Below are 72,089 nucleotides of genomic sequence, written 5' to 3' on the forward strand. Positions count from 1 at the left end.
GACACAAGAATGAGATAGATCATAGAAGACATAGAACAGTCAGCTGATATTCAAGGAAGATACGAAACTAAGACGCCATTGGTATACAAATAATCCTCCCAGCAAATGTGAATTCATCATTCTCTACGGTATACAAATAATCCTCCCAGCAAATGTGAATTCATCATTCTCTACGGTATACAAATAATCCTCCCAGCAAATGTGAATTCATCATTCTCTACAATGTGAGGAAGAAATCATAATTACTTTGAGCAGTCTGATCAAAATAAGTTCTGAAAGGAAAAGATGATCATGCTGAGTGGGGAACACTGATGCCATCAGTCAGTGATCAAGTCCAAAAACAGACTTTGTGGATGCTCTCGAGCTCCATTAGCCAGTCTTCTCCAGCTAATTCTTCAACTTTATTCATACTTCTGACAAATTAGGAAAAAATGCAAGAATAACTATTTACAAGGGATTTACATACATAGAATAGAATGAAAACTGGATGAAAGGTTTTTGGCTCTGATGAAGAGCATCATCTCATTGCTGTCAACAGCCAAAATCATTGTTGTTTGCTTGATCTATTATCACACCTACATTAAATTTATCTTTGAGTTTATTATTATTTGTATTCTGCCTCTATTTTTTTCAGTGCATAAAATATTTGTTCAATCAGTATGATTGAAGTTGCTGAGCATTTTCCCCAAGTAGCTATATGGTGATGAATGATTTTGGTATTATCCCCAATACTTCATGTTCAATAAAAATCTGAATAAGGCTTTCTTTTCTTGACTTCTCTGAAACATACAAAACTAGTCATCATACTACAAAGGCCCATGCCAGGCAAATCTAACAACAGGAAAGTATAACACATCATTATTTTTTAAGGTTACTTTTTCATCTTTTTCTTTCTGTCACAGGAACCCCTACAATGCAGCTTCTATAGAAGATATCAATGGGGTCCTTAACCCAAGTTATTCTGACTTAAGGATCAATTACTACAGCCTGACCAGTGAATATTTATTTTGATACAGTATGTACATATATAATTATCACAGATAAATAATAATCACATTTTCTTTGAATTGAAAGAAAATTTCTCTTTTTACAATGATATTACCATTCACTTCTAAAAATTGATCATCCTTCTCACACATACACCCCTCGTGGTTGTTCCACCTCATCTAGAATAGTATTTTGCTCCTCACTAAAATGTACTTGCAATCATTCAGTTTCTATTTGCTTGACTGACCAATTTCCTGATCATCTCTCTTTATGTTCCTTACTCTTGTAACTATTTAACTTTGAACCTTTTCAAAAACCCAACTGCTTCCTATATATTTGTCTTTTTACATATGGCTTGTAAACTTGCAAGGTAGACTCCACGTCTATTTAGGCATAATCATCTCAAATCATAAAAATTGTTTCCAGGTTCCAGTAGTTCCTTAAATTTGATTTTCTAACATGATAGTTTCTTCATTCCACTACCCTCTGTATGGTTATTCAGACTTCTGCAACGTCTCTGATTTTGTTTTTCCTATTCTAAAACTACAAATCAGTCTATCTATCTGTATCTCTGATGCCCATTCCCTCCAGGAACCCCATAGGGGGGTCAAGGGGGTGGCCATGGCAAGTCTCCATAACTGGTGAAATCCAGTGCTGCTTTTTAGCCTTTAGTTTACTTCATCGCTCTTAACAAGCCACTGGCAGAGGGCAACTCTGGAGCAATGTTTCAGACACTCCTACCTATGTTTGTATAATTTCCACCTAAGGTGTCTACCTAATGAACCAGTCAGAACCACAAAATTTTATATGTACTCACTTAAACTTTCCTTTAACTACCCTTCTACATCCCTAGCATTAGGCCTGATACTTCTTTGCCAATATGTTTTTTCCATACTTGTTCACTGCTTCCTATGTGAATAAGGCTGCACCAGATACACACACAGGAAAGGCCTTATTCCCTCACATCCATTCTCTAGCTGTTGTGTAATGCACTGAAACAATAGCTACATCCCACAGCCAGACCCCACAGACCTCTCCTTGGTTTTCCCTGCTGCTTCACATACTCTGGCTCATACTTCATCTCTCATCTTTTCCTTTCATGTAACTTTCATGCAATATTTCCACTTACAGTGCAACCTCTTTCTATACTCATCACTACCACACCGGAAGAATTATATATATTTCATTGCAACATAATCTTAAACTAGTCCCCTATTCCACTGTTGTATCTTTCACATAGTCTAATCTCTGACATGATTCCAAAGCAGCCAAGAGTAAATTACATACACTAACATACATGGCTCAGAAATGATGCATATGTAATCATCTCTTCCAATGTTCTTTTTCAATTAATATCTATACGAAGATCAGATCCAAACAACCACGGTTCTTTCTCGTTTCCATTTTACCTTTCATAAAAAAATTCATTTCTTATTGGGTAGTAAAGTATAAACAGCAGAAATGGACATGATAGAATGAAGAAAAAGTCTCTCTCTGCAGATATTACGAAGACTACTGTTATATCTAACTTGAGATTTTTATTTGCATAAGTTTTTGCTACTTAGAATTTGAATGCCTTCAAAAAATACTGTAGAAGCAATATCTCCCTAAAGTGAATAACCACTTTCTTCTAGCTTACTCTTCGCACAGCAAGGGTAGTAAAATACAATTCAACTTGTGACAGGTAAAATTCTTTTATCCCTACACAAATGATGATGATATTATGTGAGGAAATTTTCAGATTCATTAATTTCCATTGTTTGTACTATATGCCCAGCTCCTCATCTTTTACACCTGACTGCATTTCTTGGCTTTGGGGTAACATTAAAAACAGGTGAAAAACAGCCTCATTTGTACACATCATATCCCTAGCTGTCAAGTATAACGAACTGAAACCGAAGTTCCACATCCATAATATGCAAAAGATTGTTTAAAGCAAAAAACAAACTTTAAAGTCAAGGGGAAGAGCCACAGGGAACCCACACTCTTTCCAAGTGAGCATGTTTTGGCAGATTCCCACACATGAGATGCTGCCTGAGGCATGATATTTGTTACTGTGAAACCAATGAGAGCCCTATTACCATATTTAAATAAAACAAGGAGTATCAAGAAACAATATGTATACTGAGTATGAACCATTTATATTCATGGCTGACATTAAATAATTTATCTGTCTATCCTCCTCTCTATATCTTTGACAACTGTTCCCGTCAGGAACTCCCTAAAGGGAGAGCCCTTGGCAAAGTCTCCATAGCTGGTGAAATCCAGTACATAAAATAAATGTAAAACACACCATAAGTTAATGACTGGCTTGCCACTTCAGGCTGTGTAGATATCTGAGATGCCAATGCACTTCATGCTATACCTTTAAGATCATTATTGAAAACATATCCCAGTTACTTTAAATCTTATGGTAAATAAACATAAGGATCTATCTTGATATACAACAAATATTCTCAAAAAAAAATCTAGCTCTCTATATCTCTGATGCCTCAATCAAAGAAAATTAACCACATCAGACAATGAGAAACCTTTTGCAATTGCCCACAACTTGGTGCCTTATGCCTTACCAAGAGCTAAAATCATTCTCATTTTTATATAAGAAATATTGTACATATGTTGCATTTGAAGCATATGGGGTAAAAACCATGAAAAGGTCTGTGGGTCCTGGATGTTGATAGGGAGCAGTGGTTTCAGTGCATTACATATGACAGCTAGAGAATGGATGTGAGCAGCTGTGCCCTTCCTTTGTTCCTGATGCTGCCTCACTACACCAGGAAAAGTTGATGAAGTATGAAGGAAAAACAAATACATGAACTTCCTGCATATTTGGACATCATCAACAGCAATACTTCAATACAATGAAAGTAACTACAAAAACCTATCTTAGTTATTGCTTCTGTGGAAATATTTGAAAGGGATATACAATGGCCTGTTACATTTTCAACACATGAAATATGTGACTTGCTACATCGTGGGTCTTCTAGTGTGTACATACATATAACAATGCCTAACAAGTTAATCTTTAGTTGAGTAAATGAAGTACCGTCAACAGTATCTGGCTGGCCTCTTGACCTGCCATGTGGTGAAGAATGCTGAAGAATTTAGTGCCCAGTCATCTGTCAGACAACTATTCATGAAAAGGAGGTAATTATGATGCTTTCCAGTTATATGTTACCATTATGCACTGAACAGGGAAACATATGTGATAAAATAGCTGCATGCATCATTCCAAACACCTGCATGTACCTCGTACTGATGATACCATCATTTCAAATTTGTTTCTGGTCTGAAGTCATGTGAATCTTCCTCCCATGATGATACACATAATCTTCAATCACACCACTCTAATGGCATTTGACACTACCAAAGAGGCTTCAAAGTAAACCTTCACTGTAGCACTTTGATTCTGAATGCTGCCATGCCACTCTAATGGCATTTGGCAGTGCTGACTTGGAGTTAGTAACATGGACTACTTTAATCCCATCTGTAGAATGAGTTCTCTTATGCACTTTCCTTGACAGTTAAGACACAACTGGGGAGGAAGGCATGTCAACCACACAAAAATGTGGGAGAGTCAGGTTATGTACAATGGCCTTTGGACTTCAATTGGCCTCACATGAACTCCTAACATGTCACCGACAGTCAAAGGGTTACCCGGCAAGACCATGGTTAGTTATTACAGAAAAGGAAAAATATTTATTACTGTGGTGTGATTATAGATGGTTGCCTTCTCCCACATCAGTGAGGTAGCACCAGTAAACAAAAGAAGAATGGCCAGGTGAGGATATTCCCTCAAAGGCCCAGTCCTCTGTCTGTTCTTAACGCTACCTCGCTATCGCGGGAAATGGCGAATAGTATGAAAGAAAGATATATATATATATGTAGGGGAGAAAGAATACTTCCCATGTATTTCCTGTGTGTCATAGAAGGTGACTAAAAGGGGAGAGAGCAGGGGGGCTGTAAATCCTCCCCTCCCATTTTGAATTGTCCAAAAAAGGCACATAGAAGGGGGCCAAGTTAGGATATTCCCTCTAAGGCTCAGTCCTCTGTTCTTAATGCTACCTCGCTAACATGGGAAATGGCAAATATGTATGAAAACAAAAAATATATATATATGTATATAATACATTCCCCCCTATTAGAAATTGAAATATAAGGAGGGGAGGGTTTCCAGCCCCCACTCAGGCCCCCTTTAGTTGCCTTCTTCAACACACAGGAGTATGTGGGAAGTATATGTCTGTGTATGCATATGTTAATATATTATACCTGGGGAAAGGGGAGAAAGAATACTTCCCACGTATTCCTGCGTGTCGTAGAAGGCGACTAAAAGGGAGGGAGCGGGGGGCTGGAAATCCTCCCCTCTCAATTTTTTTTTATTTTCCAAAAGAAGGAACAGAGAAGGAGGCCAGGTGAGAATATTCCCTCAATGGCCCAGTCCTCTGTTCTTAACGCTACCTCGCTAACGCGGGAAATGGCGAATCGTTTGAAAAAAAAAGAAATATATATATATATATATATATATATATATATATATATCCCTGGGGATAGGGGAGAAAGAATACTTCCCACGTATTCCCTGCGTGTCGTAGAAGGCGACTAAAAGGGAAGGGAGCGGGGGGCTGGAAATCCTCCCCTCTCGTTTTTTTTTTTTTTTTTTTTTCCAAAAGAAGGAACAGAGAAGAGGTCCAGGTGAGGATATTCCCTCAAAGGCCCAGTCCTCTGTTCTTAACGCTACCTCGCTATCGCGGGAAATAGCGAATAGTATGAAAAAAAAAAAAAAAAAAAAATATATATATATATATATATATATATATATTGGATGGTATTGCAGTGGAATTTATTAAAAAAGGGGGTGACTGTATTGTTGACTGGTTGGTAAGGTTATTTAATGTATGTATGACTCATGGTGAGGTGCCTGAGGATTGGCGGAATGCGTGCATAGTGCCATTGTACAAAGGCAAAGGTGGATAAGAGTGAGTGCTCAAATTACAGAGGTATAAGTTTGTTGAGTATTCCTGGCAAATTGTATGGGAGGGTATTGATTGAGAGGGTGAAGGCATGTACAGAGCATCAGATTGGGGAAGAGCAGTGTGGTTTCAGAAGTGGTAGAGGATGTGTGGATCAGGTGTTTGCTTTGAAGAATGTATGTGAGAAATACTTAGAAAAGCAAATGGATTTGTATGTAGCATTTATGGATCGGGAGAAGGCATATGATAGAGTTGATAGAGATGCTCTGTGGAAGGTATTAAGAATATATGGTGTGGGAGGCAAGTTGTTAGAAGCAGTGAAAAGTTTTTATCGAGGATGTAAGGCATGTGTACGTGTAGGAAGAGACGAAAGTGATTGGTTCTCAGTGAATGTAGGTTTGCGGCAGGGGTGTGTGATGTCTCCATGGTTGTTTAATTTGTTTATGGATGGGGTTGTTAGGGAGGTAAATGCAAGAGTTTTGGAAAGAGGGGCAAGGATGAAGTCTGTTGGGGATGAAAGAGCTTGGGAAGTGAGTCAGTTGTTGTTCGCTGATGATACAGCGCTGGTGGCTGATTCATGTGAGAAACTGCAGAAGCTGGTGACTGAGTTTGGTAAAGTGTGTGAAAGAAGAAAGTTAAGAGTAAATGTGAATAAGAGCAAGGTTATTAGGTACAGTAGGGTTGAGGGTCAAGTCAATTGGGAGGTGAGTTTGAATGGAGAAAAACTGGAGGAAGTAAAGTGTTTTAGATATCTGGGAGTGGATCTGGCAGCGGATGGAAACATGGAAGCGGAAGTGGATCATAGGGTGGGGGAGGGGGCGAAAATTCTGGGAGCCTTGAAGAATGTGTGGAAGTCGAGAACATTATCTCGGAAAGCAAAAATGGGCATGTTTGAAGGAATAGTGGTTCCAACAATGTTGTATGGTTGCGAGGCGTGGACTATGGATAGAGTTGTGCGCAGGAGGATGGATGTGCTGGAAATGAGATGTTTGAGGACAATGTGTGGTGTGAGGTGGTTTGATCGAGTAAGTAACGTAAGGGTAAGAGAGATGTGTGGAAATAAAAAGAGCGTGGTTGAGAGAGCAGAAGAGGGTGTTTTGAAATGGTTTGGTCACATGGAGAGAATGAGTGAGGAAAGATTGACCAAGAGGATATATGTGTCGGAGGTGGAGGGAACGAGGAGAAGAGGGAGACCAAATTGGAGGTGGAAAGATGGAGTGAAAAAGATTTTGTGTGATCGGGGCCTGAACATGCAGGAGGGTGAAAGGAGGGCAAGGAATAGAGTGAATTGGAGCAATGTGGTATACCGGGGTTGACGTGCTGTCAGTGGATTGAATCAAGGCATGTGAAGCGTCTGGGGTAAACCTTGGAAAGCTGTGTAGGTATGTATATTTGTGTGTGTGGACGTATGTATATACATGTGTATGGGGGTGGGTTGGGCCATTTCTTTCGTCTGTTTCCTTGCGCTACCTCGCAAACGCGGGAGACAGCGACAAAGTATAAAAAAAAAAAAAAAAAAAAAAATATATATATATATATATATATATATATGTCTGTGTGTATATATATGTATAGGTTGAGATGTATAGGTATGTATATATGTGTGTGTGGATGTGTACACATGTGTATGTGGGTGGGTTGGAGGGTGTGGGCCATTCTTTCATCTGTTTCCTTGCGCTACCTCGCTAATGTGGGAGACAGCGACAAAGTATACTAAAAAAAATAAAAAACAAATAAAATGTGTATATGAGTGGATGGGCTGTCCTTTGTTTCCTGGCACTACCTCACTGACTTGGGAAAAATGGCAATTAAGTATAATGAAATAAGGAAAGAAAGACTGATACATATTTTAAAAGTCTCCATTTTCTGCTTGACATTTTCTCCAGCTTGGATTAACACCACTTACATTGCCACAAGGATACCAATTACAACAAAATAATAAACTGATGACAAAACTCGATACTTTAATAGCTGTATAAAAAATATCTACATCCTGTAAAATCCAAAATACAAATATCACAGCTTGATTACTGTGACACATATACCTAGAATGTACATAAAAATGTATAATGTCACTGAAAGTACATAGTAATATTTTCACCCTCATTTAGTTAATGACAAGGAATGTCTTGCAATAATATCTTAGGTAATGATTATTGGATTATATCTAGTATTAAAAATTATAATGTTTTAGTGTTTCCCTAACTGCATATCTTGTAATACTTTTCTCATGCAATGTTCTTTGATTCTTTTCAGTATGAAAATGATTATCATGTAGTGTTTCCCAGATTCTTTTCACCCCAATTTTTCAGGTACATCTTTAATAAAAATTAGGGAGTAAAATGGCTTAGGGTTAACATTAACCCCTATCTTATAAATTAGTTACTTCATAATTTTACATAATATATACAATACTAATGAATGTGATACTTCACATCAGCATGCATTTTCACAGAGCCATTTTGCGAGTAAAAAAAAGAACAGGACAGTCACACACGTATGAACACACCCAGAGTGGACTGATATGTGGTCACTTTCAATAAACAGTATAAAAATATCAAAGACAAATGTAAAAAATTATAAAGAATTATCTGTCACGTGAATTCATTTTTTTCTGAAGCTGAAACATTCTAGCATCAGTCGATACTATGCTAGGGTGTAAAGCTTGTGTGCTTTGTTGATATACAACTGGATAAGGCTGGGGATATAAATTAATAAAACCTGATTGTGAGCGATATGTTTTTAAAGTTGGATATGCATCTTGCAGATACACAGGGTATGGTGACCTCCAAGTAGCCCACTCAGGAACTCTGGAGCTTCTAGTGGGCATCCCAGGATGGATTCTATGGTTTACGTAAAAGTGATGAGGATATGGATAATAGCCAGACGAATAACCTCCAGGGTATTGACTATTCCTCCAAAACTGTTTGTTCAAGTGTGGGACTGTCCAAAGATGTCAGACATTGTCATTGTCAGGGTTGTCAGATACCATAGTATTAATATGACCAGTCAACTCAGGCTTGTGAATTGAATTCTGTGTATGATTATTCATTTTGCCTTCTCTATCATTTTTAGAATAGTTTGAGTTAAAGAACGGAATTGGCAAGTCAAAATATTCTGCCAACCATGAGACGCTCACACCCAAAACCAGCACTGCTCCAATGACAAAGAATGCAACAATCAAGCTGGATTTTGCCACCTGGGGAAAAAGGAAGATCAGCATTTCTATGTATTCTATTAACTTTACAAAAACAAGCTTCCATTCACACGACACAAAATTCTTACTCAATGTGTTTGGGCATATTTCAGTATGTTTTAATCTTGGTAACAAGTGCACTGCAAAATAAAACTACTTCTAAAAGAATATTTGAATGATATTGTAATAAAGATAATTAAACATTCACACTTCTATGTCTAGTGCTAAATAATTAGTATTAAAACTTTTTAAGAGCTATATATTATTCAAAATACTTATCTGCAATACATACTTTGCAAACATTAACATTTGCAAAATGAAACAGAGAGTATGCTCACCTAAAAAGTAGAGAAATTGACATAATAGTACAGGTTACAGTATAAACATGGCAAAATTATATTCCTTAGAAGTTCATGAACCATCTGAAATAAGCTGTCACAAAAACTTACCGTAGGAACGTTTTCAGCAAACTGTAGCAACTCAACGAGATCTTCTGGTAGCTCTGACACACCCTAGAAAAATATAGAAATCTATATTGTAGTTGATTATGACTTTTCTTCATCATCAAGACAAAATCATGAAAACATGCATGACAGCCATTACAACTTCTATACAGTTGTCACAACAAATTCTACACAAGCAGAGCATCTAGATGAGATTATGAAACTACCATTTTGACATCTCTTAATCGACCTCTCCCAGGAATACAAGTGGGTAGGAAGCAATGACAATTACCATATACAAGATGCCAAAATTCACAAGAGGAAAATGGAGAAAGAAAAATGGGAGGGAAACAGGTTCTCAAACCTGTTCCAGTGAAATGAAAACAAATGTCTCTCCATATTTGACCTTAAAGTGAAAGGACAAAGTGACAATCATGATTTGTGACATTCTGACTATATATGATTCTTAAATGTATCATAAAGCTATCTCTACAAATAAAGTCATGACCCAGAATGATTATTACACGTATCTGACTTTGACCTTAAAATCCAAGGTCACTGTGCCTTAAATATCATACAATCCATTTTCATGTGATACTTATATATTACAGTTTCAAAAACAATATCTTCATAAGTAAGGAGGTTATGGCTTGGGCAAAGAAATCTCATAAAATTATTTATTTGACCATGACCTTATAGTTCAAGGTCAGTTATGTAATTATGGTATGTAAAACTCAGGCTCTTAATGGTCTAAATTGTACTAAGTTTCATAAAGACACCTCCACAAAGGAAGTTAGAGTCCACATAAGGATTCCCTAGATGTCCCCTCGTGTGATGCACCTGAGTAATGTAACCAATAATATGGCATCTCTAAATCGTGTCCTAAAGTTCTTGAAGTGTGGTGTCTAAAAGAATTGTATCCTAAAGTATGGTCTCCCACGATATGAAGCCTTACAGTTTACTATACTACAGTATGGAGTCCTAAATTAGTCCAAATCTAAGGTGCCTTGGAATGTGGTATGCTAGAGGTTGGTGTCCCATACTAGACAACTTCTAAATGTGGCACCTCACATCGTGGTGCACCAGAGCATGATACCCGAGTCCATCTATCCCCAAAGTACAATGACCAAAAGTGTCCCTAGCATGTACCTCCAGATGTCCCTAGTTCTAGGAGATCTTGAATCTGACTACTGTGATAGAGAGAATACTGCCTATGTATTTCTTGTGTGTCACAGAAGGTGACTAAGAGGGGCAGGAGCTGATGGCTGGAAATCCTTCCCTGTTTTACTTTTCCAAAAGAAGTAACAGAGAAGGAAGCCAAGAGAGGATTTTTTCCTCCAAGGTTCTTGAGGCTACCTCATTAATGCAGTAAATGGCAAATATGTATGAAAAAAATGCATATTATACATAAGTAAGATGCTAAACTTACATCTTCAAACCACAACACAGGAAAGATGATCTCCCTGAGCCTGGCTGCTGGTTTGACTTCAGGGACATGTGGAACAGCTATGTTTATCTGTAGACGAGCTTGTGCTCTAAGCGGAGCACCAGTTCGCTGTGGATGAGATGTTTATCAATTAAAAAAATTTCTAGTACAAGCACTGGTTACATTTACAAATACCTTAATGCATTTTTTCAGTAAGTTTAAAAGATGAATAGTCACAAAGCAGACAGAAGGGATGGATGAAAGAGGTAAGGTCATTCCTGCAAAATGTTTTCCAATAAATCATATGCTCTGCTGTGGTACATCAATATTTCACTGCTGGTCTGTTAAGTTACCAAAGAATGCGTGACACTAAAATTTTTCTAAAGTTACTCCTTTAATTGATTACAAGAATTATGAGGAAGCATTTAATAGTTCATATTCAATCATGTTACCCATCAAAGAGCAAAGAGAACAATGGTAAATATTCACTATTCATTTGACTTATCATAACTCTCTGCCCATTTATCGAAAACGATAGATTTTACACTCATTTCCTTTGGATCTATTCTTCCATCTCCACCTCCAGTATGCTGACATCTACTAAAATTCATATTATTCAAGCATTTTCTTTTACCTAAAGCTGAATTCTTTACTCTGACAGATGAAGTTTGAAGAACACCTTCTAAGTTGTCTTGTTAAGCAGTTAATTTCTATCCACTAATAGGTATTTTGGTCTTTTGCTAAGGGCATCCCTAACAACTTCTGTCGCTCTACCTTTCCTTCACTTTTCCATTCTGATGGTACTATAGTTGTCTCTCCCATCAACAAAGCAACTCTCTTTGGTTCCCGTTTCTCCTCTAACTCCACCTTAGATGACTCTAACATTCCTTAACCCCCTGATGCTTCTCTTACTAATCCTATGCCTCTTCCCATAATCTCTTTTCAGACTGTCCAAGAAGCTCCTTTTTCTCTGGACACAAGCAAGGCTTACAGTTCTGATGGCATTCATCCCCGAATACTGAAAGTATGCCTTTAAACTTGCTCATTTGTTCTGTTTCTGCTTAAAAACCAAATTTCTTCTTGGAAATGCTCTGATACATCCCATCCCTAAGAAGGATGACCATTCTAACCCCTCTTAACTATCATCCTATTTCTTTGACATCTACCATTTCCCAAGTCTTTGAATCTCTCCTCTACTCCCATATCCTTAAACACCTCAAAAATCACATTTTCTCTCTGATCACCAGTATGGCTTTCTAAGGTGAGATCCACTGGTGATATTCTTTCCTATCTTACTAAAGTCTGGTCATCATCCCTGAAAGATTTTGGGGAGTCATATGTAGTTGTCCTTGACATATCTAAGGCTTTTGTGACAGGGTGTGGCACCCGGGTCTCATCTCTAAGCTCCCCTCATTTGGCTCCTCCCCCTCACTTTGCTCCTTCATATCTATCTTCCTCTCTGGCCAATCTATCTCTGTGGTTGTTGATGGATCAGCCATCCCCCCCTTTTCTCCATCAACAGCAGTGTTCCTTAAAGCTCTGTCATGTCCCCAACACTTTTTCTCCTTTTTTTCAACGATTTCCTCTCCTCCACAAATAATTCAATGCCCTCATATGCTGATGACTCAAAACTGCATTCATCCACATCCTTCAATTCTGCTCTCCCTTCTCTCACTCAATCTGCATCTCATCTTGACACAGCTTAATCTCAGACTTGGACTGGATATCTCAGTGGGGGAGACAAAATCTTGTTAAGTTTAATACCTCCAAGACCCAATTTCTACCCATCTCTCCATCGAAACTCCACACAACTCCTATCTCTCTTTTGACAGTTCTGTAATTCCACCTCTTGACTCAAAAACATACTTGGTATTACTGTAACATCCACTCTTCTTGGAAACCCAACATTACAGGAATAGCCAAGTCTGCCTCTAAGAAACTGGGTGTCCTGTTTAGATGTCAAAACTTCTTCTCTTCTGAACAGTTGCTCCATTTACACAAAGGACTGATTTGTCCTTCTAGGAAGTACAGCTCTTACATCTGGGGTGGATCTAACTCTGTATCCTTACCTGACAGAGTCAAGTTGAAATCGATCAGACTTATAAACTGCCCCAAGCTAACTCCAAACTTGACCCCTTGCCCAACACCACAATGTTGGTTCACTGTCCCTCTTTTATAGGTACTACTTTGGTTTTTGCTCCCAAGAGCTGGCTGCTTGTGTGCCCCCACCACTAGCTTCACCAAGCAACACTCAGCAAGCCCCTGTGTTGCATGTTTATTGTGCAGCAATCAGCAACTCAAGGGTGGGCCATTTTGATACCTGCTTCTTTCTCTACATGTTGAAGCTTTGAAACTCTCTACCTTCTCATGTCTTTCCCAATAACTATGACCAGGCACATTTCAAAAGCAGGTCTCTCACAATCTCAAAAATTCGCAAATACTTTCCCTTGTCGTTTCTTTTTCTGCTTCATAATGCTCTTTAATTCAATTAAGGCCCAGCCTTGATGTGGACTTTTATCTGTGACTGGAGCCTTCAACATGAAAAAAAAAAAAGGTTAACAAAAAAATCTTGTAATTAAATTCATGTTACAAAAAATAATAGGTTCACATAAAATGTGAATGTTATCTCACCGGGGATAGATCAATGTACAATGCGTGTTTCTCTGCATCAGGTGAAAGACCTTCAACTGCAGTTAAGAATTTTGGATCAGCCTGATAGAAATGTGGCCAGGACACAATTGAGGGAGAGCCTGAAAAGAAAGGTATGGTGTAATGAATAGGCAACAATGGCTATAATAATTATTAAACCATATATAATGATAAACCATAAGTATAAGGGGAGGAGATACATCACACAAGTGATGGACAGATGCATTGAGTACACTGTTGGGGCTTGATGTATTTCATACAAGGATTCATGGGTAATGACTCTACAAGTGCATTAGAATTTAGAATACATGTGTGAACTGAGGGGCTGCATAAATAAATAGAAAATGAGACAGAAATAACAAAGATGTATATTCATATTAAGATAAGGGAAAAAAATATGCAAAAAAATCTAATGTTCCTTATCCCTATTACATATGGATTAATTTAAATATATGAAATAATCATGACAATTTTGCAACCTATCTGACCCCATTCTAAACCCAAAATTACTAATTTCACTCTAAAATGTTTGAAAAATCATCTAAACCATGAACAAAACCGTAAAGTTTCCAGAGGAGTAAATGATAAGATCCACTGCTACAAAGAGCTGTATAAAAAGAAAAAGGGGCATTCAAAACTGCTATCTTTGGATATATTTTCTTAAGAAATGTTCACCAGAAGCAAAATAACTAAAGATAATGAGTGGTCTTCTGCTAACAAAAGTGCCAGCAGCAGAAAATGGTGAGTAACAGGGTAATGCAAATGGTCCTACTTCCTCTTCCTCTCTTAACTCCCCTGCTTCTTCCTACAAAACCTTCTCATACACTGACAAACTCAATCTCTCACACATTGTGAAAATATCATCATCATGATTTCTATTTATGTACCTCTCATTTTTAGTATCAGAATCACCATATTCTAGTATCATAATACATATATATATATATATATATATATATATATATATATATATATATATATATCACACACCCCTGCCGCAAACCTACATTCACTGAGAACCAATCACTTTCCTCTCTTCCTACACATACACATGCCTTACATCCTCGATAAAAACTTTTCACTGCTTCTAACAACTTGCCTCCCACACCATATATTCTTAATACCTTCCACAGAGCATCTCTATCAACTCTATCATATGCCTTCTCCAGATCTATAAATGCTACATACAAATCCATTTGCTTTTCTAAGTATTTCTCACATACATTCTTCAAAGCAAACACCTGATCCACACATCCTCTACCACTTCTGAAACCACACTGCTCTTCCCCAATCTGATGCTCTGTACATGCCTTCACCCTCTCAATCAATACCCTCCCATATAATTTACCAGGAATACTCAACAAACTTTTTTTTTTTCCGCTGTCTCCCGCGTTTGCGAGGTAGCGCAAGGAAACAGACGAAAGAAATGGCCCAACCCACCCCCATACACATGTATATACATACGTCCACACACGCAAATATACATACCTACACAGCTTTCCATGGTTTACCCCAGACGCTTTACATGCCTTGATTCGATCCACTGACAGCACGTCAACCCCGGTATACCACATCGCTCCAATTCACTCTATTCCTTGCCCTCCTTTCACCCTCCTGCATGTTCAGGCCCTGATCACACAAAATCTTTTTCACTCCATCTTTCCACCTCCAATTTGGTCTCCCTCTTCTCCTCGTTCCCTCCACCTCCGACACATATATCCTCTTGGTCAATCTTTCCTCACTCATTCTCTCCATGTGCCCAAACCATTTCAAAACACCCTCTTCTGCTCTCTCAACCACGCTTTTTTTATTTCCACACATCTCTCTTACCCTTACGTTATTTACTCAATCAAACCACCTCACACCACACATTGTCCTCAAACATCTCATTTCCAGCACATCCATCCTCCTGCGCACAACTCTATCCACAGTCCACGCCTCGCAACCGTACAACATTGTTGGAACCACTATTCCTTCAAATATACCCATTTTTGCTTTTCGAGATAATGTTCTCGACTTCCACACATTCTTCAAGGCTCCCAGAATTTTCGCCCCCTCTCCCACCCTATGATCCACTTCCGCTTCCATGGTTCCATCCGCTGCCAGATCCACTCCCAGATATCTAAAACACTTCACTTCCTCCAGTTTTTCTCCATTCAAACTCACCTCCCAATTGACTTGACCCTCAACCCTACTGTACCTAATAACCTTGCTCTTATTCACATTTACTCTTAACTTTCTTCTTTCACACACTTTACCAAACTCAGTCACCAGCTTCTGCAGTTTCTCACATGAATCAGCCACCAGCGCTGTATCATCAGCGAACAACAACTGACTCACTTCCCAAGCTCTCTCATCCCCAACAGACTTCATACTTGCCCCTCTTTCCAAAACTCTTGCATTCACCTCCCTAACAAGGTACAGTAGGGTTGAGGGTCAAGTCAATTGGGAGGTAAATTTGAATGGAGCAAAACTGGAGGAAGTAAAGTGTTTTAGATATCTGGGAGTGGATCTGGCAGCGGAAGTGGATCATAGGGTGGGGGAGGAGCCGAAAATTCTGGGAGCCTTGAAGAATGTGTGGAAGTCGAGAACATTATCTCGAAAAGCAAAAATGGGTATATTTGAAGGAATAGTGGTTCCAACAATGTTGTACGGTTGCGAGGCGTGGACTGTGGATAGAGTTGTGCGCAGGAGGATGGATGTGCTGGAAATGAGATGTTTGAGGACAATGTGTGGTGTGAGGTGGTTTGATCGAGTAAGTAACGTAAGGGTAAGAGAGATGTGTGGAAATAAAAAGAGCGTGGTTGAGAGAGCAGAAGAGGGTGTTTTGAAATGGTTTGGGCACATGGAGAGAATGAGTGAGGAAAGATTGACCAAGAGGATATATGTGTCGGAGGTGGAGGGAACGAGGAGAAGAGGGAGACCAAATTGGAGGTGGAAAGATGGAGTGAAAAGGATTTTGTGTGATCGGGGCCTGAACATGCAGGAGGGTGAAAGGAGGGCAAGGAATAGAGTGAATTGGAGCGATGTGGTATACAGGGGTTGACGTGCTGTCAGTGGATTGAATCAAGGCATGTGAAGCGTCCGGGGTAAACCATGGAAAGCTGTGTAGGTATGTATATTTGCGTGTGTGGACGTGTGTATGTACATGTGTATGGGGAGGGTTGGGCCATTTCTTTCGTCTGTTTCCTTGCGCTACCTCGCAAACGCGGGAGACAGCGACAAAGTATAAAAAAAAAAAAAAAAAAAAAAAAAAAAAATATATATATCCCTGGGGATACAAAAGAAAGAATACTTCCCACTTATTCCCTGTGTGTCATAGAAGGTGACTTAAAGGAGAGGGAGCAAATGAGGCCTTCTTCATTTAGTCTTATGGGGTATGCCAAACAGATATGAAAGACGGAAATTTTTTTTCCTACTGATCATCTAAAATAACTATACAATATGATTTAGGTCTTACCAAATTTGCAGGAACTAATGTTGAAGACACCTCCCCCTATGCAAGGAGGTCCTCCCACACAATAGCACTCGTTTTCTGGTTTAACTGATACATTAGCAAAGACATCAGCTGGAGGAGAAAACCTGCAAAACAAGACAAAAAATTTTAGACTACATTTTGCACTAGCTAGACTCGAGCTTGGAAAAATGTGAGAAAGGAGGAAGCTAAGTGTTAACGTAAATTAAATTAAGGTTACAAGCTTGGTTAGAGTGTGAGTGTGAATGGAGAGAAAATGGAGGTATTAGAGAGTTTCAGTATACATGGCAGCAACTATAGGAGCTGAAGTGAGCCAAAGCAGAACTATGGGAACTGAGGAATGTATGTAAAGCGAGGTCACTGTCTTTGAGGGCAAAGACGGATATGTCTGGTGGTATAACAATCCCACCATTGCTGTATGGTTGTGAGATGTATGTTCTAAATACAAAAGAATGGAAGAAGTTGGACAGTAAGGAATTATCATGTGAGAGCTGAAAAGGGTGTGGTTAAATGGTTTGGCCATATGGTGAGGATGAATGAACAGAGACTGATTACAAAATAAATGTGTCAGAAAAAGAGCATTTAGTGTGTGTGTGTGTGTGTGTGTTTTTTTTTTTTTTTGGGGGGGGGTGAGAAAGAGATTGAAGTATGTAGTGAAAGGGGTTCATGTTATCATAGAAGAGGGTGAGAGGAATGCATTGGATACTGCAAATTAGATCGATCTGTTATACAAGGGGCAAAGTGCTGTCAATGGACTAAATCAGGACAAACATAGTGGTCAGGGGAAACCATGGAAATGTCAATGGGGCTTGGTTGTCGATAAAATGCTCTGGTTTCAGTGCATTACATATGAAAGCAATGTGAATGAGAAGGCATTCTTCACGTGCTCCTAACACTATCTCACCAAGCAGGAAATGGCAAATAAGCATGAAAAAATTCAACTAATTGCTTTTCATCCCTAAGGACAGGGATGCAATAACACTTCCCATATATATATCCATGTAGTAAAAGAAGACTTAATCCTCACCTCTTGTATTATAACTCTACACCCAGAAACACAGGAAGGAACCAAGTGAGGTTTTTTTTCCATAAATACAGTCTAGGATTACTGAGAGAACAGGGGCAGAGAGGGTGGTACATCTGATAAAGAATAATATAAAGTTGTACTGTGTTAAACAATACAAGTTCAAAAGAAGAGTGAAGAGAGAAGTGCATTTCAGAGGTAGCTGAGCAGTTAGCATTCCTGACTATAATGTATTCATGGGCAACCCAGGGTTGAGCACATAGGTTCGAATCCTGGTTGCAGCATTCAGTCCACAGTCAACCAAGCTGTTCATCCACCCCTAGGGGTTGATCAATAAAATGGGTACCTGGCTCAGGCCAGGGTATATGTGTACATAGCATTAATGGGATGGCCTTGATCAGGGCCTCAGCTCCCCGTGCCATCTCTGATAACATTAAAAAAGTGCTTTTGCAGTTATACAGGGGAATAAATTTGAGCAGTGGTACACAGCTGGTGATGTGCTGTCATTAGGCTGAATCAGGGCACATGAAGTGGTCAGGGGAAACCAGGGAATAGTCTGTGGGGCTTGGCTGTGGATGGTGGTTTCTAGTTTTGGTGCATTAAACATGAAAGCTAAAGTAAAGTGTTAATGTGAGAAAATGAGGTGGTTGTTCTGTTCCCAGTACTACCTTGCTGAGATGACAAAGCTCAGACAAAGATGAAAAAAAATATATTGATATAACTCCTCACAAGAAAGCACAAGTATGAATTGATTGAATAAAAAGTTTAGTGCAAGAAAGAAAATGAGTATTTAATTGAGGAGAGGAATGAAAGTGAGCTGTAGTGTATTAGTATGTGAGTGAAAGGGGTTAGTAGCTGAAAACAAAAGATCATATATGGAAAGAAGGGAGTAAGCAACAGGAAAGAACCTTAATGGAGAGATAAGGAAGTTGCTTCATTCCAGAGTATTGCAATGGATCTGTTACAGACGAAGCTGTTCATTAAAGAACATTGAAAAGAAGAACCAAAAGATAGAAATTTAGAAAGCAAAGATTAATGCCATATCCTGACACAAACTTTAGAGCAAAGATTAATGCCAGATCTTAACACACACATTGGAGATGTAGAGGGAAACAACAAAAGATTCATCAAATTCCCTGAGTAAAGAAAACCAGAGATAAGTGAGAAAAGAGAGATCATCAGCAGAATCTTGCATCAAGAAAGCTATACAGATGAAAGAAAGGAATGGGATTCTTAGTGTTCATGAAAGAGTTAAGGACACAACAAAAGCGAGCAATGGGACAGCTGGAAGGGTTAGAGCAGCCTTCTGTCTATGGGATAGGTTGCACCACGGCATGCCTTTAAGATACAGGAAAAGTTTAGCATTTCTGATAGAAGTAGGGAAGCATGGACTGGAGCTAGGTCAGGGGCTCACTCCCTTTGGACTCAAGGAGGTATGCAACTGGGCTGTTCAGCTTTCCCACTTGAAGATGAAAAAGTACTTGGAAGACTGAGCAAGGAAAATGCTGAAGGGATGGATTCAGTGGGAGATGGGGATGAGGATCGAATGCAGAATCATCCAAAGTAAAATTAATGGAGAGTAAGATACCAAAAAGTCTAGCTTTATCATTTGAAGTATTATGTACAACCATTTGAGTGAGTTGTGATACTAAGCACTGAATGACAGAAAGCTTCAGTAACAGGATGAGTGGGAAAAACAAGGGAATATATGTTTTGGATGTAACAGCAGCATGGGGAAGTGATAGACCTAGGAGATGGAAGGATGGAGTGAAAGAGGTTTTTGGAAATTGAGGCCTGAACATTTGGTAGGACAAGAGGTGTGTACAGGACAAAATTAACTGAAATACAGTGGTATATGCTGTGTGAAGTGATGTCAGTGGTCTGAGCCAAGAACCAGTGGTCAAGGTAAGCCATGGAGTAGTCTGTGGACCTTGGCTGTGGATGATAGTCTTTCATTTCTGTTTACTTTAAAAGGAAGCTAAAAACTGGTTATATGCACATGAGGTTACTGTTTATCTGTTAGTGATGCTACATTACAGAAAGTGAGAAGGGCAATTAGGTAAGAAAAAAAAAAAAATCATGCACAGATAATAACCACTTTACCTCATACTTTTCACACCATCTTCCTCAACATAATGCCAAAACACAAGTGGTACTGAGCGGCACAAATTTTCGTTGAACATGAAAAGTATACTATCTCTTTTCACATCTGGTGGGAAGGAGGATCCATCAGTTCCTTGTATCTTATTACATTCATCTGTTTTCCAGAAAGCAAGTTCTCTTTCATGATTGAAAGTGTCAATAGTTGTATATTTAGTAATATCATTTACTCCAGTGAATACATTAAACAGGCCATCAGTGGATCCATTTTTCTGAAAATAAAGAACACGTATGATACAACACACTGACAAAATTGATGTAAAATAGGTTTAGAATCTGCTTTTTTTTCTATCAACTGACAACAAACTAAGCAGATGAATCAACAGCTTTAGAATCTCCTTGCACACACTTAAGAAAAGTCTATGAACAACTGATCACAATTCTTTCTATCTCTATCTATCTATCATTAAATCTGCTACACAAATAATTCAATACAGTGAACCAGTCAATAAAGCCTCTCACAGTACTAATGTACATTCTTGACTTGTATCTAGAGTAATGAAATGAAATATGAACTTCCACTTAATGAAATCCTTATTTCTTCATTTTGTACAACAATTTTAATTAATCATGTAGAACAAAGATTTTCATCCATTCGCCTTTCTGAAGATTTTACCACTATCCTTCTTCTGTCTTATTCCTTTACCTGATTCTCCTAATTTCAACTCAACTATATACATTATATATCTTTACCAATCTTATTCTCTATAATTTCAACTAAACTATATACATTATATATCTTTACCAATCTTATTCTCTACTTATCCTTGGCTTTCACATCCTTACATCAAACATAAGAAAAGATTCCTTCATGAAGGATTCTTGCATACTGCACTCACAATTTCTTACATTCATGAAAGCATTCATTGATAATATGTGCATCTATAATTTTCTCCTAGACATTACCATCCTCTCACTTTCAACTTTTCCATTCTCATCACTGAATGTTACTCCATATATCTATCTACAGTTTCTAGTTCTTCACCAATGAAGCTGATGTAACAATGAAATATCTAGTCCCATTCAAAAACTGAGATTTTACTTTTTCCTCCTACAAACATTAAAGCAACCTACCATTCAATCTAGCTCCTCTGATCTAGTTGTATAAAATAACTGTGGTACCTTCCTTTCAGTCTCCCCATGATTTAGTGATATGCCATTAGTTCTCTTAATGTATCACTAGAGGGGGATATTTCAGGACTCCCCATGCTTGTGGTTAAGCAGTGAGTAAAAAGACATCTTCAGTGAGGTTATATCACTGCAGTATAATCTCATCACAAAACTCACTCCAAAGGAGTCCTGGGGTTATATAATACAAATATAATACATGGATGGGGTACCAACATGAAAAAGGTGGAGTAATAATTGTGTACTTCTGAATCATTGTCATGTCAAACTCATGTAATGACTGGCCAAATTTCCTACTTGGTCATCTGTTCATCACATGATCAACTATTAAATTCTATTCTCACTTCTTTATCTTTTAAGGTAATTTTCTGTTTATGAACAGCCTTTGCTACAGAGTGGACCCTATGATATTAATAAATCACAGGCCTTTGACCAAACCAGCTAGTACTCTCTCTCTGTGAATGGTATGTTCCCCGTAACACTCCAGACATATCTATCAGGAAACTCACGAAAAAGTGAAAACTCATAAACCAAATTCATTCTTACGGAAAGAAGCTAGAATCATCCTACACAAAGATATAGCTAGAAATCCTATCAAACATAAATTATGACACCAATATCTTTCATAAAGATTCTTATCTTCCTTCATATTGGAAACTGTCTCACCTAACACATGTGACCTCATACCGTTCACTCCATTCCACTACCTCTTAACTTGATCATATACCTGATAACTAGTTCCCCCTTCTAAAAAATGTCCACAACTCAAGCGTCCTTATTCATCCCTCCTACCTCATTATACTTCTCCTCATCAATACTAATCCCCATATCTTTTAACTGGCTGCAAATGTTCTGAGGCCACATGTTCCTTTTTCCAAATCAATTTGCAAAACTAAGTTTCCTAGCTTCAGGTCTGCAAGCTGAGAGTATGCATTTGGAAAACCAAACACTTAAGGTAGTTGTACTACAGAAAACAAGGAATGAATAGCTCTGGTGTTCAGCAGACTGCATATGTAAATCTTTTATTAAAGTACAATCAGTTTAAATTACTTACATCTATGAAAAATCCAAATTTATCGTATGGTAGGCGCTTGTCAGGAGGAATGATGTCCTTTGCTATTTTGAGAAGTGGATCATCATAGCCCCACATAAATTCACCAACAGTATGAGAGACAAAAGGTTTTTCTTTCAATACCTCCAGCATTGAGGATAAGGCTAATTTAGCCAATCTTGCAGCAAATCTCCATTGAGACACTGCAGCCTGAAATTTCAAAATAATTTCAATAACCAGATAACATTTTTTCAGATTCTGATACATTTTACTCACTCCCTACTTTCCATATGCAGTACTGTTACCATTTTTGTGTGATCATCACTATTTTTTGCTGCTTTCAGTTCCCATTATTCAAATTATCATTTAACTTTTTAATCATTCTCAACATCAAGATGGCTTTAATACACTGTATCCCATAATACATTATACATATTCAATATCTACAATTAAACAACCCAAAATTGGTTTGCACAAAACATTTTCATATCTCTTGAGTATCTGTAAATTAGTGAATTATATCATAAGTAACTATAGATGCAAAGAAGGCAGAGAAAAAAGCTAACACAGGACAATAAGCACAGATGAAGTGCACTTTATCCTTTTGAACTTCCCTGTAATTATGGAGGAACCTGCATGTCAATGTAATTCAGGACCAGAAACAAATCTCCCTATCTTATCTTATGGATGGACCCACAGTAATCATTCAATCTACAAATCACATCATTCTTATATGGATGGACCCACAGTAATCATTCAATCTACAAATCACATCATTTTTATTCTATTTTTATTCATAATTTTGCTTTGTCGCTGTCTCCTGCGGTTGCGAGGTAGCGCAAGGAAACAGACGAAAGAAATGGCCCAACCCACCCACATACACATGTATATACATACACGTCGACACATGCAAATATACATACCTATACATCTCAATGTACACATATCTATACACACAGAGACATATACATATAAACACATGTACATAATTCATACTGTCTGCCCTTATTTATTCCCGTCGCCACCTCACCACACATGGAATAACATCCCCCTCCCCCCTCAAGTGTGCAAGGTAGCGCTAGGAAAAGACAACAAAGGCCCCATTCGTTCACTCAGTCTCTAGCTGTCATGTAATAATGCCCGAAACCACAGCTCCCTTTCCACATCCAGACCCCACAGAACTTTCCATGGTTTACCCCAGACGCTTCACATGCCCTGATTCAATCTATTGACAGCACGTCAACCCCGGTATACCACATCGATCCAATTCACTCTATTCCTTGCCCGCCTTTCACCCTCCTGCACGTTCAGGCCCCGATCACTCAAAATCTTTTTCACTCCATCTTTCCACCTCCACTTTGGTCTCCCACTTCTCCTCGTTCCCTCCACCTCCGACACATATATCCTCTTGGTCAATCTTTCCTTACTCATTCTCTCCACGAAACCAAACCATTTCAAAACACCCTCTTCTGCTCTCTCAACCACACTCTTTCTATAACCACACATCTCTGTTACCCATTCATTACTTACTCGGTCAAACCACCTCACACCACACATTGTCCTCAAACATCTCATTTCCAGCACATCCACCCTCCTCCGCACAACTCTATCTATAGCCCATGCCTCGGAACCATATAACATTGTCGGAACCACTATTCCTTCAAACATACCCATTATGCTCTTATTCACATTTACCCTCAGATTTCTTCTTTCACACACTTTACCAAACTCAGTCACCAACTTCTGCAGTTTCTCACCCGAATCAGCCACCAGTGCTATATCATCAGCGAACAACAACTGACGCACTTCCCAAGCCCTCTCATCCACAAAAGACCGCATACTTGCCCCTCTCTCCAAAACTCTTGCATTCACCTCCCTAACAACCCCATCCATAAAAACAAATTAAACAATCATGGAGACATCACGCACCCCTGCAACAAACCAACATTCACTGAGAACCAATCACTTTCCTCTCTTCCTACTCGTACACATGCCTTACATCCTCGATAAAAACTTTTCACTGCTTCCAGCAACTTGCCTCCCAGACCATATACTCTTAATACCTTCCACAGAGCATCTCTATCAACTCTTATCATATGCCTTCTCCAGATCCATAAATGCTACATACAAATCCATTTGTTTTTCTGAGTATAATAAATATAATAAATATTGTAAATGGTTCCAAGTGAAGGATGGTTTGCAGCAGGGGTGTATGATATCAACAAGGTTGTTAATTTGTTTATGGATAGGATGGTGAAGGAGGTAAATGCAAGAGTCTTTGAGAGAGGGGTGAATATGCAGTCTGTAGGGGATGAAAGGGCCTGAGGAGTAAGTCAGCTGTTTGCTGATGATACAGCACTGGTGGCAGATTTGAATGCAAAACTGCAGAAATTCCACTAATCCTCCTTGCACATAAATTTATACAACACAAAGTAATTGAAGATAACAGATTCTAAACTTTCCTCAGTGAAAGAAAATATCTTGAATGTATACACATTAATTCAAGCTGTTAATGGAATGAAACCGGGAATGTGAAGTGGTTTGAGGAAGCCATGGAAAGGTCTTTTGGCCCTGACTGTGGATAGGGGGGGGCTATGATTTCATTGCATCACACGACAACTAGAGAATGGATGTACATGAATAAGACATTTCTCCATTTGGTCCTGGTGCTACCTTGCTAACGTGGAAATGGTGAATAAACATGAAAAAAGTAAACATATTAAAGACTGCTGCAAGAACATTTAAAGAAGACCCAGATACTAACCACCATGGGAATATTAAGGGTTGTGATGACATCATCCTCATCTCCAACTGATCTCTCAACTTCAAAGAAATAATGCTTCTGTGTCTCATATGATACGGTGCCATTGTCATGAAACAATACATTCACCTTTTCCCAGTGTTCTCTGAAAAATACATAAATGTGAGATACACTTATCATGAATATTATGCAATCAAGTCAATCCTCAATTATCTAGAAAGGAAAAATCCAGTAAGTATTTTTCAAGTAGGGGGTAGTGATGCTGTTTCCTGTGGGGAGGGGTAGTGCCAGGAATGGGTGAAGGCAAGCAAATATGAATATGTACACACACACACACACACACACACACACATATATATATATATATATATATATATATATATATATATATATATATATATATATATATATATTTCTTTTCTTTTTCTTTCAAACTATTCGCCATTTCCCGCGTTAGCGAGGTAGCGTTAAGAACAGAGGACTGGGCCTTGGAGGGAATATCCTCACCTGGCCCCCTTCTCTGTTCCTTGTTTTGGAAAATTAAAAAAAAAAACGAGAGGGGAAGATTTCCAGCCCCCCGCTCCCTCCCCTTTTAGTCGCCTTCTACAACACGCAGGGAATACGTGGGAAGTATTCTTTCTCCCCTATCCCAAGGGATATATATATATATATATATATATATATACGTAGGTATATGTGTATATGAGTAGATGGAGCATTATTCATGTTTCCTGGTGCTACCTCACTGACACAGAAAATGGCTATCAAGTATGATAAGAATAAAAATAATGAAATTATAATGTGTATACTACAAATTATACTTCATGATTAGAAAGTGTTTTTCCAAATATGTGCCTCTTTCACAATAAATACCATTCTACTACATAAACTCTAATCTATGTCAATAACTGTAACCACTTCACCTTATGTGAGTTTCTAGTACCCATAAAAATCCACACTCTCTTTGTAATCGTAATTTCAGAAAAAGATAAGGATGTAAGGGAGTACAGTCAAGGTGTTTTGCAAATGACACTAGATTAAGTAAAAGAAAGTGAACAAAAGACCAAGAAAAATGAAAAAAAAATCTTGAAATTATCAACAAATGAGAAGAAAACCTAACAGAATCAACTGAGAAAAGTTTGACCAAAAATTCAGAGAAATCATAAATGACATTTCAGTGCCTTCCCACAAGGGTCCTGCAAGGAAAGGAATAGAGAAAACAAAATGTAAAAAACTTTGGAGTTATACATGAAAAATCTGAATTCAAGAATCACACTAATATAGTGCTTTCGCACTAATAATGAGAGGTATGGTAATAAGAACTTTCCCAACAAAAGACATAATAATGAAAATATTCATAATATATATATCTCCAGGGTTGAGGAGAAAGAAATCCAACTCTGTATTCCCTGCATATCACAGAAGGCGACTAAAGGGGGTGTGAGCAAGGAGCTGGAATCCTACCCTCCTCCTCGTATTTCAATAACTAAAAGAAGGAACAGAAGAAGCAGCCAAGCAAGGATTGATCCTCCTCCTCAAAGGCTCAAGCTGGGGTTTCTATCTGTGTGTGGATATAACCAATATGAGAAGAAAGGAAAGACAGGTTGTAAGTTTGATGAAAGAAACCTAAACGTTCTGACATTTAGTGAAACAAAGCTTAAGGGCAAAGAGGAAGAATGGTTTGGAAATGTCTTCAAAGTAAAGTCAGTGGTTAGTAAGAGGACAAGAGCTATGGAAGAAGTAGCACTACTAAAACAGGAGCTGTGCAACTGTGTGAGAGAGTGTAAGGAATTAATTCTAAAACTGATGAGGAATTCTAAACTGATGAGGGTAAAGTTGATATCAAGAAATGGGTGTTTATTATATCTCAGAAAAATGCAGACTATATTATTACCAATATCATTATTATCATTATCATTATTATTATTATCATCATCATTATTACTATCATTATTATCATTAATATTACTGTTAGTACTGTTATGAAACTTTCAGGCCAAAAGAAGAAAGTTCATGGGAAAAAAGTGCTTTAGGAGCAGCTGTGTAAATGAGTCAGCAGTTTTGATGCATGAGACGGTACTAATGATGAGTGATTTAAATGCAAAGGTGAGTAATGTGGCAGGTAAGGGTATAATTGGAGACCATGGGGTATTCAGCACTATGAAGAGAAATTGCACAAAGCTTGTGGAGTTGTATGCTGAAAAAGATTGGTGATTTGGGAATACCTGGTTTAAAATGTGGGACAAGCACAAGCATTTGTTCGTGAGAAGGAAAAAGGGTCGACAGGCATTATTAGATTACATGTTAATTGACAGGCGAGAAAAAGAGTTTCCAAAGGAAACAGGTGTATACAATATGGACAGACAGATAGTAGGAGAAAGACTTCTGAAGGTAAATGTGAGTTGGGGTGTGTGAACATATGTAAACTTTAGAAAGAATAGGATGTTTTGGAAAGAGGTTAATAATAAGCTAAAAACAAGAGAACAAATAGGAAAACTGGTAAAAAGGGCAATGGAGGAAGTGGTAACAGGTAATGACGAAGTGAGGAGATGGAGCAAGATTTTGGACTGTTGACTGCATTTGACAAGAGGATGGCAGATATAGGGAGTTTAGGTCATGGTGGTATATGAAGTGAGAGAGTCATGGAGAGTCTGGTGCAGAAAGGAGTTGAAAGCCTTAAGTAGGATGAAATGTAAAATGAAGGGAGAGGATCTTATTGCAGTTGAATTTACTAAACAAGGGGGTGACTGTATGTTGAATGGTTAGTTTAGTTAAGATTTTCATTGTTATCTATGCATCATGGTGAGGTGCCTGATGATGAGTGGAATGCATACATAGAGCCACTGTACAAAGGCAAGGGGGATAAAGATGAGTGTTCAAACAACAGAGGTATAAGTCTGTTGAGTGTAACTAGAGTTTATGCTTCAAAACCTTACTACAATATCAGGACTACTATACCTTCAAACATGCCTATCCTTGCCCTCACAGATAGCGAACTCTCTTTCCATACATTCTTCAATGCTGTCTAAGACTCACTTCAACTCTTACATGGTTTAATTTGCTGCCAACACCACTCCCAGGTATCTAAAGCACTTCACTTCCTTCAAGTTCAAAAAGCTATTTGATGGTAAGGAAAGTTCAGGAGATGGGACCCCATGATTGCAGAATTCTCTCCCCATACTGTGCAAACAGATGATTATGTCTAAAAAACACAAATCTATACAAACTTAACTCGTAACATTTCTTATTATCTCATTAGGAATATGCACACAAATACTCCTGACTGATAAATTTCAATGTATGACATCTGAATGCATCATTTGTCCAAACCAAACTGAAAAAAAGTTTGTGAGTGTCTAACCAGTTTCTTTTCATTTGTCCATTACTTTTACGCAAAAGACTTACTTGCACATAATGAACTCTACATGATTCAAATCATATTCTTTGAGCATTCAAATATATACACATGTGGTTGTAATACAATGTAAGATGATTCAACTTCTGAGAAATTCAATAAATTAGTTGTAATCTCTGGACAAAAAACTTGTTAATAGCTATCAAAATATATCATAGTCTACAAACCTGTAGCAGTAAGGTCCAACTTCCTGTAAAACTGGTTTATCTCCAGAAAGGAATTCTTCTTGATTTGTAACATTGAAAAAGTAGATGCAAAGGTGTGGCACAACTGGAGGGTTCTTCCACTTTTGGTATACTTCTGTTCCATTGCGAAGGACAAGTTCCTACAGAGGAAGAATTACTATTCCTTCTATTTTGTAATATAAAACAACAACATATAACAATATATAACAACAATACAGTCACCCCCTTTTTTAATAAATTCCACTGCAATACCATCCAAACCCGCTGCCTTGCCGGCTTTCATCTTCCGCAAAGCTTTTACTACCTCTTCTCTGTTTACCAAATAATTTTCCCTAACCCTCTAACTTTGCACACCACCTCGACCAAAACACCCTATATCTGCCACTCTATCATCAAACACATTCAACCAACCTTCAAAATACTCACTCCATCTTCTCACATCACCACCCACATACACATGTATATACATATACGTCCACAGACGCACATATACATACCTATCCATCTCAACGTATACATATATATGCACACACAGACATATACATATATACACATGTACATAATTCATAGTCTGCCCTTATTCATTCCCGTCGCCACCCTGGCACACATGAAATGAAACCCCCCTCCCCCGCATGAGCACAAAGTAGCACTAGGAAAAGACAACAAAGGCCACATTCGTTTACACTCAGTCTCTAGCTGTCATGTATAATGCACCATAACCACAGCTTCTTTTCCACATCGACCCCACGAAACTTTCCATGGTCTACCCCAGACGCTTCACATGCCCTGGTTCAATCCACTGACAGCACATCGACCCCGGTATACCACATCATTCAAATTCACTCTATTTCTTGCATGCCTTTCATTCATATCCCTCCATATTTACAATGCAGAGTAACAAAGTATCAGTCATACAGCTAAAAAAAATTCATGTTAATATTACTGTTTACATAAGGTCTTAGTACAAACTTATGAAATATAATACTAAGTCTTTGCTTAAGCACATGTTCAAGTTGGTTACCAACAAACACCAAATGCAGTAAAAAAAGTATGCCATTTGCACAAGTAAAGGGAGAGTACTTTGGATTTTTTAAGGTATACTAAGACTGATGTGATGATATTAAAAAAACAGAGTTACATACCTGATATATAAAAGAATTCACAAAAGGATCAAACAACTGTACAACAATGCCACCTAGGATTAGCAGGAGTAGCCCCAACACCCCAAGACAGCCTGGAAAGAAATCAGTTTTGACTAAATGAGACTTTTTCTGTAACTTTACTAATGCTAACTACTGCTCATGGACTTCAGCCTTGCTGATTTGTATATCCTGAGGGCCAAACAAAGGGTAATGGATGATCAACTAAACACGTGAGATTTCATTACTACCACACAACTGGCTACCTCAAGCTCAAACTATCAGTACCCAAGGGCAGAACCTAAAATAAAGGCCACATCCAAGCTCAGTTTCATTAAGTTTTGACACAAAATAGAGTAAAAAAAATACCCAAAATGTGAGCTGGACAGTTACCACAATTTGCATGGTTTATATTTACCAAATTATAAAGAAATTGGAATCCAAATAAAACAGTTTAAGAGGCAAAAAAAGTCAATACGTTAAGAATGTTCAACCACTACTTGTGCTGTTTATAATATACTATGCTACTGACTACAATGTAAAGTAAGAATTAATATACAGTGCTTATAACATTTCTTCAGTACTTAATGAACTCCTTTTTGGAGGTAAAAACAAGCAAGAACACACAACGATAAAAATGAGGTGAATGTGTTTGATGATCAAGAACTTTTGCGTAGTGAACGCAAAATTGTTCAAATCATCAAATTCTCTCCCTCGTCTGTTCCTCTGGCAAATATCTACATATGAATAATAACATAGTTTTACTCAGTAAAATAAAGACAGCTCTCATTCTGGAATCTACATCTTAAAAATGGCTCCATGACTTCAGTAATTAGAAAAAAAAATTATCTCTGGCCTAGACTTTCAATGGGGCAGCAGGAAAAGGTATCCTTCAAGGGAGATATGAGGAGTTTCCTTTATCATTAAAATAAGTGAATTTATTACATATATCTCCAACAGCCTGACTGACCAACAGCAACAAAGCAGATTAGCCTCAATGAAAGCTTTGGAAAGAAACAACCTTAGAAATAAACATAATAAAGTGTAAATTTTTCTAATAGATTTTCTTTTACATAATTACACTTTTCAATCTAATTTTCATTCTGTAAAAAAAAAGAAAATGACACTGAGAGAATATAATGATAACATCTGAAGAAAAAACAACCAACAAACTACTGACATAAACCACACAATCCTCAAGTAAAACAAGAAGTCTTTATGATGTCAACAACTGCCTCAGCAATCTGAAATTTGCTTTAAGGTAGTTCTAAACAAAATATCTGAACTTCTGCCATAAAAAATACTAAGAACAATGATAACAGCAAATTTACACAAGTGACATGACTTACTTCCTCTTTTTATCAAAGCTTCAGCTTTTTATAATCATTTGTTGTTGATATACATTCCTTCAGTCTTCCTAATAAATATGAAATTGTATTCATAAGCCAAATGATTAAACAACCTTGTCAGCCTAAAGGACATTCTACCAAAAACATAAGGAACATAAACATTCAACTGCTGGTTTTTAAAATACCAGTACATATTATATGTGCCACTTGTGTAACACAGGCTCACACTATACAAAACCCAACCCCTATTAAAAAAATATTAAGAAACTTAACATCAATTACTGGGAACCTTAAAGCTGATCACAGAAAACTGACATATCTTCAGGAACACAAAGGTCTAAAAGAACTTACACTAATCAACTGATATAGGAAACTAACACTTCTAGTCTTGGGTAGCGAAAATGAAATATTTGGGAACATTTATTTTACTAACATAAGAGTTTTGTAACTAAACTAATATTCTAAAACAATTCCAGAAACATTAGGCATAACTAATCCAAGACTGATTAATCAGTTAATGCAACCGAAGTCTTCCTTTCTAACTTAAAAAATCTACATCTTTTTAGGTTTTCATAAAAAGTACTCAACCTTACAACTTCAAAGATAATCCTATAACAATGACAAAAATCACTTTTATTTTCAGTAAACAAAAGCTTTTTGAGCAATTAAATGTTAAATCAAATTGCCACTGTGAAAGAGCACACTTTAGTGATCTTCCCTAAATTAAACTCATAAGAACATTCAGTGCTTAAATGTCCAATAAACATTTATTTGACATTTATTTTATTTCCCTGATATACAATAAATAACTAAATTTGTTTTTAAGATATTACAGTTATAATTCTTAATCTATTTAATTTGGCTTCATTGTCCTTTCATTTGAATAATACCTAGGGCTTTCCTAACACAGTAATTTTTCTGATTACTTTTGTTATCCCAAACTACAGAATTAGAAATTATAATATCTGACATACGATATGGTGTAAAAGGCATACAATGATTAAACACAGGTGTCGAAGTTAAATGCATAGCATTTTTCGCTGGTATCTTTTCTTTGGGTAAAACGGCTAACCCTGCTGGACCTGAAACTTACCAGAACTGCATATAATACTGTTTGAATACAAATAAAGTTTGCTGATAGCAGTTCATACACCATATTTCATGTGACTACAATGTCTATCAAGGTTACCTATACATGGGTTAATGCCTTTGAAGTTGATTACATAAATTCACTTAATAATGCATCAAACCATTACATAAATGAGATTTTTGTGTTGCACTTCACACTATCTCAGCAATATAATCTCACCAGAAATCATTCTTTCTCTAAGGTAGGGTAAAAACCTATTTCACTTGTTTCTTTGATGTTTTCTCTTTGTTCTACAAAGGCCTTTCATTTCATGATAGAACCTATCTTTCTCTTCTCTTAAATAACAACCGTTTTCAGAAGCATAAGGATATTTCTGTCTCCTCAGAAGGTAACTTTCAATATTAGTCAAAATATACCAATGACAATGTTGCTTTCTTTGGTCTATTAAACTGGCTACATGTGTTGGAAAAAAGACAACAAAACAAAGTGGCCAAAATTATCAGAGCCTACATGCAATTACCTCTCTTCTATAACATCAAAATAATGTATATTTACTTTGCAGGGGAAGTTAGGTGAGGTTTTCTAAAGTTCTAAAGATTACTTAGGTGGTTCCCTTACATTCTCTCCACAATATCCTTAATCATTATAGCCTTTCCCACTATCACTATACCACGGCATAAAAAAAGTAAAGCTCTAAATCACCGCAAATAAGAATATGGAGTTCGCTTACATGTATTTCTTAGAAATAAAAAAAAAAAAAAATGCAATCCCTTATGTTTTCCCTACTTGTCCTGTGAACAACATGGGTTACAAAAAAAAAATGTTAATCACGCAATATGCCCATCTGGTATTATTATCAGCTCAGCTACATCATCACTTTAGACACGAAAATTTTGCCCTGCAGTGCAAAAGTATTGCTCTGAGAACACAATAGGAGTTTCAATGTATTACAAGGAACACTGAATATCACTCGATGATAAATACCGGTAGGATAATATGGTACTTCATCATTTAACCATCGATCAAAACTACCTTTGGATATTGAATGACATGTGTTGTTATTAGTTTCAAAATGCAATAACTCCTAGAGCAAGATATGATGCATTATATCTTACAAAATGCTGTAAAAGGAACTGGGAAGCATTGAAAGTTTAATATCAATAAAAACGTGGGTTTAATAGAAGAAATAACGGGGGAAAAACAGTTGGAAAAAATCGGGAGAGCCTCTGAAAACCTCATCTAACCTCCCAATGTAACCAATGTAAAATACACCATTAAATTGGTCCTCCCCTGCAGGGGATGGCATGGAATGGCTGCTCGTGGGGAGGTTGAGCGGTGGCGCAACTTGCCTCTGTTTGTCGTCTGTTTGTTGTCATCTGGGAGGAGCGCGATGCTATATTAAAACACTGAACATACTAGGAAGGCTTTCACGCGCACTTTTGATTTTTATAGGAAAACTTTCACGTTTACTTCTGATCTTTATTGAAACTTACAACCTTCACAATTGCTGCCTTATTCAATATAACAGAATGCGCTACAATTCACTGAATAACGCTCCGCAATTCTTATTCTCTAAACCACCAATGCTGAACAAAATCATTAACTAAATAAACATACTTGATACGAGAGTAAACTGAAAAATTAACAAACCTGAGGAAACCTGACATAACCTACCATGAACCTCGGATTTAGTTTTCAATATTCTAGTAGAATTGTATCAGACACATCCGAGGAATGTCAACAAACAGACGACACACCAAGCAGCCATTCACCTTTCCATATTCCCATCTCTCCAGAAGCAGTCATTCACCTACACTTAAGAGTTACTCTAGACTTATAAAGACGTAACCTAATTACCCATGAAAAGTTACTTTAAGGATTCCGACTTTTAACTCTCAGTGCAAACTCAAGCTGGCGGATAGAAACCACACTTATATATATGTGTGTATATATATATATATATATATATATATATATATATATATATATATATATATATATATATATATATATATACATATATATATATATATATATATATAATGTGTGCGTGTGTGTGTGTGTGTGTGTGTGTGTAAGCAGAATATTTTCTCTAATACACCGTTTTATAAAGACCAATGCACATCTAACACTCATGCGTTCTGTAAGTTTTTTCGGTTTTCCTCAACAAACGTTTGTTTGGCTTCATCAGATAAAGTGTGAATTAAATGTAATATATTCATTTTAACTTTATTCTTGAAACGTATAGTGTGTTTCAAGAACACAGTGAAAATGAATATAGGACATTTCAGTTCACCCTTACCTGATGGATTAAAACGATTGGAGGAAAATCGGTTAAATGTACATAAAGCTTGTGTTAAATATGCTTTGGTCTTTAACAAGCAGTAAAACAGTAAATGAAGTTTTTGTGCATTATTTATGCTTCAAATCTACCTGACAAGTTTTAAACTACATGGTTAAAAGAACCATGATAACACCTGGTTCTACATACGTGAAGCCTTAATCTCATATTTTTCATCATACTTCCTTGGGATTTCGTAGGCTACGAAAATTCGGTTTAAGATACACAAGGCCTGGCATCGCGGGCGATTTACCTTTCGAGTCTCATCGGTAAACACTGTTCAACCTTACCCCATAACCGCACTCGACCATGTTTTGAGGTTCTTTTTTGACATAGACACATGTTTTCAGTATATTACCTGCACAGATCAATTTACGCATCTTGAATGTACGTCTTATCACTAAAAAAAAAAATCACAATACTAAAACAATCGTGTACACCATCCTCCCAACTCAAGCTCCGGACTCACACTGAGGCTGAGCGAGATGTGAAGCGACTGCTTCTTCTGATTGGTTTATACCATGGCCAATGAAAAGAAGGATCTTCCTTAGCCAATGAGGAATCGTGTATGCCAGAAAACGGTGACGTCACTAATCCAAACTTTTGACTAGAAAGTTGAACATTTTATGTTACTCTACAATATGATACAGATTGTTATGAGAAATTAGGAGTTAGAGTATCTTTTAAAGCAAAGCAGTTGTTTTATACTTTTATTTTTTCAAATACCCAGTGCAACAAAATTAGTTGAAAAATAACACAAGGTCAACTATATCAAATAAGGTTGTATACTTCCGCAGCAGAAAACTAAGCTTCTCCCTTTTCGAGAGAAATAACAAACCCAGTTGTGATAATTGATTGTTATTGTTGCAATTATCATTTCAAAAGTCATATTGGAAATCTCCGCATTTTTCGAGGTTTAAGATTAGGGAAATCATGCATTTCTCCAGCCAGGAAACGTTTTACCGACTTCCCCAAGAAAGACCAATTTTCGCATGAAAAGACATTCTTTCTTAAGAAATCAGTAAATTCCTTTTAAATAATCTAATTTAAGTATTGTATCCATCATTTGCTTGATAATGTCGCATATGAAAATTCTTGCTTATCCAGTGTTATATCCTTTCCTTCCCCTGGTCCGCCCTTCTAATAAGCCGAATACAACTTTATCAAAGTCCCATCTAATTTCAACTCTTTGTCTGTACCACAAATCCTAAACTTTGCATTACTCCTTAATAGAGAAATCTTGAATTATCATTGTAATAAACTATGAAGCTCATTAATTCTTACAGCATTCTTTTTCTTATAGTTAATACCTTGATTCTCATCCAGGTTGGTCATGATAGGCACATTTTTGCCCATACCTGATGGCAAACAACCGAAATTACTAGTCTTATAGAGAAAAAATGCGAATCTACTGCGATTTTTATGAAGTAATAGTCAGTGAGTGAAGTACTCTGGACAGCAATGCGGAAAGCTGCTGACCTAAGGATGACAAGGCTGCACCCTGAGCCATGTGATCTGAATGCAAATGGCTGCATATAGACGTAACTTTAAGAGGCTTTCATATCCCTGTTTATCTCTCTGTTTAATCACGAAGTAAAAGCCTAAACCTTTCAGTACAGGGTGTATATAGCTAACGTGTGGCAAGTTACACTATGTTTACAGCGTTGTCATGGCAGCAGACACCATAAATCTCTACAGTATAATAAATGAAGAAATATGGTTAGACGCAGGAAGCTGAACTCAAGGATAATCTCATATCTAATAACGATGTGGCCAGACCGAACACGTTAAAAAAAATTTTAACGCTGATGAGTGGGGATGGGGATCTCTTTTTACTTCCTGGCCCTGCAGGGATTTGCTCCAATAATCACCGTGCTTCAAGAAAAACATCTCGCCATCATGTGGTGTCACCTTGCATGATCTGAAACACTAGATAGCGAGCAGGAAGAAGACGGTGGGTTATGTCACGACCACTGGAGCAAGACATCTGAGCACAGATATTCTGGTGATAATGGAGAAGGAAACTGCAACTATAGTGCGGGATCAAATCATCTTCGCTCGTGTGACCATCGTGGTTAACCAGACACGGGATTAAATGCAACATGACACCCCTCTCCATTACTTCTCTACATTTTTTTATTGATATACAACCAGATATTGGAATTTTGTTCTAAGGTGAATACCAGAAGAGAAGCTAAAATTTTCCTTGAGGATTTCTCCAAAGCATTTGTTCACCATCCGAGGAAAACCTTTTTCTTCTTTCTTTCAAACTATTCGCCATTTCCCGCATCAGCGAGGTAGCGTTAAGAACAGAAGACTGGGCCTTTGAGGGAATACCCTCACCTGGCCCAATTCTCTGTTCCTTCTTTTGGAAAATTAAAAAAAAAAAAAAAAAAACGAGAGGGGAGGATTTCCAGCCCCCCGAGGAAAACCTAATTATGAAATATATGTTTACGATAACGTTCTCTTGAGAAATCTTATCAAATTAGGCCCAGCAAACACGGCGGTCGACTGTCGTACACAATCTCTTCATCACTACAACTACCAGTGATAATGATAATAATAATGATAATGATAATGATAATGATAAATGTTCACTGCTCTTGTGAGTTGTCTGCGTATCCCCAGCCCTTTGACCGAGACACTCATGAGGCAAATAAATGCTTTCTGTGGTATGTGGTATTGTTCTGTGGTATTGCTTTTCTTCCTTCGTCTTTTCCTATCTTTGTAGTCTTCTCGCCTTTACGATTTGAGTTTATAAACATCTGAAAAGATCAAATTCATTCCTACTGATAATATTTTAAGTCTTTCATGCCATTTTTACACTTCAACTATGATGACTGCATTTAGGGAAATTGATTTGCCCGTGCCAAGTCGACTACCATAGAAAAACATACTGCATGTGAAGACTGACGGTAAACAGAAAATAAAATCAGGACTATGGTGTGTCCGCAGACACAACTACACCTTGGGTCAGTGGTTGTCCGTCCCTTGGGCGACGCTTTAGTGGATCGCGTGAGGTCAGGTTATCGCCTCACTGCTCCTAAATCTGAACAGTGGGAGTGGCTTATGGTCTTCCCGTCTCTCACTAACTTCTCTACTCAATGGAGCACTTTCAGTGGGTCAGTGTTTGCTGCTGCATTAGCCTAAGTTTCTGCTTTACAGCTCCTCCCACTTTACAATAAAAAAAACATATCAAGGTATTCTAGCAACATCAGTCCGTCAGTTCTAGGGAAATGTTTCGTCATTATATTTCATATCAAATGTCTCAATACAAGCTTGTGAAGGTCATTAACGAAACGTAATGAACTATTAAGACCAAATGATAATTTAACGTTAAATATGTAAAAGTACGGCACACGGGCTCCCATACGGGATATATTGTCTTATAGAAGTATACAAAATTTTGTCCATCTAAATCTAGCTCATTTTTATCTATAGTTCATGGAATTTGTGGATGCCTACGGGACCTCTGTGGTTTACCTTCATGCGTAAAGAAAGAGCATTGTCTATGAAGGCGATCTGGCAAGTTCAAGTGTGAAATTTCACTAAGTAATTTCTATCTACACGTAAATATTTCTTTAAATCTGTGTAAATCAGGTATGATTGCAGAGGATAAAGCCACAGAAACCTCACTTGATTGTTAATAGAAAGAAGAGGTTTTGGGTGTTAAATGATTTGGGAGTGGTCTGTTGGAGGGTTCCTTGAGAGTGCGGCGAGAAAGAGAAAGCTAAGAAAGTAAGACGGCAACAGATCCCGGGGCTCAGCCCTGTGATCCACTGTCATGTGCCTCGTACTCCCTGGCAACTAGAACTGCGGTCACTGCTGTGTTGCTAAGCTGTTTAGAGAGCTTTGATATTTCCTCTTCTCTGGCATCTAATGATTTCCCATTTTATCATCATTTAACTTTCTCCATGTCATTTTCGGTATTGTCTAATATCCCTCATCCTTTGAGGATATATTGTTTCAAATTCAGTTCTTCTCTCTTCATGGAAACTCATTAATTCAACAAACTTGAAAAGTAAGGACGTTTGTGTCCTGTCATTGTAACAAACATAAATGAGTGCACGCGCAGTTGAGGCCGTAATCGAGGCCAATCATTAACGCGATATATATATATATATATATCCTAACTTGAGCCAAGTACCCATTTCATCGACTAACCCTAAGGGTGGATGAACAGTTGTGTTTGACTGTGGACCGACTACCACAACGGGAATTCGAATCCAGGCGATCGTCCCTGGGCAATCCATGAATGCGATACTGTCAGGGGCGATAACGGCTACGCCACGGAAGTTCATGAAAAGAATTAGAGGAATACTTCTTAGAGAAAGAGTACTTAGACAATTACATTGTAAGTTTCATACTTTGCTTCCGGAACGGTCTACCTTACAGGGAACGGGAGAACATAACAGCAGCCAGTTAAAAAGAAAAAAAAAAAGTATAATTGGTGAATTTTTGTTAGCTCGCTGGGAGTGAGTTTGTGGTCTTTCTCCTTCCTCTGAGTCCTATTGGTAATCAATTGTAACTTCTTTATCATAATATACCTTACTTATCAGCTATCATATTTCCATATGAATGGGGCATCACGTAACGTGTCTGTCGCAGAGAAACATCATTTGATTTTTCAAAATGATTGCACATTCTTAGTTCTTTATAGTTTCCAGCGTTTCAAAGAAATGTGCTGTTTTTAAGACTTAGTACTAACCTTTTCCTACCCTAAATTGTGTGTACATGGTAAATGGGTAACAGCGCTCACATGCATTGCTCTCTCTTCTCCATACAAGCGTGTATATATATAACACAATTTTCGCGTGACCGGGCTTTCGCGTGACCGGGCTTCTAATAGGCCTTACTTATACACGAAAATGGCAGCGGGCGTCTGCAGTTCGCTGCTGAAGTGAAAGTTGTAGTAAATTACTGAACGGAATCGGGTCGCCATGTGTGGCTGGCCAAGTGTACAAGCGGGTGCGAAAATACGCTGCGTATGTCCTGCTTGTGCTGATCTGGCTTACTCTACATTGATTACTTGATTTGTCGCTCAAAATGCACCGTAAATGATGTCATGCAAATTCACCTATTCAGCCAGGTGAATGATTAATGTATTGTAACAAAGCGCCACTGCAGCAAAAGTTTCAACGTGCATTCTACTTAGAGTACACCATGAGCCTCAGTCCGGCAGACGATATGTTATCCTGGGGACGTGAACACCGGCGATGAAACAAAGTGGCTGAATTATACAATGAACGGAGGGCAGTTGAGCAACGTGACAAGTCAACACACCTAGTATTGTGAAACTGCACTTGCAGTGATGGGACACTATTGGCTGGGTGCCACCTTCGGTTTGACACACCTAACCGACAATCTCATGACTCATTGTATAGTGTGTGACACTTGGTTCATCAAGCAACATGTCTGCCGATTAAAGATGTGTACTAGCAAGGAACATCATTACTTTTCAGCAGCGAAGTCAGCTTTCATCGGCGAGCAAAACTGGAAGGAATAGATAAGAAATGAAGGTACCCTCTAACAAGGTTCTTTTCCCATTAGTTACATGGGAAACATTGAACGGTAATATTCGACAAAAAAGGATGAGGTAGAAGACTAAAAAATTGGAAAATTGGAAAATGGTCCCCAGAGAACTAAATAATGGATCGACTGGAATGGGAGTATTCATGATGTAAATACTTGGTAAGAAATTCATCGTTTCCTTCGGTAGATGTCTCATGATAGACAATGAAAAGATGAAATACAGAAGGTAAATTCACCAACGGAAACGTAATCCCAAAATTTTCACAAATTATTTGTATAATCATAGTTTGCCGTTTACATTGTCTATTTATGTATTTGTTTGTTTCGCAATATTCGTCTTAGGATTATTGCCTGACAGAATTCAGATAATGGCAGATTCCTCGAAGTAACCTCAAATGAATTAATGACATCAAACTAAGCTACACGATGACACATTAAGTTGATATTGGTTGTGTATGTTTGGTCATAGTTAAATTTGGACTGGTTAGCGTATGTACGGTCAAGTTCCAACTCGCATCCATTTTCAGCAAAGGATAACTAAAGATTTATTTAGTAGGTAATCAGAACAACAGATGACTCTGACTTCCTTCGGTCATAATTTTCATACTATGATTTACCTCCTCCTTGGCTGACTACCACCACCACTGGCGAGTGATCGTTGCGGCCATAGTAAGCATGCGGTCGAAGTGCTGATCTGTTCTCGAGTGTAAATTGATTAGTGCTTTTGTCATGTGCTTCTTTTTCATCACCCGGGATTCAGTATTCAGTTTAAAGGTTCACGTGGCTTCTTGGATGATTCCCTGGCGTCACGGAATCGCTGGGACTTGTAATAACGTATCGGCAGCCAGACCTGTACATGCTGTCTTTCACGGAAGTAAGTCGAGTTAAGTATTCTCTTTTTAATTTGTGGTTATTATATGTTGTATAACAACAGGATGTAAAGGTAGGTTTCTTCTTACTGATGGTTGTATGGTACAGTGCATACTGCTTGATGGTTCGCTTCCTGAGGCAAATGTCTGTCTAGCCTAGTTAGCTTTAGTGTCTGGTGGTTTTTATCGGCTCGGCGACCTATATTATAGACACACGCGTATGCAGATTTGCCAGGCGTGTCTGGTTGTCTTTGACACTTTAGTGTGAAGGTGACTGGTAAATGGTGTGTTCAGTGAAGGGCAGATCTTAGTACATGTGGACATGACCCATGAACAAGTATCACGTACATGTTGACACTTGACTGTGACAAATAGACTGATTTATTACATTAATAATTCAAAATAATGTAAAGCTCTGTTATTTTCTTTACAGAACGATTACGAAAATGGTTACGAGGGTGTGGGGAAATTTAGGGTTGTTATAAGTTATGTAGAATACCAGTAAATGTATATAACTCACAAATCGACTGAAGTTCTGTAGGATCCAGACATACGCCAGGTAAACACTGGATGTCAGCCGTCCTCAGGACGGTCATTCTAGTTCTAGTTCGTAGACTTTGACAAAAGTTGTACGAATTGATTGTTTTATACTCTCAGTTGTTGATATATGATATTTTTCACGCATAATTTCCCTGTATGTCAGAAGTTCTGCCCATTAAACGAGAACTTAAATAGTTGAAAGTGCTACAATTAGAATCCCATACTCCGTATCAACTCTCGAGAGTGTAAGGAATCCAGCCAGTATTACTTCTTTCGTCTAACTCGATCAACTGTAACGCGTGAGCCGTCAATTGATATATGTATGAAGAATGGAGCTTGACAGGAAATATGACTAGACAGCTGGAGAAAAAGTATCGTCCGTGACCCTGCAGTTGTATTTTGTATCTTTATTTCATATCTAAGGAGAAGCTCATTAGTATTACTTTCTTCCTTACAAGATGCTATTTGCCTTGAATGTTTAGGAGTTTCGCGATATAGGAATCATGAACTCTCTGAGGAGTGAGATATGTCTGCTTGTATATTGGGTGCTTTTTTTGTGCTAGGTTTGGTAGTTTGTGGGCTCCGTTGTTTGCTAGCATGTAGGGTGGGTTTGTGAGTGGCATGTATTTGCTTAGTTAGTGTGTAGGGTGCGTTTGCGTGTTTCATTGTTTTCGTGGGTTCGATTGAGTCGCGATTTCTGTATTTCGGTTTGGTATGTATTTATTCACTCGTTACTTATTCACCCGTTTTAATACTCAGATGTATTAAGTTGTACATCATTAGAATCGTTATATGTGACAGGGATGCAGAGACAACAAAATCTCAGAACGATGGGAATCAGAAACGGATGATTTTTTCCCGATAAAAAAACGGACGTTTCCCGTATGAACGCTTTCCATTTCATTGGTAACTGCAGTTATAATTTACTCAGTTAACGGAGTTGACAATGTAAGGTTCAGGGTAGTTACTACCCAGAAGTTGATAAGATACGTAAAGCTTGGGGAAGGTGTAGAAAGTTGTGCGCGGTCTGAAGACTGAGAACATGACTTGGCATCTCGTTGGGAGTCTCCCTCAAGGTAGAGGCCGTACACCTCACTCTCCTCCACATCCATCACCACAACTACCTCCACTCCTCTTTTCGTACCCGCAGGCACACTTCCCAAACACAGTCCTCCCTCCCACACCCTTCTCCATGCTAACCTTCATATTTGCCTTCACACTTGCGATTAGACTCTGCAGTCTAAAACAGGTCCACCGCCACGCTTACCTCAACTGTCACTACTACGCATTATTCCACGATCATTGTTGGAAGAGCTACCTTAATTGGTGTTACGGAATCATAAAATCTTATGTGAATACTATTAACTGAAAATGGTTGTAGTAAAAAGACAAAAAAACAAAAGTAAAGCGAGGCGAAAACGGTTTCAAGAAAACTAAATTGAAAAATCTGAAATATTACAAAAAGAATTCTCAAAATGTAATTGAATGTTTTTCTAGACAAGGTACTCATATACAAGGATGAAATCGTCAAACTTGCTAATAATACTAAGCTGATAAAACTGTCCTCAGTGTCAGTGGTGGATAGTAATACTTGTTGACTATAGTTGTTGCAGTACCTAGTTACATGATGGCATTTAGATTACTTAAGGATATGTCATTTAGAACTGTTGCTAGAAAAACTAAGGTTAGAATAATCGGTAAGCTACAGTGCAAGGTGTACCACAAAAACTAACCACAAAAGTGTACTTATCGCAACATGTGCTTCATTTAAAAAGTATAGTACTGACAACTTATTTTTACAGGTCAGCACCTTGAGTAAATGATAACCCTCAAACTAACGGCTACACACCTGGAGCACTAGCGATCGTAAGGTCAAAAGTTTGGGGAGAGGAGAGGAGGGTTGGTGCGGCAACATCGACTTGTAAACAAAGGAAGTCGCACCGGGAGGCACGCTCTGCTAAGCACTGTTCCGCCGTAGCATACTTTCCTAGCTTTAGACTTTCGTATTTCAGATAGAAGACGTGTGAATGAGAGAAACTTAAGGAGACAGAATGAATGAAAGAGGGAGGGAAGCATAGGAAGAAAACTTTTCTATCCTTTATAATAGACAAAACTCTTTGGTAGCTTCATTACTAGAGACAGCCAATAGCGAACTTCTTTGTACCCTCCGCATGACAAACGCTTAGTAAATCTTAACAATAATGATAACAGCTCTGTTTGCATATACAATTAATTTTTTTCGTTAGTTCCGTTATTCACCTTAGAGATGATTGATGAAATGATAAATGAAGTCTATTCTCATAAGTTATCAGTGGAAAAACACACGAGTGTGTGCGGTCATTGCTTTTCACAGATAGAAAGCAGTTTAATTGGACTTCATAAGAATCGACGAAGTATAGCTGCGCTTGTATCGGAAACTTAGCCAACTTCCACGTCCGAAATATTTGGTAATTCATTTCGAGAAATGTGACGTGTGCGGAGGAATCTTGTCATATGGTGAAGGGTATTCCACATATCCATTAATGAGGTAAAAACAAAAAGTTCGTAGTTTCTATAGTTTTTATATCGAACACAGGGCGTGGACACCTGTGGTCGTTACACAAAAATACACATAAATTGTATTTTTCCCTGATTACATTTACTTGGTAAGTCTAACAGTCGTATGAGAAACTTCGGACAGCCACGCAGCACACCATGGTATTGCTAACGTTTGTTGGAAACTCGCCAGTGTGGCACGTTCTACCAAAGCACGAGCGAGTTCGCCTATACGTCAGTATTACCTCGCGCTTACAAGCATCACAGATAATAGATAAATGATAGATAACGGTTTATTAGATATAGGCAGCTATTCGGCTGAATATACGCGAGAGATTACAGATGTTACGGAATTGGGACTTCAAATTTGTATATGAAAGTGAAATAATATAAGGATAAAGCATGTTACATGCATGATGTACGCAGTTATTTACCATAGTTTTCCAGGTTACACTACAAACATCAGAACTAACCTAACCTAACCAGCTCCCGGTCTCCATGGCATTTCCACAGAGGTGACCAGATAGCCGGGAGTCCAGAGGAATCCCGGGATTAACAAAGGTTTGCTGCAGATTGTCGTTTCACAAATAATGCAATCACATACAAGTTTTTAGAGGACACTTTTGAGTGAGCAGGCACATCCTCCACCAGACTAAAATTTCCTTGTTTAACTTACATTTTAAAGACAGGGGATCCAGGTTTCTTTAAAAGTCCCCTAGATACAGCCGTGGCACTCCTTTTGTAGCACGTAGTGTTTAACTAATACTGGTTCGTGGAGGTAAAAAGGCCAAAGGTGAGGTGCATGGGAGTGTGGAAGTCAAAGAGTGAGGTAGAGGGAAGAGAGAGGATAAGGGTGAGGTTTGAGGTAGAGGGAAAAGATAGACCCAGGTTGGGGCTGTAGGTAAAAGAGAGGCCAAGTGTGAAGTTGAGGGAAGGGGGAGTGCAGGAGGGGGGGGGGGTGATAAGACTAAGAAAAAAGGAAAGTTAGGTCTCAGCATCTACGAATGTGGGGTTGTGACTACTGTTAATGTTGTTCGGGGAGAGATTTTTGCACTCATGTTGCCTCTATCTTCTAGCCTTGTAAATATGCCATGTTTAAACCTAACGTACATTATTATTCGTTGTTATAGTATATCAGCTTTCGTCAGGTACCCATTCATCGACCAAGCCCAAAGGGTTGGCTGTGAGCCGGCTGCCCGTTTCTGGATAAGAACTCACCCCCCCCTTTTTTTTTTGTTCACTACGCTAACTTCTACACTAAGGAGATGCTTGGGAAGAGGAAATGCTGCTTTCTCTCCTAGTTCAGTGCTCCCTATGAGCACTATGGTGGGGCCAGGGGTTCGTCTTTTAACAGTATGTTAGTGTTGACCGTCCTAAACAAACTGGTTTAAGCATTTAGGTTTTCAGTAACACATGGATAGAAGACATTATTCAGGAGCGTAACAATAATACGATCAGCATTAAACAAGGCTGTGTTCCATCTCATGTCACAACTTTGAGACGGTGCTTAATGTGCGAGAGACGAGATGACATTTATTACATAATTACCACTGATCATACAATTGACTCTGCATTGTAAGAAATAGGTAATTTTGTGTGCCCAAAACTGAGACCCATTTACTGCTGAAAGAAAATACTTAAAACTTTTCATGCTATAGAGAACTGATTTACTTTATAGATGTATACATCATTTGTCCGCTGGTGATTGAAAACTGTTGTCCATCACTGAAAAGAGAAACTAAAAGAAGTTTTGATTCGGTAGGTATTACTATATTATGGATATGCCTCAAACAAATCTCTGTACCGAACTAGACCCGAAAAGAAAAAAAAAAAAAGCAGCGAGCTGGAAAGGGGAAGGGGTCGTCCTTCACCAACACAGGTAACCGGGTTGATTTCATGGATCATTGAGGGCAAGGTATGGCCACCATAGGGGGAGGTTGTGGAAGGTTAAAGTGAAAGCACCGAATATATGAATGATGGCTCCTGTGTCAAGGAAGGGTTGGGGAGAGGTGGATTAGGAATTAGTGGGCATAATTACGTGTGACGATCGTTATGGTTAAGAACTGAAATGACTGTATTATATGAAAGCGGATGACAAATGACATATTTTATATTCAAATCTCGGCTTAAATGGATTATGAGGAACTGGACGTTAGGAGAAAGTTGAGAGGTGCATTTCTGCCGTGTATTCAGGTATGCTCTTGCTCGAAACGATCATAGACGTGCATTCGTTTAGAATCGCACTTCCTCCATGCGCTCAGAGATATACATTGTTTCCATACGCTGCGAGATGTGCACTTGTACCAAACGTTCGGAAATGTGTACTAATGCGTTCAGAATTATGGGTTTCCACTGTACATCAGTGATGTACTCAGGCGTTATAATAAGGTTCAAAGATGAACCTTGTTTCTTACGCTGTCAGAAATGTCCACTTCATCGTTCAGAGAAAGCGGTAACATGGAAGGGCAAATGCTATTCCAAGGTGAGCGAGGGGGGAACTGTACTGTCAGGAAGTGACAAAAGAACACTAGTGCTTAGTTTAAGGAAGGCTGAGCGGGAAGTGAAAGGCCAATCTGCATTCACGTTGATGTGATGAAAAAATTTACTAAACGTTTTAATACCGGCAAAAGAGGGAGAAGAGGTTTTACTGGAACCTTTTTCCTTCAGACAAGTACTAAGAGACCCCAGGCTTCCTCACAGTTGACGGGGGTGTATATCATTAACTATGACTAGTTCCTAAGGTTCGACGTGGTGCATAGGGTGGGGTTGGAAGGAAGACAGTGGAAAAAAAAAAAAGCTAAATATAAAGTAATACTGGTGCATGTGGAGGAGTTGAGAGGAATTTGATTAAACTAAAGTTAGATCTTATGTTTAAAAGTTTTTCGCCTCAAACAAGGACTTAACGTTGAAGCACCTGGAGTGTATTAGTGGATTAGCTTGGGTTGCAGGAGCTTCTGAAACTGGTTTTTCAGTTTTCATTTGCACAATGAGCACTTATTACGCATTATAGTGTTTTATCGGACAAGAGTCAAGTGTCACTCAATGTTTATATGATTCATTGGCCTCAGTATTACTTAGGTAGACGTCACGTTTCGACACTGAAAAGTCGTCTTAGCTTGGCTAGTAATGACTAGACTGGTCCAACCAGCCACCTGTTTGCCTGGCAGCGTGGACTAGGTGACCAGGGCAGATACATAGACATGTAGCCAGTCTACCTCTACACTTCCTCACATCCGCGTCCAAGTCAAGCACTACCGGTTGCGCTCTCACACCACTTTGACATACACGCCTGATTTTTTTTTTTTTTTTTTTTTTTTGTAAGAGCAAACCCGCACTTAAAAGACATTGATAACTGTCTGGTCTTTACACCGTAAACTCACGCCTAAGCGACCGTTTTCTCGCCTTTCTGTTGATACCTTCACATCACTTGCCATTCAGAGCCTACCTTCGTGAACTCTTGCCAGCACTTTGCTAAACACACCCCTGGTCTACCGGGTGGTAAACTCCGCAAAGAATTTCTCCCCGGCGCAGGGGTAGCGGTGGGGCCGAGTAACGGATTGCTGCACACGACTCCGCCTTTTAATTTTGAGCTCGTTTTTCAGGTTTTAAGGTGATTCTAACACCATACAAGCTGTCGTTGTGTTAATGGCCTTGATTGAACTTAGGGTAGCCAGCAATTGTTGACAAAAGTGAATTCAGCAGTTTATGAAATATATATTAGGATTCTGGCTTTATATCAAGTGAGAGTTAGTGGCCATTAGATACAGCAAACATCCAAAATGTAATGTAGTAACAAATGCTTGCACTGATCATTATTAGTCTTAAGGTCCACGGAAGTTGCCGTAGTGTCTGCGTTTGCATGATACTGGGTGTATGTACAGGTAGGGCACAAAAACTGCATTTCTAGAGAAATAGCCTACTTTGGGGTTAACGACTGTGTTTCTGAGGGATGTGAACTTAGGGTACAGGGATTGCAGGCCTGAAAGGCGCCGTATAGTCATAGGGTACACTTACCCCGACAGCTGAAATGTGATGGATAAAGCGAGTTGTCCCAGAAAGAAGCAGTTAAGGCGTGCAGAAACTGATGTTCTTGAGATGCAAAATGTGTAAAATGACTGAATACTTGAGAGCTGTAAGCTGGTATGACGCACACCTTGAAAGCAGTAACTGGTAGCTCATGCTAGGTGTGATTTGCTCTAATTGGAGACACAAGAATTGTCACATTTAGCCCTCATATTGGAATTAAGCTGGGTGTGGCCCTGAATACTTTGCTTTGGGAAGGGAGGATTGGCTTACGAACTGTGGACCAGAGATCTGTAGCAACAGTACTGGTGCATATTTATGGGCCGTTGGAGGTACGGACGGCTTGATATTACAACTAATGATTTTGCGGCGAGGGGACAGATTACAGTCGTAAGAGTTGTAAATTGGGGTCCAGAGATTGGATAAAAAAAACTACAAGTAGGAGGAGAACCTGGACTGTATTTTTTGTTGCTGTAACTAAGGGAAGCATGACAGTTGCCATATTGATTCTTCAGAGTGGAATAGATTTTTTTTTTTCCGATGTGCATTACCACATTTTTTTGTCCAACAAATTACCTTACATCGTAACTCCATGACCGTTGAACCACTCTTCCCTTTGCATATATGAATTCTTTCAAGATTAATCGAACATTGTCAGCTAATAAGCACTTATATCAAGTGGTTCATCAGACTGCAGTAATATTGTACCAATAGTCTGATGAATGAGAAGGCAGTTACAAACATTTTACTTCAGTGAGGCTGTTGCCACAACCTGATGTATGTAGAAGTGTGAAATGAGGGAGGTCGTGAGAGGTGAAATGAAAAATGATGTGAACAATAGAGGGAGCGGGGAGAAAGTATCTAGTATTCATTGTGTGCAACCGTGGAAGTATATGAGAAGCTGTAGTAACCGGGTTCACTGACCTTTTCCGGCTAGGCTACGCCCATACATTCGCACCTTCAGAGTTGGTGGTCTCAGCTTGGGATTTCCATGGTTTCTGGTCATAAGTGGTAGTCACCGTGTGTGTCTTGTTTACAGACAGTTGCAATCACAGTCTAGTTGTATGATTGTAGTAGGATGTTATTAATTTTCGTATTGGTAGTTTATGCACTTACGAACGAAATTGATCACAAAAATGTCATCATTCCGCAAAATCAATCAATCATGGGAATGCACACGTAGGAAAGCATGCTTTTCAGAACCAGACTAGTTTCTGACTAATTTGAGTCAGAAATCTGATAGAAAAAAGCGGTTATGTACACAACAACAGAGACTGATTTGAGGATTCATTATTGATCGGTTGCTGTCGCAAATAATCATGATTCTGGATGTTGCCTTTGTGGTAGACACTTTCATGATGTTCATGGTAAAGGTATTCATGTTGAATATGAAAATTATGATAAGTAATACTGACTGTTCGGTATCGTGTAAGAACGAAGGTAGAAAGGTACGGTGTGACCTTCCAAGGCTAGGCCATCTTACCCAAGGGTCGCAGGTATTCATGTAAGCATTGATGGAAATTAGGGACAACAAAATGGAATACATCGATGCATCCATGCCGTGGATTTCAGTTGATTCATACAGATTTGCCTCTCCATTTTGCTACTTCAGTTTCTGTTCAAAGGCGATCAAAATCAGTCCCCAAGTTCCGCACAAAATACGGATCGTGCGTTTAATAATGTCACACTGTTTTGACGACTGAATTCAAATGTTTTGAGTTTTACTAGACCGTGGAACCTGACTCTGATACTAGATAAAGTTGTAACGTTGTAACTCCAGTATCTTATAGCGAGTGTTATTGAGCACAAAAACTGCATTGTGCAGGGTTATATATATATATATATATATATATATATATATATATATATATATATATATATATATATATATATAATATATATATATATATATATATATATATATATATATATATATATGGATGGATGGATTTGTATGGAGCATTTATGGATCTGGAGAAGGCATATAGTAGAGTTGATAGAGATGCTCTGTGGAGGGTATTAAGAGTATATGGTGTGGGAGGTAAGTTGCTACAAGCAATGAAAAGTTTTTATCAAGGATGTAAGGCACGCTTGCGAGTAGGAAAAGGAAAGTGATTGGTTCCCAGTGAATGTCGCTTTGCGGCAGGAGTGCGTGATGAGACTTCTCCATGGTTGTTTAATTTGTGTATGGATGGGGTCGTTAGGGAGGTGAATTTATGAGTTTTCGAGTGAGAGGCAAGTATGCAGTCTGTTGTGGATGAAAGGGCTTGGGAAGTGAGTCAGTTGTTATTCAGTGATGATACAGCGCTGGTGGCTGATTCAGATGAGAAACTGCAGAAGTTGGTGACTGAGTTTGGTAAAGTGTGTGAAAGAAGAAAGCTGAGAGTAAATGTGAATAAGAGCAAGGTTATTAGGTGCAGTAGGGTTGAGGGACAAGTCAGTTGGGAGATAAGATTGAATTGGAGAAAACTGGAGGAAGTGAAGTGTTTTAGATATCTGGGAGCGGATTTAGCAACGGATGGAACCATGGAAGAGGAAGTGAGTCACAGGGTGGGGGAGGGGGCGAAGGTTCTGGGAGCGTTGAAGAATGTGTGAAAGGCGAGAACGTTATCTCGGAGAGCAAAAATGGGTGTGTTTGAAGGAATAGTGGTTCCAACAATGTTATATGGTCGCGAGGCATGGGCTAAAGATAGGGTTGTGCGGAGGAGGGTGGATGTGTTGGAAATGAAATGTTTGAGTACAATATGTGGTGTGGGGTGGTTTGATCGAGTAAGTAATGAAAGAGTAAGAGAGATGTGTGGTAATAAAAAGAGTGTGGTTGCGAGAGCAGAAGAGGGTGTATTGAAATGGTTTGGTCGCATGGATAGAATGAGTGAGGAAAGATTGACCAATAGGATTTGTGTCAAAGGTGGAGGGAAGGAGAAGTGGGAGACCAAATTGAAGGTGGAAGGATGGCGTGAAAAAGATTTTGAACATGCAGGAGGGTGAAAGGCGTGCAAGGAATAGAATGAATTGGAACGATGTGGTATACCGGGGTCGACTTGCTGTCAGTGGATTGAACCAGGGCATGTGAAGCATCTGGGGTAAATCATGGAAAGTTTTGTGGGGCCTGGATGTGGAAACGAAGCTGTGGTTTCGGTGCATTATACATGACAGCTAGAGACAGCGTGAACGAATGTGGCCTTTGTTGTCTTTTCCTAGCGCTACCTCGTGCGCGCGCCGGGGAGGGGGGTGCCATTTCATGTGTGGCAGGGTGGCGACGAAAGTGGATGAAGGTAGCAAGTATGAATATGTATGTATACATTGATATGTATTGGTATGTATATGTGCGTGTGTGGGCTTTTATGTATATACATGTGTATGTGGGTGGGTTGGGCCATTCTTTCGCCTCTTTCCTTGCGCTACCTCGCTAACGCGGGAGACAGCGACAGTATAGGTTTTTCTTACGTAAGTACATTTTTTGAAAGGAACTGGTTCACTCTGATATTCATGGTCTGTCAGTAACGATGGTCTATTCATTTATGACTTTAATGATCGTCAGCTTGTATCGCCGTTTTACCGCGGCGATGAATGTGAATCACCAAATCAAGTCGAAACGAGGCAAGCCAGCGAGGCTGGGTACTTTAGGCTTGGTGTTGTGGGTTAGGTGAATGAAGGTGGAGAGCCTCGCCTCACGGTGGCCCCAGCACCACCACTTTCACCTCTTGCATTTCCTCCTCCTCTGTCAGCCTCAGCCCCAGCCTCACTGCTGTAGCTTCAAAAAGAGAAGTCTCACCTAAGCTCATTGTCTACCAAATTCTTTTGTTTTCCCAGCGACCATAATGAATGCCCTGGTACTGACAGCAATATGAACTTTATTTTGGAAAGGCAGTGCATTTTGTAGTCGAGTATTTGCTACAACATATATAGGAGGGTTCAGGAACGGAAATATCTAGATGTCTATGCGATCGATAACATTGGTATTCAAAATAGATTTACACATGATGTGTTTACCAACTTGAAACATGTCCTTTCGTACTTAGAACTGGATTTATAAACTCTGACACACAGAACCTCTATTTGTAAACCAATATGGTGTATAGACTCCTCGATTTTGATCAGGGTTAAATGGTCAAGTGGCATTTACAAAAGTTTGTTCTTGTGTATAAACGACCAGAGACAGTTCAACAGTGTGTTGCAAAGCATATAGATTGTAGGGCTGAGTGGTATATGATGAGCAGTTGGATGATACACCTGTATATAAGGGATGATCTTAAGAGGAAAATTGGAAGGTGTAATGAGATAAGGGGGTTAGTTGAGAGACACTTGAGCAGATGTGAGACTTAAGTGGGCAAATGGGTGATGTAGGAGGGCAGGAGAGAGATATTTGGGCAAACGGATGATATAAATACTCGGGGGAGTTGTCTGGGAAGGAGGCTGATAGAGTTGAGCAGATGATTAATGAAAGTAGGTAAATATTGGTAGGTGGGGACACAGTGGGTAGTAGGGAGGAGTTAAGGTAGCACTAACCCTTGTTAATCATGTTTCGCAGACATCTGACTTAGAAGTCCGAACATGGATCGGAAGGTCAGACAGCTTCGGAGCGCTGTTAGGTATATTATGTCCATACTACGTCGTAGCTTAAGCTTAAGCACACATGCATTTATATATCAGGCCAAAACAGAATCATTCCCATGTTAAGAAGTTCCGATTAGATAGAAGGGAGGAAAATAGTTAGAATAGAGACTAAGAAAAGAAACTGTGAATGCCGGCAGTTTACAGAGGTTTAAAAGTCAACTTGATCGTGTATAAAGTTCGAGAGGTGGACGTACTAGCGTAGAAATATCTCCAGACCGTACATACAGGTAAATACAGAAAGGTAGATACACTGTGCTAAGATAAACGAAAGTATTATCTATTATACGAGCAGACAAGTATAGAAGCTGACACGAAATTTGACATAGCATGCTAACGTGTATTGGCGACGTGTCAGGAGATGGAACAGGTTTGTGTCGTGATGAGGATAGTCAGGGTCATAGTTACACATGCTCACCTTTGATCTCGAAGCAGTAGTAGTCTTAGGATTAGCATGTCATATGGCCGTGAAATTACACGAAGAATGTATGATTTGTACATGAGTTTCTACCGTATATTATAGTCACTGATCATGTATCCGTGAGAGAGTTAACCGTGTGATTCGGCGCCTTAAGGTATGTGGAGGCAAGGGTGTCGGCAGTTTTATGTCTGTGATGAACCTGATCAAAGATAAATCTGAAGACAAGGTTTCGATTTGATCAAAGTCATGCCTATGTTTTGGTGTAATGGATCTGCTTGGGGGTTAAGTTCATTTGGTTTTGTTGCCCGTATAAGGTGAATAAATGTTACGGTCTTTACCATGGCAAGTGTTTTTATTATGAGAATATCAACTACTGGAAAATTTCACGTTAACAGTTAGTGAAAGGAAAAGTGTCACATATTGACTGAGTACAATGATTACGTCAGAGTTGCGAATCCAGAAGTCTTCAGTGCTCACCACTTTTATTTCGGTATAATTTTTCCATTTTTTGTCATATATTTTTCTATGGGACTCGGGAGGATAGAATTATCAGCAGACACGCCATGCCTTGGAGAGGTGACAAGTGCGCCTTTCTGTCATTAGTGGTACGAATCCGTATCTACTTCCAGTCTAGTACAGTGGTATGTTGTTAGCCATGTTTTTGAGTTTAATAATTCAAAGGCTTAACTCAAAATTCTTAGAGTTAAGATGGGCATGAGCAAGATCACGATTGACCGCAGTTTCATGTTACAATCTTGAGTTGTGTCATCAACTAGTGGTCAAGGCCGTCCCTTCTCCATCCTCAGTAACAGGACGCGATTTATGTCACAGATATAAAGATAAAATTTGGATTTCACATTGAATAAAGTAGGAAACCACGTCATTTAGTGAGAGGATTAACAATGAAAGCTTTTACTACTGATGAAAATATTCAATGTATGTGCAAGACAACACTGAATACTGCGTCAAAGCCATTTAGAAAACTGCTTTGCAGCATACCGACTGTGTTACAAACGATCCCTTTTTCAGACAACCTTATAATTCCATACCTCCCCAGTCATGTAAAGAAACTCTACAGTACCGATTGACTAACCTTATAGTGGAACCAGGAGGCCATCTTTAAAGTGTGTAAGCAAGGTTTGCTTGGAAAAATAACAACTTCATGAGGCTCCGGCTAGGCTTTCCCAGGTCCGGTTGGTAACGAGCTGTGAAATAAGTCAAGTCACTGCAGTGATGTCATCTGAGCCAGGACTGTAGGTGTAAGGCTATGTCATTCTAAATCAACATTTAATGACCAAGCTTAAAAACCTGTGTGTGTCCTGTTGTGGAATAACCAACAGCTAATTAGGCATACTTATCAAAGTCTGCGACTTCTAACTTTTGAAGGTAATTACTGATTAGCAACTTTTTCCAGATGAATAGGAAAATACAGGGAGAAGGTGACAAATAAAGATGCAATGAAAATGCATCGAGTGTGAAAAAGTGAATCAGTGGAGTGATTAACCAGAGAAAATTAATTGTCTTGGTAACACAGCAAATGACATGACACATTACGTAGAACAGAGACGAGGTCAGTGTTGGGTCAATTAGTACCTGATTAGCGCAGAGACAGTTTGCAGTGTTGCTTGCCTAGCCGGAGGGACGGGGGGCTTAACGCAAACATCACATTCCCGGTAAGTCATACCTCGCTCTCTTACAGCAGGATGCGTTTAGTGTGTCGCTCGTATCCTGTAGGGGTAACGAGTCATTAAAATGTGTGTGTGTGTGTGTGTGTGTGTGTCCCTTTTTTTTCCCCGAGTTTGTTTTGGAAGGCGCGTTGATGATTTTCCTCCTGAAACTAAATTGTAGCAAGGTTAGGTTAGGTTAAGCGAGAATATCCCGATCATGTTTTCGTCCTTTTTACCGAGTAATGTCTTATTAAATGCAGGGAACAATGTCTAGACTAATTTTTTGGTATTTACAGTTATATGTCTCAGTCTAATCCTTCAGTAAGAGAATATATGAAGTCCGTGTCATTAGTTGACAGTGTTTAGGAAGCCCCTGGCCTCCCCATGCTAACCACCACAGCAGTGATAGCCACTCACATCAGAGTTCATGATATATTCCAGTTAACAATTGACCAAGATTCCGTAATAATAAAGTTATGTAACTTGTTCTCTAGTGGTCGAAGGTATCACATCATAACCTGGTTCCTGCCGTCTCACAAGTCCTTCTGTCATAACGATACACGAAGCGGTACGTTAGTCGGTAACGGATGTCATTAACACCAGTCAAGATGTTTGTGACGAGGCCAGCGAGTGAGAGTCTCAACTTGGTTCTTGATAATCACCTGCAGTTATTGTTGAAGTTTACAAGTGATATGGTTAAGGTGTTTTGCTTTTTGCAAAATGTTTTCCTTATTTTTCTTTAATGTTGATGAGTATCTTCATAATAATCAAGTTTTGGCTTCGGTATTATATTGTAAAAACAAAAAACAAAATTGAAGAATTGCTTGTTTTCAGATCATCCAGTCTTTAACATGGCTTGAGGCTTTTGATTTTTGGTTCTGTGTAACAGAATGATAAAAATTTTGCAGATCGTATACATTAGGTGTGACTCCATGACGTATGTCATGTCATTATCTTTGCAGATGACATATAAATCCCCCATCAGATGAAAGCGGCCTCTTGTAGTGAAGGTGCGGTTCACTCATTCTCAAGAATCGTTGAAGAATCAAGTTTGGGGTTAGAATAAAGGATGTTATGATAGTAGCATGAAGGAAGCAGTCAAAAGTTGAGTTCATAGTACTTGTCATCTCTTGGATACTGTAAGAACTCTGGATAAATGTACAGCTGGGCAGAATGCTAGCAATAATGACATGATTTGCGAAGCTGAAAGGTTATATCTAACAGTTTGTTCTATCTTAATGGTATGAATTAATGATTCAGTTGCCTTTAAAGTATCTGCTGTTTTACGGATGGAGATAGTTATTCGTTTATATTAATGTAGGTAATGTTACTGTCTGGTTCTTTTACGTCATGTTACAGTCAATGACCCCAGAGTGTTCCGACCACCACCAAGTCTTCGTGCCTTGCGTTTGAGTCAGTTGCAGAAACGGCGAGTTGGTCCGCCTCTCGTTATGGTAACGGTGTTGTAAGCGATTTTGTGATAATTTCAGCAACACAAATAAATGACCAGTGTTGCCAGTGATAAGTTGTCAGATGTTGCCCGCATCAGGTAAAGACCACGACACTTGCGGATGCACGTAGCTTGGAATTTCGTATTTAAGAGACAATAGCAGCCGGGCCTTACGTAAGCTTTGGTTTCCATTCTCATAACGGCTGTGGTAACATATCTCTCAGTAGAAATGTAGTCATTTTTTTCCCTTGAAGTATATATTGTATGAGAAAGTCTCCCGAGTTGCTGTAATAAAGGAAAATTATGCTGTCATTGTTTACTACATTCTTTTTGAGAAGTAATCACTTGCATCCTTCTTGTGTTTGTAAAAAAAACGATCACCTCCTACGGGAGCCACATCGACCAGTTCAAAAGATAAACGGTTAGAATCATAATATTCTTCTGCCCTAAACCCCTCTAGACGTCAGCCATCAGACCATGGAACTTTGCGACAAATTTTCACTTCACCGAGCAGGCAGTGGTAGGGCTGTCTGGAAAGTATTGCAAGACTCCACAGGAAGGTATTGCAAAAGTGATGCATATGATGACGTGAGGTGATGCCTTTAATTACCTACATTGTGCAGGTTAGTGTCATGGGGGTCATGGAGCGTGACCCAGGTTGCAGGAGGGCTAACCTTGCCCCCACTGTCACCGACATTCCTCCTTGTTTACCACCTGTGACGCAACAGCGTCGACGGTGGCTCAGCATACCCTCACTCTTTAGCAATATTCCTGTTTCCTCTGTAAGAGTGATAATGACGAACCAAACTTGCGCGCGATTACGAGCAAGACTCGATCTTATGGATGATCGGATAAGTCCACATGAATCGTCGTGACACTGCTAACAGAACAGACCGAGGAGTAACGACCTATAAATTAACTTGGGTTGGGTAAGCTGTGTGGAAATTTTAGTGTGTGTCGCATGAGGCATTTAGCGTCTCGTGAAGTAAGTGTCAGGTCAAGAGTGTGTCTCGCAAGTTAGGTGAAAGTTTGATCAAGCAACAGACTGAGGAGTAAGCTACGTTTGGAAGACGGATTTCCTTGAAAGCAAAGGATAGGGCGTTCTCTGGAGGGGGCCAGGATATATGGCTCGGAGCGGACATCTTGACAGACGGGTTTCTTGCAGTCCTTTCTTATCAGGGTAGACATGTCAGATGTTGGTCTTGTATTCTATGAAAGGGATTTTTGCTTAGATGGCCATGCGTTGCGAGGGGAGGTATATGTCATCGGGATTCCTTATTGCTTAAGTGGAGCAATATTGGCCAGCCGGGGGTTTGGTGTTATAAAGGAGGGGGAGTATTGATGAGATCTCACGTGATGCGGGTGATGGCAGCTTCCGTGGTTATTTGTTTGAGTAGTTTACACGTAGACTACCACCGCATTGTGCTAGTTATATGCTTACGGTTATTTCTTTTTGTCTATCAAGCAAACATGCTCGCTCGCGGAAGTTGTCGCTTCTTGGGCATTTTCATCTTTCTCGTGCTTTTAAATATTTGCCGAAATAGAGCCAGTGAAGTAGATCGTGAAATTCGCATGCGAATTAGTAGTAGTGGGTCAGTTCGATGTGTGTAAAGAAAATCAGAAAGATAGAACAACAAATTTTCCCTAATCGCCCCATGTGAATTTAGCATGTGAAGTAAAAGTTGTGGATTAGTATTTTGCATATAGAAAGTTATGTACAAGAATACAGGGCAATTTCGATCCCTCCCCACTTTCCCTGCGCATATTAAAGCCCCTACCGGACACTGGGATCGTAGAGGATGGAGAAATACTGACCCACCTTGAGCAGTGAGCACACGTAAGTCCTGACATTGGAAAAAAAAAGCTAGACCACCCGCGTCCCATTCTTGTCTGGCTGTACTTCCTGGAATGAAATCAACGTAGGTTATTTTTATGCTGATATCACTTGAAAGAGAGATGTAAACCATGTGCAGTTTTTGTTCACTTCCAGAGTTTTAAGTAAATGGTTATCGTAACAGAAGTAAGCCTTAGAAGATGGAAAATTATAATCGGAGAATGAATGTTAGTCTGCTAAATAATTGTGGGCAAGGACGAACTCTGCATATAATGATCATTAATTTCATACGTGTCAAGGTTACAGACTCGTGTTAAACGTATGCGCTGCTCATGTGGAAGAAAAATTAATCTGCCAGGAATAACTCGATCGCAATTTTCGTCTCTAAACTAGGTCGATGTTGACTGAAAATTTCTTCTAAAGATGCAAGATTAATATATTAAGAATTTCACGTAGAGGGAAAAACAAAAATAATAATAGTTTATTTTTTCTATTGAGACTGAAATTTGACAAAACAAAAGGGGAGGAAAAACTAAGATTAAAAATGGCACACAGGAGAAAATGAGTAATAAAGGCAATGCTGTTACGTTGCATATAAAGCGGTATCCCAGGCATGGTAATATGGTAGGTCACGCGTTTCAGTTAACCACCGAAAAAAAAAGATATACGAGAATTATTTCTTAGCCAGCCAGGAGTAAATAGATTTACTTAGTCCCTAAGCGCATGGTCCAATAATTCCAGCTATGTTTCCAGGAAGATCTGAGATACCTATATGGAGGTCAGTTCATGATGAACTTCCAGCTTCTTTATGTTTCCGTATCTTCAATTTCCGGACTTAAGGTAGACCTCCAGGAGGCTGACTAGTTTCAAGGTCGTTATGGGTCGGGCTGAAACATATGGTGAAGTTTTGACACACGGTTGATCCACCTCTGACCAGTGATTCTGAAGGCCAGGAGGAACTCCGTCAAATGCTGGCTATTAGAGATATGCCTAACTCTCGCTGCCACGGAATGGACATAGATAATAACAATCTTCTGACACAGACAGTAGTACTTTAGGTAAGTCATCGCTTTGACAGAAGAATCTGTTCTTGGAACGTAAACTTACTCTCAAATCTGGCGTAATAAATGAAAATATCAAAGTATATTATTAAGTTCCATATGTTCTCTTTACGAATACACCTTTGCCTTACTTTAATGATGAAAATGTCAGTTGCTTATGTCCGTAACGATACCTGTAAAAGGACGAAGAAATCTCCCAACACGGAAACACGGCGAGGGTGGTGTGCTTAACCTTGGGATCCATATATAGGTGGCATACCGCAGCAAGTGGCTGACCCCCACGGCACAACCTGGGATAAGATATTAGATGGCGCTCCAAGTAATTTGTCACGCCTATCTTATACTACCTTACGACAGCAGAGACGGCGGCAGCTTCTAAAAAGTGGGGGGCTCACTGGACCAAAAGCCAGTGATCTGAAGGCGACGATGCAGCAGCATACTGCAGTTCTATACAAGTAAGTCGAAACAAAATGGGGGACCGAGCCCCCCTGCTTTTCAAAGTATTGATATCCCCACTTGTGCTGCCGCCACTGGACATCGATTTATACCGGTTCTCCTCCACAGCCTAACGCGTATTCCAAGTAGTTTTACCCTCGTACTGATCGCCACTCTTGAGTATTCTGTCCTTACCAGCGATCCTGGCTTGGCCATTTCTGTGCATCATTATACTATCACCAGCACTTGCAACACACTAATACTTGACCCTTGTTACCACCACTTGAAAATCGTGGTATCGGTATCAATCTTTTCCTGGCAGAACAAATTAAAATCTTTCTTTTCTGAAATCTGAGGGTCCTTCCTGGTGGCTTGTATAGTGTTTAACTAGGAGGAGTTTGAGAGATCGATAGTTCTCACTGTGGGGTGAGAGGCACTCATTTACTCCCGAGACAGTGTCCCGTCGTCGCACGTAGGCTCACTCCTTAAGTAATGCTAAACTGTACCTGATAGTCTATACTGTGAGGCCCCCAATGTAGTGGCTATTCAATCCACTTTCGACACGGGGACGTCACGGGTTATGTCAGTATTGGGTTGATGCCGAGAAACAAAATGATTCTCGGAGTGACTTTCCATAAATCTCGCATGAGAAAGTTTCCGCGTTTACCAGTTCCTTCTGTGTCGAGGGATCGAGAGCTATTTTTCTTTACAAATTTGCATAAAGGATTTTTCATATTTGTTTCTGTGTAGGACTATTTGATCTGCAACTGATGAATTTATCTTCTATGTCGACAACTAGACGACGTTAATCTTATAAATGTTTGTAATGTACTGTATGTTAGTCTACATACCTGATATGAATTATTAATCAAACGTGTGATGCAGTTCATTGCTTATTTTATTTTCTATACTTGATTTATTGTTTGATTTACTTATTATGTCGCGTTTTTCGAGTAGTTTTAAGAACTTTGATACTACATGAAACGTTGTAATCCACCTCTGTCCGAAAGGAAACATTGTTTTGGGTGTGTAATGATATATTTACTCTGTCATCACGGCAGATGTAAGAAAATCATCCGAGAAAAAGCGCTTGCCGTCTGCCATCCGGTGGCTCGTACCAGCCTCGCAAGACTAGGCCAGGCCAGACGTTCAACTTTCTAATTCCAAGAAGCTCAGCGTTGCCATCCTACTACGTCCTAAACGTGGCCTGTATATTGCAGCATCATGATCAGTGTGTGTGAGAATGTTATCTAAATATATCCTGATACATAGTATTGTGTTATTATTAGAAAATAAGTAAAAAAGTATTGGTCACCGTTGCATGGCACGTATATTTCAGACTCGACTGCTGAGGTTTGTGAATTTTCGAAGTTACGGGGTATCTGCCGGTGTGACTTTGAGTTAAACCTCCGTTTCATAAGTCTTGAAAGTTCTAAAGAAAAGACTTTGCCGTATCTGTGAGTTCCTGCACCGTCATTTATCAAGCCATGTTAGGTGTGTGTGTGTGTGTGTGTGTGTGTGTGTGTGTGATGGTAGTGCGGGTGTGTAGCGGGAGGCGGATATGGCCTGGAGGCGGCGGTAACGGTGTAGTGTAGCGGTGAGAAAATTGCGCCAGAAGTGACCGACATGGTGAGGTTGGTGAAGATGATGGAGAGAGGGGCCGGGAGGGAGGGAGGGAAGGAGGACTGTGGTAGGTGACGCTGATAGAAGGAAACTGAAAAAAGATTGAAGACATAAAGAGAAACAAGAGAAAGGAAACCCAAGAAATAATCAGGTGAGAGAGAGAGAGAGAGAGAGAGAGAGAGAGAGAGAGAGAGAGAGAGAGAGAGAGAGAGAGAGAGAACCAGATACGTCTTCCGTGGATCATGTATGTCGTGTGCAGGTATTGACCTTTCAGCGACACTACACTCTGTAAGAAATAAACCATGTGTAATCTTATACACCATGTATGAGATGATGCAAGAATGTGATCTTATACATTGCCATATACATTTGTTCATTATCTCTGTATCCCTGAAGATGGGTACTGTCGCGAAAGCGCTCGAATCTTCGTGTTCAGTTTTCCCAGTGGCTACCAGTGATCATACATAAGTAATATCACGTAAAGTGAATCGTATTTTATGCACCTGATAATAATGACTACAATAAAAATTTGATCTACGATTATTTGAAGAACGTCATGTGGTTTAAGGGCGATGGAGACAATTTGCATATCACTCAGCGCCTCTAGTGTGTGTATCTAGAAACTAGTGACGATTGTAGAGCTAGTGTTATCATCTGTCTAAGTCTCGAATATGAAAAGTATTACAAACTTAATCTCTTGATTCCTTCTATAACTCGTGCCAGTTATTAGATGGGTATCAAGGAGCCTTGTAAAAGCACTAGTTGAAAGACGACACATGAAACACGCGTCACTGGTGTGTGCATTAACGGAGAGATCGCTCAAGTATCGTTTGCAGTATGTGGAAACGCAGGCCCTAGTTTGAGGCGTTCATGCGACAGTTCGTACAAAGACAAATTGCGTTTTTTTTTTTTTCAAAGTTCTTGATCTTGATTATAGTTGATATTTTTTTCTAGTTTATAGGAAGCTGAAAGACATTTTCGAGCAACCACCGTGGGTAATGTAACCATCACGTACCAACTTTGTTGTATTTTTCTCTATGATGAAGTTTACAGTGGTACTGAAAAATATATAGACATCATTAGTCTGGTAGACTGAAAAACTTGACATTAAGTAGAAAATTACGGAATTGAAATATAAAGATGCTTCAGATTTCATTGGCCGTTGTCTCGGCGATGCACAGGGTCAACGCGCACTACGTACAACGGTTACTGTGGATGATTTGCAACTTTTTTTTTTACGGAAAATGCTCAAAATAATTCGCATTCAGTTATTTCACATTTCAGAAAATCTCAGGGGTTATTGTCTACTGGGTAACATACAGAGAATATATGTATTGTACTTTATTCTTTAGTATTTTATCATTCGCAGAGCAGCCAAAAGTAATGTAACATTCAGTTGTAGCTCTTAATGTTACACATGAAGGAATATCTCTTACGACAGGCATACGAGTCCTTCCGTACTAGGCTTGGGTTTTCACGTGGTGTTGTACGACTTTGATATCTTTATAATCATGTAACTTACCGACAGACCAGTTAAAGATTAGTTTACCAAATCGATTTTTACACATCGTGGTTGAAGTATGTGGGACTGAGAATATAAACACGGCGGGACAGAGGTCAAGGCAACGCAGGACTGAGTGGCGGGTACGAAAACTGGTTGTGGGTACAGCGGGTCCCACCTCCGCTAAGGAAAAGATCCACTGACGTAAAGATTTTTGTGGTGTGTTCAGAAGGAGTTTGGTTACCAGCGTGTATAGGAACTCGCCACAGCCAGGGGGTCTGATGCACCGTCAGTGCTGAATCTCGTTCATAAACAGTAGTCTAGGATTTGAAGACTATTCTATGTGGTAATTTCCCTTTGAAAAATTTTCGTATAATATACGAGGTTTATTACATATGAGCCACCTACCAGCTGTAGTAAGGATTACCTTAAGAAAAAAAAAAGGAGCGAAACAACTTTACATCTGGGCGCCAAAGTTCAGGACTTAAATATACGACACTAATAGGTTTTGTGGTCTTCAAAGGGAGCCAGAAGTATACCTGAGAGAGAGAGAGAGAGAGAGAGAGAGAGAGAGAGAGAGAGAGAGAGAGAGAGAGAGAGAGAGAGAGAGAGAGGCGTGGTGTCGTAAATGTTGACAAAAGACTGGAAAAAGTAAATATACTTTGGAGAAGAAGGCACAGCATTCAAGCAATGTTTGAAATGTTTCCAGCGAAACTTAGGGAGGAGAGCCTACTGGAAGCGTTGAGGGGGTTTAAGAAATCAGTGATTATTTATTTTTCTTGTGTTGGTTGCTAAAGATGTTGCAGTTGTGAATATCAGCAAATCAGACTTCATATATATTTCCTACTTCACAGTATCAACCCACTCTAAACTTCATAAATCTAGTTTACTAATACTGCATCTCGATTAGACATTTGCAGCGTAACCTGTCGTGATCGTATATCAGTCACTGCCTCTCATTGTGAACGTAAGGCTAAAGAACTTCTTGCAGTAAATTGTTGGGAACTCTTCCACGCTGGGTAATTACCGAGAAGTACAGCAATGAGGCACAGAGGGCGTCACAAGGAGAGATTGGTGGACTGCACACCGCTTGTTTTCCACTCCCGGCACTACACCTCATGACGTTACAGTCACGTGACAGCCACACCTCACTTGAGCTTTCCCTAGTGGGACGGGTACGTACAAGCTTTATATATATATATATATATATATATATATATATATATATATATATATATATATATATATATATATATTTATATATATATTCCTTCCGCCCAAAAGAAGTCCTTACTCTGCTCCCGTGTGCGGTGCAGCCCTGAAGTTTCTGAAGCCCCATAAGACTTGTCCTGTTGTTACATTTATTATTATTATCATTATTATTCCTTTGGGCTGATGCAGTTTCAATGCTGCACTCCACGCGGGAGCAGGGTCAGATAGGTTCCCTTAAGGTGGAAAGGTCCACGGCGAGGCTATACTCTTCGTCCTGAAGGTAACCTTCCTTCAGCGAATTTGGGAGCGCTTGTTGCGGCGGCGGCGGTGGCCAACTTGGAGACAAAGGAATAAAAAGGGTTGTATACGGCTGAGAACTGGGTCTTTTCTAGGATGTTCGTGTTGGTAAAAGAGATCAGAATTGCAGAGCTTAGTGTGGAAAGAGTAGGAAAGCAAAAAGGTAGCTGAATAGGAATGCCTATAAATATATTTTGTTAAGGAAGCGCAAATACATATCTGTCGTGAACGTGAAGCGAATTGGTGTACAACTGCGCAGTGGACCTCAAGTGGCAGGAGGCGTGGATGGCGACGTTGGCACAGTAGCGTCTTTCCGAGCAGTTGGACAAGATCCATGGCTGGAGAGAGCCGGGGTGAGGTGTGTTGAGTCTCACTTGTTAGGGCGTCATAGAGGGACCAAGGATAGTATTGAATGTCATTTGTTTTCTGCATATGTATTGGTGATTACTGGTTGTCACTTACGGAGAATTATTTTTATTCTAACGTAATAAAGCTTGTATTTGTTCTTCGGTCATGTTAACGGAAAAAAATGTAGCTAGTTTTAGTGGAGATTTTACGGTAATAGATTTGATATTTTGGTAAATATGTGAATATTTCTTGGGGAAGAAAAATATAAACCTTTTTTACAGAAACCTACGCTTGAACGAGCTGTTTAGATAAAAGGGCGTGAGCATCAACTTAAGTCTAAGGGATATATATATATATATATATATATATATATATATATATATATATATATATATATATATATATATATATATCCCTGGGGATAGGGAGAAAGAATACTTCCCACGTATTCCCTGCTGTGTCATAGAAGGCGACTAAAAGGGGAGGGAGCGGGTGGCTGGAAATCCTCCCCTCTCCTTTTTTTCAATTTTCCAAAAGAAGGAACAGAGAAGGGGGCCAGGTGAGGATATTCCCTCAAAGGCCCAGTCCTCTGTTCTTAACGCTACCTCGCTAACACGGGAAATGGCGAATAGTACGAAAGAAAAGAAATATATATATATATATATATATATATATATATATATATATATATATATATATATATATATATATATTTTTTATACTTTGTCGCTGTCTCCCGCGTTTGCGAGGTAGCGCAAGGAAACAGACTAAAGAAATGGCCCAACCCCCCCCCCCCCCCATACACATGTATATACATACGTCCCCACACGCAAATATACATAACGAACATTAGTACAGTTGAGTTTGTATCCACAACGTGATACCGAAAAGAAAATTGATTGATTACGTCTCTGTTAATCCGATTTCTTTTATTACTAAAGCCACAACATGAAGCAAAACATAGTCACCAAATGAAGATATAAGAGTCTTTTATGGGGATAGAGTGAGAGGAGAAAAGGGCTGAACTGGAAATTCATTTGGCAATATCGAGATGGTTGTAGATTCTGAAATGTTTAATCAACGAAAGGGCGAAAAGGCATTTTAAAGAGAGAGAAGCAGCGAGTATGGTGTAAAAACTGGAGGGTAGGAGGGTGTTGGCCAAGGTTGGTTGCTATTGCCTGTGACAACAACGACAGTCTGTTTTCTGACGAAGTCTTTAGGATGATTGCTTCAGTAATTCGTCCCGAAAACAAATTCATTGGGGGAAAAATGACAGTGGTTAACACCTGAGCTGGAGTTAAGTGCTTCACATATGATTGAAAGAGTATTAGGTAAAGTGGCTTGTGATTACTTAGGTCATTGTTTAGAGATTCCAGCAGTTCAGAAATTACTGGATTTGTTTTAGGGATGGGGGTTACTAGATATATTAGTAGCATTGCCACTAAAGGGTATCAGTTGTAACGTTAGCATTGCCACTAAAGGGTATCAGTTGTAACGTTAGCATTGCCACTAAAGGGTAGTAGTTGTAACGTTAGCATTAGTTCCACTGAGAGTGAAGTATACACCAGTTCAGAGTAAAGTGTGGTGTGAAAGTAAAAGTATAAAGGTCACCCACCAAATGTTAGTTGATTTGTTTTATGCTGTTGCCTCACAAACTAACACAAAAGCTGAGTCAAGATTAGCAAATTTATTCAGTTCTATATATCAAATATTTCCTGATTCCTCCCGCACCCCCCCCCCCCCCCAACGTTTTTAGTTTTTATGCTTTGCAACGATAGCAATATTTTATTAACTATTGTCTTTGTGATTATCTGTGTCTTGTAGATATTGCTGAAATTACACCTGAATATTTGTTAAGGTAGGTATATACTTAGACGAAAAATTTCCACTTTATATTTTGTTTGATGGGATGTTACATTTATTTGGTTATGTGATTTACATTTTGAACCTTACTCAATATTGTAACAATAAAAAGACCTTTTCTTAGAACTGCTGAGACATTTTTACGTAAGATGAAATATATGTATTGGTGGGGGAATGGCTCACAAAAGGCTGAGAAGTAAGCTATCCTTGTATTTATTTAGAGTGAATTTTACTTTCTCCATACATAATGTAAAATGGCATGGAGTCAAATCAACTGCAACATGAATGTTTTGAATTACTATCAGTCGGGCATCGACCTCAAAAAGTAGCGTCAGAATAAGGAAGTACTGAAAACAATGGACAAAGGGGATTCATTGTTTGAGATGTCAAGGTAGTTGGTAAAGTAGGGAACCATGGCCTGGCTCTTCCCATGGTTGATGGTTAGTTGGAGTGTTATTGTACACGACACATGGGGGACATTTTCAAATTGGTAAGAGACATTACCTGAGTTTATTAGTATGGAATATTACAAGATTGTATTTTCGCCATTTTGGGATGGTTTTGAGATCGGTACGGAAAGAAATGACATTGTTTGTAGAGAAGCCTGTTGAGCAGGGCGATAGATGAAACTGTTATTAAGACTTGCATCATCTGGTTATAAGTAAACTTGTATGTTACTGAAAGGTTATTGATCGGTAAAGGACAGTCCCCGGGGTCATTATAAATCATGGATACATGAGTTTAATCTGTTTACCGCTGTTGAGAAACTTAAGTAGGATAGTTAATAAAAAAAAATCCAAAATGATGTAAGGGAAATTTGGTGAAAAAAACTTTATCGTATAAGTGTGAAATTTTGCACATACGATACTAAGCGTTTTGAATCTAGTACAGTGTATCTCAGTACTCGGCGTGAAGTAGATGTCTTACTGTACGAATTGCTGTGTTCCAGCTCATCATGTGGGCAGACCAGTTTGCTCCTTCCCTCTTTACTTGTCTTTTTAGCCGTTTTTATATTTACGTTAATGCCTAGCCTTCATTAGTTCTCTAGTCTGTGACGGAAGCTTTGCGCAACACCGGTATGTATGTTTCATAATTGTTAAACATAAGAACTACCTTAGTTTCAACGTCCGTATGGTGCTCTGCGTCAGGTTTTACTAACGGCGTCAGCCGCAGCAGTGTGGGAGGGAGTCCAGTACACTAACATCGTCTCTGTGCTTAGGTACCTGTTTACTTGTTGTTGTCTATAATATCTCCCGGTTAGTGGCGCAATCCACCTACTCGGAAATTGGCATACTAAATGAGCCTTACAGATAAAAGCATAAGGATGGTAATGGAACATAAGCCGGTGATGGCGGGTTACGTGCCGTCGCATTTTTGGCCGAGAGGAGGTATGTATGGCCTTGGAGCCTACAACCCTTACTCTGCAGCTCCACTTATATGGTAAGGTCAGGGTCACAAACCTTGGTACCCTTTACCGTTTAGGGTTTTCACCCGAAAACTTTGAATTTGACAATAAAGAAAAACAGGCTCAGAGATACACTGCTAAACTCCCGAGGTTTGAATGTAGAAGATTTGAACCAAGACCATCAAGTTTCTCTCAAGAAAGGAAAAGCAAAATGAGATTAATTTTGGAGAAAAATTTTTAAATCTTTTTGGTTTGGTTTTTAACTTTTTAATGCACGAAATGTGTGAAGTATAGGGACTCAGAACAACTAGTTTGTGACAAGGTTAGTGGTTTATGCCACAGCTAGTGCCTTACGTGGTTGTTTCCATGCGGCATATATATATATATATATATATATATATATATATATATATATATATATATATATTTTTTTTTTTTTTCATACTATCCGCCATTTCCCGCGACAGCGAGGTAGCGTTAAGAACAGAGGACTGGGCCTTTGAGGAAATATCCTCACCTGGCCCTCTTCTCTGTTCCTTCTTTTGGAAAATAAAAAAAAAAGAAAAAAAAAGAAAAAAAAAGAAAAAAAAAGAAGAAAAAAAAAAAAAACGAGAGGGGAGGATTTCCAGCCCCCCGCTCCCTTCCCTTTTAGTCGCCTTCTACGACACGCAGGGAATACGTGGGAAGTATTCTTTCTCCCCTATCCCCAGGGATAATATATATATATATATATATATATATATATATATATATATATATATATATATATATACACGTACAGATAGGTGGGTCTTAAGGCCTTGGTGGTTGCTGTTGCTGGGCAGGGCATGACCTCGTCTTGCACATAACTGATTTCTAATACTTATATATATATATATATATATATATATATATATATATATATATATATATATATATATATATATATATATATATATATATAATTCAATTGATTTATAGAGTTAATATTTGCTGTTAGGCGTTGCAAGGTAAATTTTAGTGGTGTTGTGTCGTATGTGAATTTTACGATAAGATGTTTGATGTCACAACTTATCGTAATGTAAAGGCGAGGGCTGACACCCACATCCTGTTATATATTCTTTGTCTGCAGTCACTTACAGTTTGCCTTATCTGCTTTATCTTAATATAATATTTTGTTCTGTGATCATGATTTAAAATTGATTTAGTAGACAGATCATTCATAATTAGACAGCTGGACTCAAATTTACATGAAAATTATTATTGCATGAAGCTGATCTTTTCTGTGATGTCACTTGAAAGATTTGATTAAAGACATGTCCTCCTCCTCAATGTTTATCAGAACGTTTGAATGACTTTGGGTTAGGTAATACAGTCAATGGGAAGACTCATCCGATAATGATAAGAGAGTCAGCAGAGCCTTCAAGTCAACAGTGGAACGGTGTGTCACAAAGCAGGGTGTGTCTGTCATGACCTTCAGGGACCAGAAACATATACATACAGATAGGTGGGTCTTAAAGCCTTGGTGGCTGCTGTTGCTGGGCAGGGCATGACCTCGTCTTACACATAACTGATATGTAATACACAGCTAACTAAACGCACACAACCAAGTATGAACTAGTTCTTGAGATTCAGAAATGCCAGATCGACGTGGCCAAAGCTTTTTTTCTTTTTTTTTTTTACGCTGAAGGCTCCATCACGAACAAAAGTTCACATCATGAAATAGAGATTGGATAAAAGAAGAGACGAGGGAAAGTTTCTACGAATTTTAGAAGTAAAAACCCTGTCTTTGGAAAAGTGCAAGATTATAGTTTTCGGGAAAGACAGGAGAGGATAAAGACTTCATAGCTTTGAGGTATAGAACAGAAAGCTCTCAAAATGGTCCACCCTTGAGTTGCCAATATCCACACAGTAATCATGTGACGCAGCAACTTGCTAAGTGTTGCGTGGTCTAGGTAGTAGTGAGGGTACCCATCCAGCTCTCGGGAGGAATTAAAACAAGGAACTACCTTTAGAGGGTGTACCAAACATTGAAGCGTAGGACGAGTGGGTCGTTTTGAAGTTAGTTTGGAGAGACGTTGAGTTGGACTGCTTCCGACTCTTGTCAAGATAAGGATGCAGAGCTAGAGCCACCCCAGATGTGAGAGCAGTCCTGCGTACAAGAACGGATCAGCACTTTGTGTTAAACGGAGCATCTGATCGGAAGAAAAGTTTTGACTTAGCAAGTATTATAAGTTTGATATTAAGTATCATCTGACGTGAAGAAATACTTCCTCATGGAGTTATGGATACAAGAAAACCGAGGAAAAAAAAAGATACTGGTAGTGCAGATAAGCTTAAAAGGGTTTACGATATCTTAAGTTTAAAGGTATGGCCTTTCAGGTATAGAACTCTGTCTATCCTATTATTACAAAAATGGAAACTCGCTCTTGATTTTATATTAAAAAAAAAAAGTCTACAAGCACACAAGGCACACATAAAAACGAGTAATTATCCCCACAACTACGACTGTCACAACAGGGAGGAAATGCCTTCTAAGAGCACTTGGGTGTTGCCAGTTACCAGATGTATACTATGTTCATATTATATAGTAAAACAAGACCGGTACTTGTAACTTCTCAACATCAGAAATCGAGGTGCAAAGACTTGTTTTTTTCTGAGTTACAGATAGTGACATGATAGGACCGGCAATGAAACCTTACCTATACTACCAACCTTCACAAGAATCACTACTGGATCTGCATGGTTGTTTGCTTACTAGCACTACCATCCTTTTATCGACCATATTACCATGGTTGGGTAACCAACCTTGAATTTATGACTGTCATTATTCAAGAGTGGTTGCGTCTGAGGAACGCTGTTACATTAGGGTAGGTAAGGGTTAATTAAGTTAGGTAACTTGGCTATACGCCTTTTTGACTAGCTTTCTCCTTTTTTTCAGCTGAACTGACCGCAGATTAGGCCCACATTTGTTAGATATTAGAATGAAGTGTCAGTACTCCTTTCAGTTATTTTAAAAATCTCTATGGGAGCCAAATTTCATTGTAATGTCATCCTAGCGACAGTATAATGTAACCTGCCATAATTCTCAGCAGAAAACATCCCTGAAGTAAATCATGAGAGCTCTGATGTCTCAGAGTGTGGGTAAACTCGTGTAATTTGTTTGTGTTTGTAACTGCGAGAATGTTCTTTGCAGACTGAACGAATTTTGCAGTTGCAGTGTTGCGCTGACTGGAATAGTAAGTTAAACATACCCCTCAGTAATCCAGGTGGCAGACTGTCCTAGTCTTGCCCCAGGGTGAGGGCGGGTGAGTTCCCTCTACTGCTGCTGCGTCACAGATGTTCGCAGGCAGACAGCCTGCTGGAGATGGAGGGATCCCGTTACGTAAACTGTTGGGTTCCGCCACGCGGGACTCCGTTCACATCCCGCTACGTTCCCATGCCGGGAAGCGGGGGCTCTGAGTGGTGGTGGCAATGCCTGCTTTAGATGCCTGTAATTGCTAGCTTTATTACGGGACGACCGACAAGAAGGTTGTTAGGTTGCCGCCGACGTACATGAACTGCTGGTCCGCACCAGTGTTGAGATCCCATTGGCTGCAGCCCATTTTTGTAATGTATTTTCTCTGCGTCGATGGTTATTTCCCTTCATAGAATACCTAAACAAGCCGTTTTCGCTAGACTGGAAGAAAGACGAATATCTATCTATCTATCTATCTATCTATCTATCTATATATATATATATATATATATATATATATATATATATATATATATATATATATATATAGGTTGCCTTCGTCAAGATGGCACGCGTAAAAGTGAGAGTCGTCGGATGGTGTGTGAATTCTGAGAAGTTGTGTTGTTGACCTCACAGTTTTACCTGTCTACTCCTACCACGGTATGTGGGAACTTTGCATACCTCAGCTGCCCCACCTCTGTTGATGGGTCCCTCATATCTCAATTGCTCTGCTCCTGCTGTATGAGGTCCCTACCTCCCTCACCTTCTATCCTGCTGTGTGAGGTCACTACCTCCCTCACGTTCTTCGCTCCTGCTGTGTGAGGTCACCACGTCCCTCACCCTCTCCTCTCTG

The 72,089-nt window shown here is 39.0% G+C and overlaps 1 protein-coding gene across 1 annotated transcript; it reads right to left on the reverse strand.

The window, feature by feature from the left end:
- Positions 1 to 7,904: 7,904 nt before the first annotated feature.
- LOC139746921 (lysosome membrane protein 2-like) lies at positions 7,905 to 35,286 on the reverse strand. Its single transcript, XM_071658605.1, has 11 exons — positions 35,148 to 35,286; positions 30,013 to 30,104; positions 28,853 to 29,010; positions 25,274 to 25,415; positions 22,513 to 22,719; positions 20,274 to 20,542; positions 17,132 to 17,253; positions 13,654 to 13,772; positions 11,026 to 11,151; positions 9,603 to 9,665; positions 7,905 to 9,156 (listed from the first exon to the last, which is right to left on the reverse strand). The coding sequence occupies exons 1-11, from the start codon at positions 35,167 to 35,169 to the stop codon at positions 8,914 to 8,916; spliced, it is 1,563 nt and encodes a 520-aa protein (XP_071514706.1). The 5' UTR covers positions 35,170 to 35,286; the 3' UTR covers positions 7,905 to 8,913.
- Positions 35,287 to 72,089: the final 36,803 nt, after the last annotated feature.

The sequence above is a fragment of the Panulirus ornatus genome, chromosome 66 (assembly GCF_036320965.1).
Source record: "Panulirus ornatus isolate Po-2019 chromosome 66, ASM3632096v1, whole genome shotgun sequence".
Lineage (NCBI taxonomy): Eukaryota > Metazoa > Arthropoda > Malacostraca > Decapoda > Palinuridae > Panulirus > Panulirus ornatus.

Coding starts and splice junctions, on each gene's coding strand:
- LOC139746921 (XM_071658605.1), bottom strand. CDS start 35,169: ATGCGTAAATTGATCTGTGCAG. Junction 20,543..22,512: donor AATTTGGATTTTTCATAGAT/GTAAGTAATTTA, acceptor CTTTATTTTCAG/AAAAATGGATCCACTGATGG. Junction 17,254..20,273: donor GATGGTGTGAAAAGTATGAG/GTAAAGTGGTTA, acceptor CTTGTTTTGCAG/GTTTTCTCCTCCAGCTGATG.